A 71,916-nucleotide genomic window follows, 5' to 3' on the forward strand; every position below is an offset into this window, starting at 1 on the left:
CTCCGAAGTGGGTGGCAACCGCGACAGGGCGTCAGCGTTCGTGTGGCGGACGCCCTTACGATATGTGGTGACAAAGTCGTAGTCCTGGAGAATCTCCAACCATCGAGACAACTGGCCCGATGGTTGTTGAACCCGCAGGGCGTACTGTAGAGCCGCATGGTCTGTACGGACGGTGAAACGCCGACCGTACAGATACGGGCGGTACTGCTGAATGAAATAAACAATTGCCAATAACTCCCGACGGGTAACGCAGTACCGTTGTTCCGCTGGAGACAGTACCCGACTACCGTAAGCCACCACATGCTCTACGCCCTCAATGAGCTGGGACAGCACGCCCCCAATGCCCGTGTTACTTGCGTCTGTATCGAGCAAGAAGGGTTGTGAGAAATCGGGGTAATTCAACGGCGGAGCCCCCACCAGGGCATTCCGGAGGGCGCGAAAAGCAGCCTCCTCCTCCGGCCCCCAATGAAACCTGACTCCCTTGGACGTCAAGGCATGCAATGGTTTCGCGATCGTAGCGAAGTCAGCCACAAACCGTCGGTAGTACGACGCGAACCCAATGAAACTCCTGACCTCTCCCACCGAGGTGGGAGTCGGCCAGGAGCTGACGTATTCTGTTTTGGCGGGATCAGTGGATATCCCCGAGCGCCCAACAATGTGACCCAAATACCGCACCGATTCGCGGAGCAAATGGCACTTCTGCGGTTTAAATTTCAAATTGGCAGCCCGCATTTTGAGAAAAACAGCACGCAACCTCTGGAGGTGTTCCTCGAAGGATTTGCTAAAGACGATGACATCGTCCAAGTAAATTAAACACGAATCCCATTGCAGGCCTGCCAAGACCAGTTCCATTAACCGCTGAAAAGTTGCCGGCGCAGAATGTAAGCCCATCGGCAAGTGGTTAAATTGGAAGAGACCTTGCGGTGTACGAAAAGCAGTCTTAGGTTTTGATTCGTCATCCAGAGGAAGCTGCCAGAATCCAGAAAGTAAATCGAGGGTGGAAAAGAATCGCGCCCCCGCCAAGGCATCGAGCGACTCATCCATTCGAGGAAGCGGGTACGCATCTGCCACAGAAATTTTGTTCAATCGCCGGAAGTCGACACAAAACCGCAGTGAGCCGTCGTGTTTTTTCACCAAAACGATCGGCGCGCCCCACGGGCTGTTGGAAGGGGAAATGATATCGGCGGCTAGCATGTCATCAACGGACGATTTGACATGATCCTTTTCGGCGGGACTCAGTCGAAAGGGATTTTGGCGGATTGGCGCGCTGTCACCTGTGTCAATATGGTGTCGCAGCAATTTAGTACAACCAATATCAAATTTGTGTTGACTAAAAACGTCGGCAAATTCTTTCAGGAGAACTCGCAGCTGCGCACGCTGCGAGTCGGACAGGTCCACTGATCCCGCGCAAAGTGCATCCAGCCATCCGTCATCACAGTCCGAATGCGGTCGCGACGGAGGATCGGTGGTTACCTGACCCACGAGTGGTTCCTCATAGGGTGCCAGCGTTGCGTGTGCAAGCACGGTCCCTTGAGGAACCACGGCCGTTCGCGATCCTACATTAAGGACTGCAATGAAGGGGTCCCCATCCCCTTTCACCATGGTCTGAGCCGCTAGCAAATTGGGGCCATTGACCCCGGGCCGAGATGGTCCCAACAAGACCCCCCGATCCGCAACCCCCTCAGCAAACGGCCGACGCAACCTAAGAGGGACGAGCATCTGAGCCCCCGGGGGTACGCGCATAGTTTTTGCCACGAGCGCCTGCACGGTTGCAAACGCCCGACGCCCCGTGGCGGGGGAAGACAAAAACGTTACGCGCCGACCCGACGGGAGCTCGATGCACCCCTGGTCAATCAAGATACGAATGGGCATTTTGGCCAAGAAATCCGTCCCCAACAGGCACGGAACCGCCAGTGAGGAGGAAACCAAAACAGGGCCGGATAATTTAATGTCTCCAATGCAAATTTTGGCGCGGATTTGGCCAATGATGCCTAGCGAGCCCCCGTTAGCAGCATAGCATGGCACGTCAACGGGGAGCAAGGGACGACTTTGAACGGGAAGAATGTTATAGATCAAATCAGATATAATGGTCGCCGACGCTCCTGTGTCAATTAAAATCCGCACCTCTACCCCATCAATATGACCGACCACAACCGACGATCCCGCCGACGCTGCAACGACACGATGGGCGAGCTCCGACCACTGACCCGGTTGGAACTCGCCGCATTTCAGAACAATCGGGCGCAACGGCCGTCGATTTGCGAGCCCTGTTCGGTTGAGCGCGTGAGTGTGTGTCGGATGTGTGCATGGGCCAAACGTGTGAGGTGCCACGACCCGTATTTCTCTGCTGGAGCTTGGGTGGAGACGGCGCGGCGTCCTGACGAGGTGTCGCCCCGCGCTGGCGGGGAGCCCGGCACCCTGAAGCAACGTGGCCTTGAAGGCCACAGTTGTAGCAGCGTGTGAGCGCCCGAGATGGCCTGGGCTGCTCCTGGCGGCTCGGTCCATTCCGGGCCTGTGGTGCCGCCGATCTCCATTCCCCCCGCCGCTCCACCCCGCAGACCTCTTCCGATGGGAGGGTGGTGGCCGCCATGGCATGGCCGGCCACCCCCTTGGCGGCCTTGCGACGCAGGGACCGCAAGCCCCCGTGGATGTGGCGTGCGACCAGCAAGGACGACATCTCTGCGTCGTCTTGAGCCAAGACGGCGACGTCCAGCTTATCCGCGAGTAGCAGCAGCTTTTCAGCCACCATAGCGTCCACTCCCTCCTCGTCCATCCGCGGGAAAGCTGCCTTCGCCAGGGCCAGGAGAGCCGTCCGGAAGGCCAGGGGCGATTCGTTGGCGCCCCGATGCCGATCGTGGAACAGCTGCCTGCAGTCCGAAGGCGGGCCATAGACAGCTGACAGCAGCTGCAGCGCCAAGTACAGCGTGGCGCGCTTTTCCTTAGGCGCCGAGGTGAGAGTAGCCAGGGCGTCGTTGTCCAGCATCGCCGGCAGCGCGCGTAGTGCTTCGGCGTCCGTCCAGTTCGCCATCTCTTGATGAGTGATGAACCGCCTTTTGAAGCCGCCCCAGTCTCCGGCCGCGCCCACGAATTCTTTGAGAGGCGGCAGTCGCTGTTGTAACGCGACGTCCGTGGCTGCGGATCGCGCTCCGTCGTTCCCAGCAGACGTTACAGTGTGGGCGGGCTGCGAGCATGGCATCGCCGGTCGCTCTGTTGTTGACGCGCTGGCCGGTGTTGATGATGTCACGGCTCGTGCTTGGCCCTCAGCAGTCACCTGACGCGGGCCGGCCCCGCCCTCTGCTCGCACTGTAGTGACGGCGGGAAATTTAACCGCGAGCCGCGTCGGGGTGGCGGGAACTGTCGCCGCGCGTCGGCTGCTGTCGTCGTCCCGCGCAGCCCCTCCAGCCCCCAGCCGCGTGATCTCTTCCAACGCGGCGGCCGCAGCGTAGAGCAGCTCCGCCAGGCGGGAGTGAGCCAGCCGAAGTCCCTCGGCCGACGCATCCCCCCCTTCCTGTCGTAGCAGCGCGGGTGTACTCGGCCCCGGCTGCTCCGATCCGACCTCGGCCATCTCTGGTGGCGATTCGGCCGTGGTGTCCTCCATCTCCGACTCCCTGGTACGTGTCGTCCCTCGTGTGTCCATCGTTGAACGTTTTACTTCTGACACCAGATGTAGTAAGTATTCAGGAGGCTTGACGACGGGATCGGAGGCACACTTATTTATTAACACCAACTTGTGTACAGTAGCGGGTACACACAGTACTTAAGGGGTTAACGTCCCCTTTACTCAACTAACAGGGAGACACAACATCTAACCCCGCTAACCTAATCCCAAGTCCTCCACTACGGAGCTAAGGGAGGCTACCTATCCCAGCCCTGGTCAAGCTGGGATCCCGGCACCCTGAGTCTGGGCTCTCGGGGCCACGCCACCGGCTTGCCCTGGTCGGCCCTGACAAGGACAGCGAGCCAGGGGAGCTCCGGGGCCTATGCTAGCTGGTCTTCAGTCTTCGCTGGTTAAAGCTGATACTCCGACCTCGAGCACTCCGGCTCACCACCTTTTATAGTACTCGGCCCCCGGGAGGGGCCCGTGGGGGATGCAGGTGCGGACGTTGGTGTGAGCACCTCCTCTGTGTACGGCCCTAACCACGCCCCTTGTGTTTGTTAGCCATCCGCGCCCATACACAATTACACCTCTACATTAGCACCACGGACAGCAACTGGCGGTTGTTCAGACGGATGAGTCCATCTATGCTCGGAATGGAGGAGGGGGGAGAGAATGAGAATGGAATGCGGTTTGAAAGTCACCGTAAACGTGAACACAAACAATTAAGACCCGGAATTGTTTATCAAATCCCTCCAATGATTGCTAAGCCAGAATCCATCTTTTCGGTTGTTTGTGTTCACGCTTACGGTTACTTGCTGTGGTTTTCACACCTGATGATGATTGCTTGTGTTGCAATCGAAACGTCGTGAGAATTTTGTTTTATTTTTATTATTTTATTATTTCTCTTCTACGTGACTTTACCGAAAGAACCAAGAATATGAATCCCTGCAGTCAGGAAAGCTTTACATCGAAAAATATATGCATTCTATGAAACTGATTGGTCCACACCAGAGGCAGCTTTATTTGGTGCCTAGTCTCAAAAGGTGTTAGACCAGAGGACACCAAAAATCTCTCTTTATGTAAATGAGCTCAAGCCTCCCATACATCACGCGACTGGGTGACCACCCCACTCTGGATCCCTCTCATCGACAGCTCTCTCTGAATTAGCTCACGCCGCCCGTCAATCACGTGACTCCTGTGTGGGCACCCCCACTCTGAGCCCCTCCCCCCCTCTCCCCGCCCACTGTGAAAACAGACGCAGCTCCTCCTCCAGCAGCAGCAGCTTCGAGGTCTTCGTGTAACCTCCTCCTCCCTCTCCCCACCCCTCCCCTCTCACTCCCCACGCGTTCTCTTCTGCCCCCCCCCCCGTCCACTCCACTCCCCTCTCTGTGCCGTGCGCTGCCCAGGTGAAGATCTGGTTCCAGAATCGGCGCATGAAGTGGAAGAGGAGCAAGATGAGCGAGGAGGAGCCGCGGGGGCACGGGGGGCCTCAGGGCTCCCCCAGGGCGTGGCGGGGCACGAGGTCCCCGCCTCCCGGCAGGAGTCCACGCCCGAGGGGTCCCCAGGAGGAGGCGGGAGACCGACGAGGGCCCGGACGCCCTGTCCCGTGAGGACCCCCTGTGGGAGCGCGCCCGCGGGGGGAGATGGAGCTCGCGTCGTCTGCGACGTTTAGCCCTTGAAAGACTTCACTGCTGTCGTCAACATCAACGTCAATCGGCCGTGGTCAATCCACTGCTGGAGGTCCCCCCAAGTCTTCGCCTCCCCACCCCGCCCCCCGCAGCTCTGCGATGTAGCAGCAACAACAACTAGAAGGATGCGATTCGTGTCTCGCTGCGGAATATTTCAGGGACAATGAGGAGTGACCGCGAGCCAGGTTCAGGTGTCGCTCGAAAGCCAGGCAGAAGGCGGTACCTTTAAGATAGAGGAGAGGGCTTTAAGATAGAAGTGTGCCTTTAAAAGGTGAGCCTTTAAAATAGAAATGGGGTCTTAAAAAGGATGTGAGCCTTTAAGATAGAAGTGGTGCCTTTAAAAAGGAGGTGAGCCTTTAAGGTAGAAGTGGGGCCTTTAAAAAGGTGAGCCTTCAAGAGAGAAGTGGGCCCTTAAGAAATAGGTGGGGCCCTTTAAGAAGGAGGTGAACCTTTAAGAGAGAGATGGGCATTTGAGATTCGCTTAGAAATGCATGTAGACTGTAGGGTGAACGCTGCTGCTGCTGTGACAGCAGCAGTAGTGGGGACGGGTGATGGCCGCATTCCAGACAGAGACGTGGTGGCTGCCCTTGGTGTAGTGAGCAGGAGGGGGAGGGAGAGGCTGTGAGTCGCTGCTGCTGCTGCGGCTGCTGTGAAGGAGGAAAGTTCAGTAACCCACCCAGCACCTGCGCACTGGTTCCCTCCATCGCTCCATCTCCTCGGAGGCTAAGCAGGCGTCGAGCCTGGCATGTACCCACGTGCAAGGCTTCCTATTCACAAATATCGTAGGCATAGCCTGCGAGCTGGCCACGAGATGAATTCTTGAATCTACCTGTGCGGACCTTGGAGCGTTACCACCTCGTGCGAGGGGGGTTTTCTCGGGGCTCTCCGATTGTCCTCATCCACGCGAAGCGAAACGTTCATCCGCGGACATGGTCAAACGTTCCGATGCAGGAACCTCGCGAAGACCCATGCTTGAGACTCATGGGAAACTTCCTTCCCCCTGTCACCAGGGACTGGCCTGCAATCGTAATACCTGCCAGGGCGCCTTCACAAATGCCTCAGCCACTCATAAGCGCCTTACATCGCATGGCCATTTCACGCAAATTTGCGTTGTGTGGTCGAGCCCAGGAGACCCCCTAGCCTAGGGGCAGCTACCCCCCGTGCAGCACAAGTCGAGTACCGTGTGGCACCATCAGAGCTCCAGGGGCGGTGGCGGCTGCTGCTGCCTGGAGCCCAGCGCCGTGGGGGCGGAAGCAGCGAGGGTTGGTGGATCACGCACAGATGGTGCGAAACTCCCTTCCTACCCATGGGTGGACGTCGAGGAGGAGCCGCACCCTGGCTCCTCGCCCAGGAGAATGCGGCATTGGATAGAGCAGTGGCTCTCAACGCGGGGACCCCTGGGGATAGCGTGGCAATATCCCAGGGGGAACCTGAGGTGATTTATACGTGTGTGTGAAATGATATCATGCGTGAGTCATTGAGTAATTTACGTATGAAAATGCCAAAGTAAAATAACTACGATGAAATGTAAATCCATATGGTAAGCTCGAACAATATAAACAACCTTTCTAAACTCATTGATTGAAGACAATGTGGTTACTAAAAGTAAACCAGCGAGCGCGAACAAATTACATGATGCATGCAGAGCGTCCGTTTATATTTGCTTGCAGTTACTTAGCTAGCTAGGATACACCTCACAACATGGACAATTGGTTAAAATATTTTCGTTCATTATTCACGCATTTATTTCTCATAGCCACGTTGGGCCAGGCAAGGGAAGTTATACTCGGTTGAAACAACCGGGTATCATAACCGGGTACGGTAGCCAACAAACGGTTGAGAACCACTGGGATCGAGTGTTTCCCCCTTCCACACTCATTAACTACACCGGTTGCCCAGTGGATAGATGGGCGTGTGCGAACCCAGTAACCTACTCGGAGATAATTCAGATAATCTTAAAAAACACCCAATTAAATTCGAGACAGCAAATAGCTGCACAGGACCGCGTGCTAGTGAACACGCATGATGTGAACACGCGTTAAGCGAGGACTTACCGTGTAGCCATTTAGACGACATCAACTACAATTTCACACGCAGGTGGTCAAGCCCAGACAACTGCGACAGAAGCAGCAGAGTGTATGACTGTGATGTCTCCTTCGTAGTTGTGGATCGGGGCATTGCGTCGTTAGATGTTGAACGTTCTGTTCTGGATGACCACAGTCGCACATTGGACAGTTTTTTCTTCCATTTGTGCATCTGGTATCCACATCTGCTGCCTGGTTTGTGAGGTTTAGGGTGGACCATGAGCTTCGTGGAAGATCAACCCCAGGGATTTTCTGCATTGGGTCTTCCACAACAATGTGGTGTTTGTGAGTTATTTTAAAATCCATTCAACTCTACTAATTGGATCATGTTAACCAATTAGCCGTATCAAACAATTAACGTGGAACTAGGACAATAGAATGGGATCCCCGGCTTGATAACCCGCACAATGTGCGCTCCCTCGTTGAGGAACGTCTCTTTGCACCACCCGCGACACCGACGATTCAGCGCATCGCACTCATCTGACGCGCTAAACCAACGATCAGCTCCAATTAATTATTAAAGCGGACCACGTGCATGGCTGTGACTATGACGTCATGGCACGTGGCTTCGCCGGGCTGCAAACAGGAGATGGTCACGGGAGATAACTGCGACTTGAGAATGACGGTCCGTTGAGGTGCACCATCGGATTTCTCCCGAACCTCTATATCTCCCAGAAGGGCAGAGTCAACGCCTCAAACTTCACTCGGGTTCGTGACACCGTAGAGGGCTGAACTTCGTTCCGGGTTTAATGACAAAGTGACATAAGAGAACGCGACGTTTTATACAGAGCAGCAGCGTTGTGGTTCACGCAAATTGCTTCTCTGACAATGGCTGGGGAACCACAGACAACGGTGGAAGGGAGCAGCAGTCGGACGGTGAGGAGCCGGCGCTACTGATTGCCTAAGCTCCACGGTCCTCCATGTATTAAGATGTTTTCAGCTAATTAAGGAGTGTTTACACACGCGTCTCTACGAGCCTCTGAGTCTTTAAGGGGCTCCATTGACGTTTGTGGATTTATGATTGTGGGTTCCATTGATCTTTATGGATCTCTGAGTCTCTAACGGTCTCTTGCATATTTATGTCGTTCATGCAAATTGCATCTCCCACAATCCCAGAGGAGAGTGGGACATAACAGGGCAGTCGCTCGGCAGTGAGGGGCTGGTGCTATCAAACAATGCCCAAGCTCTGTGATCCTTTACACGTCATGTTTTAAGCCAATTCATCAGCTGTTTATACTCGTGGGAGGAAAACCGGAGCGCCTGGAGGAAAGCCACACAACGAGGTGGCAACACTCGATCCCCTACAGACGGACCAGGTGGAGTCCACACCTTGCTGTGCCGCCTTCTGCTGGGCGAGCCTGGGCGCGGCTCCTCCTGGACGCCCACCCACGGGTAGGGAGGGAGTTTCACGTACCCATCTGTGCGTGATCCACCAACCCTCGATGCTGCCTCCACACAGCGCCGGACTACAGGTGGCCACGTGCAGCAGCGGAGCCGCCATGTTGCCGAATTGTAGCCATCTCGAATCCGTCTTGGTAAGTTATGGAATGGCTTTAAGTTTGTATTTTAAATATAATTAACGGTAATTATTAAAGGCTCGATGACCACATGACTGGTGTGTGGGGCCCGTGTTGCTCTGCAGGTAAGGAGGAGGAGGCGGTGTTGGCGCTACCGAGGGCCCTTGCCAGCACGCGCCGTCAGAGCGCTGTGACCTCACCGCGTCATTTCTCTCCACCTGCGTGGTGACGTCATGGCGGCTAAGCCACTAATGTGGCTTGAGGGACATAATGATAATATTTATTTATTCTGGGTGAATTCGATGAGCTATTAAGCTCTTTTTTCACAGACCATGACGTCATCGTGTCGGTTTTTGAGACCTCTGGGGTGACGTCATCGCGGCGAAGCCATTAATGTGGCTTGAGGAAATATGTCGTCATCATGTCAGTATTCAGACCTACGTCATGGCGTCAGAGACAGTCTTTAAGAGGCCTATGCCGTCATCAGCTCGGACTTGAGCCCCAAGAGGGTAACGTTATCGCAGGATTGACTGAACGGTACGATGACGTCATCATATCGTCCTTTAGCCTCATAGGGTGACGTCATTCCCTGGAAGTCTGAACGGGGCAATGACGTTCACGTCACTCCTGGAGGATGACGTCCCCGCGTGGAAGCCGTGGGCGTGGCTTAAATGAACATAACGTCATGCGTAACCATCGTGATTGATGTTGGCTCTGTCCCGAAACAGCGGACAAGCAGAATCTGAATAATTGTTTTTTTCCCTGGAGGAGGAATCTGATGAGCTATGAAGCTCTTTTCTCACCGATGTCCAGGAGGGGTTCACAACGTGAGAGCAGCAACACGTCACGAGACGACCATCGGAGTGCCAAAGTCGAGGAAAGGTCAACAGATCAGTCTCGCTGCAAAGTTCTCGTGTCTGCAGGGATCCAGACTCTTTGGTTCTTTCGAATAAAGTCACGTAGGTAGAAAACAAAATAAATGAAATCACGACGTTTCGGGCGCAACACGAGCGTCCGTCGTCAGGTGGGACAACCACAGCAAGAAGCAATTGCTGAAGTGGGCAACAGGGCTGCTGTGACAAGAGGCCATAGAGGTTAGAGAGGGGGGAGGAGCCAGGGGGGTACGATGACGTAATCCCCCCCCTCTCTATCTCCCCCCCCTTGCTCCTCCCCCCTCTGTTACCTATACAGTAACAACAATATCTATACATTCTTGGGTCTTGCGGTAAATTCACGTATCACTTGTCCACGTGACTTTACCGAAATACCCAAGAATATTAATTCCTGCAGTCACGAAAGCTTTATAAATAAAAACTATACACAAACTCGCCTTTAGCCCGTCCAAGGCCGGGCGTATTGCAGTCAATGTGAAACTTGCAAGCGAAGAGCAGGCCAGGGGCAAGAGAGAGAGAGCGGCCCGGCGACCCCCGCGCTCGGCTCGTGTCAACAACAACGACAACAACGACGACAACAACAACGACAACAACACCACCACAGGGGCCTTCAGGAGACGTCTAGAGGGGCCGTCCATAAATTACGTCACGCGATTTTTGATGATTTTTGACCCCCCCCCCTCGTCACACGGCGTCACAAAAAGTCAGACCCCCCCCTCAAATATGACGTCACAAAGCTCTGCCCCCCCCCCCAAATAAAGATGCTTCAAATCGCTTTAAACTATTGTCATTGTAGTGCGTATTTAATGTGGCGCTGCACTCTGATGTTGTAGGAGAAAACATTTATTAGAAAGTCTATTTAATTAAGTAGAACGTGTTGTCTATATTTATTTAAAGTTGCGCATTTTGACGTGACGTCACATTTCTCAAACCCCCCCTCGTCACACATCGACCCCCCCCCCTAGGGGTCTGACGTCATTTATGAACGGCCTCATAGAGTACTGTACTAGAAGACGTTCCAGGCAATGGCCCTTAATCAGAGTACATAGCGGCCCTTCTTCGCAGCACCATTAATGCGCTATGAAGAAGGGACATTGCCCGAAACGTCGGTTATTTGTTGTTTAATGTCGTGGTGGTGTTGTTGTTGACACGGAGCGTGTTGAGTGTTGTTGTTGTTGGGTGGCTGACGTCACTCCACATGGGGGGCTGAGGCGCCTCCTCCCCCCTCCTGGGTGACGTGGAGTGACGTCACGCGCGTGACACACGGACATTCCGGGCTCAAGTTCGTGGTAAATGCTCCAGCCCCCCACGAGCTTCATCCGGCCCCGCTGCTGCTGCTGCCGCTGCCGCGTCAGAGCCGTGGTGACCCCCTCTGGGTGCAGAGAGGCACCCAGACCCGGGCGAGCTTTAGGATCGTGCGCCCCAGCATGTCGGTGGTGCTGTGATCAGTGTCTCTGACACGGCCACCGTGAATCAAACACGGCCCCGGTGTGAACCGCTGAATCGCCCGCGGTGTGTGACAGCGCCTCGTCCGCACGCACCACGGGGGGGGGGGGCGGGGGTGATTAATGAGCGGGGGGGGGGAGAGAAGGGCTCAGCCGGGGTGGGTAGTGTAGTGGGGAGCGGTGGTGCAGTGGTTAGCGCACTGCGCTCCGACCCCGGCCACCACTAATCACAGTGGCGATTTATTTGAACCGGTCCTGGGCCTCCCCTAAGTCGACTCAGCCTTAAATGATTACACGTTGCGGTGTGTAACGCATCAGCACTGGGGAGACAAAGGCGGTCGGGCGTGATGTTGACCACCCAGCTCGCTAACGGCACTTGCCCCAACAGTCCGTCAAGGCTATACGGGGGATCTTCGTCTTGTAAGGGGTGGGGCTAGCGGGGCATGAAGGGCTGGGCTAAAGGGGGGTGTAGATGATGACGGGGGGGAGTGGGCGATGGGGGCGGGGCCATGGGGGTAGTGGGCGGTGGGGGCGGGGCTGTGGGGGGGGGTTAGTGGGGGGCGGGGCTGTGGAGGAAGCGCTGCATCCGGGTCCCGCGTGACGCGCGGCCCCGTTACATGTGGATCGGAGACGCCGCTGGCTGCGTGATGGGGGTGGTCTGCTGCTGGTGGTGGTGATCACGATGGTGATGGTGGTGGTGACGGTGACGGTGGTGACATCGCTGTGAGAGTCACGGGGAAGCCGGGCCCGGACACCCCGCGTTGGATGCCGCCATCGCAGCCGCGCGTGTAGCTGATTGATGCTGATGCTGGTGGTGATGGTGGTGTGAGGATGGGGATCTGTCGCTGTCTCCTGCTGCTGCTCCTCCTCCCGCTCGCGGCGGCGCTCGGAGCGGAGATCAGCGTGAGGCGAGAGGCGGCGCGGCCAGGTGAGGTGTGACACCCAACACCCTGCACACTGCACCCTGCACACTGCACGCTGCACACTGCACCCTGCACCCTCCATCCTCCACCCTGCACCACCCTACACCCTGCACCCTGCACCACCCTACACCCTGCACCACCCTGCACCCTGCACCACCCAACACCCTGCACCACCCTGCACCCTCCACCTTGCACCCTCCACCCTGCACCCTCCACCCTGCACCCCCCACCCTGCACCCTGCACCCCCCACCCTGTACCCTCCACCCTGCACCCTCCACCCTGCACCCTCCACCCTGCACCCCCCACCCTGTACCCTCCACCCTGCACCCTCCACCCTGCACCCCCCACCCTGCACCCCCCACCCTCCACCCTGCACCTTCCACCCTGCACCCTCCACCCTGCACCCTCCACCCTGCACCCTCCACCCTGCACCCTGCACCATGCACCCTCCACCGTGCACCCTCCACCCTCCATCCTGCACCCTCCACCCTGCACCTTCCACCCTGCACCCTCCACCCTGCACCTTCCACCCTGCACCCTCCACCCTGCACCCTGCACCATGCACCCTCCACCCTGCACCCTCCACCATCCATCCTGCACCCTGCACACTGCACACTGCACCCTCCACCCTGCACCCTGTACCCTGCACCCTGCACACTGCACCCTCCACCCTGCATTCTCCACCCTCCACCCTCCACCCTGCACCCTGCACACTGCACCCTCCACCCTGCACCCTGCACCCTCCACCCTCCACCCTGCATCCTCCACCCTCCACCCTGCACCCTCCACCCTGCACACTGCACCCTCCACCCTGCACCCTGCACCCTCCACCCTGCACCCTGCATCCTCCACCCTGCACCCTGCACCCTCCACCCTGCACCCTCCATCCTGCACCCTGCACCCTCCACCCTGCACCCTGCACCCTGCATCCTCCACCCTCCACCCTGCACCCTGCACCCTCCACCCTGCACACTGCACCCTCCACCCTGCACACTGCACCCTCCACCCTGCACCCTGCACCCTCCACCCTGCACCCTGCATCCTCCACCCTCCACCCTGCACCCTCCACCCTGCACCCTGCACCCTCCACCCTGCACCCTGCACCCTCCACCCTGCACCACCCTGCACCCTGCACCCTCCACCCTGCACCCTGCACCCTCCACCCTGCACCACCCTGCACCCTGCACCACCCTGCACCCTGCACACTGCACTCAGTGTTGGGTCATGTTTGGCGAGTCCGGTGAACCTAGCCTGGCACCATAACCTCGTTGCGTCAGTTCCCGTGATTGACAATTTCTGTACGTCTATTCACACCGTGAATGTCACATCCATCTCACTCCCCTCCACACACTCTCCTACCTCTCCCCTCTCATCTCACTCCACTCCCCTCCACGCACTCTCCTACCTCTCCCCTCTCATCTCACTCCACTCCCCTCCACGCACTCTCCTGCCTCTCCCCTCTCATCTCACTCCACTCCCCTCCACACACTCTCCTACCTCTCCCCTCTCATCTCACTCTACTCCCCTCCACACACTCTCCTACCTCTCCCCTCTCATCTCACTTTACTCCCCTCCACGCACTCCCCTACCTCTCCCCTCTCATCTCACTCTACTCCCCTCCACGCACTCTCCTCCCTCTCCCCTCTCATCTCACTCCACTCACCTCCACGCACTCTCCCCTCTCATCTCACTCTACTCTCCTCCACACACTCTCCTACCTCTCCCCTCTCATCTCACTCTACTCCCCTCCACACACTCTCCTAACTCTCCCCTCTCATCTCACTCTACTCCCCTCCACGCACTCTCCTGCCTCTCCCCTCTCATCTCACTCCACGCACTCTCCCCTCTCATCTCACTCTACTCTCCTCCACACACTCTCCTACCTCTCCCCTCTCATCTCACTCTACTCCCCTCCACGCACTCTCCTACCTCTCCCCTCTCATCTGACTCTACTCCCCTCCACGCACTCTCCTACCTCTCCCCTCTCATCTCATTCTACTCCCCTCCACGCACTCTCCTGCCTTTCCCCTCTCATCTCACTCTACTCCCCTCCACGCACTCTCCTACCTGTCCCCTCTCATCTCACTCTACTCCACGCACTCTCCCGCCTCTCCCCTCTCATCTCACTCTACTCCCCTCCACGCACTCTCCTACCTCTCCCCTCTCATCTCACTCTACTCCCCTCCACGCACTCTCCCACCTCTCCCCTCTCATCTCACTCTACTCCCCTCCACGCACTCTCCCACCTCTCACCTCACTCTACTCCCCTCCACACACTCTCCTGCCTCTCCCCTCTCATCTCATTCTACTCCCCTCCACGCACTCTCCTGCCTCTCCCCTCTCATCTCACTCTACTTTCCTCCATGCACTCTCCTGCCTCTCCCCTCTCATCTCACTCTACTCCCCTCCACGCACTCTCCTACCTCTCCCCTCTCATCTCACTCTACTCCCCTCCACGCACTCTCCTACCTCTCCCCGCTCATCTCACTCTACTCCCCTCCACGCTGTCTCCTACCTCTCCCCTCTCATCTCGCTCTACTCCCCTCCACGCACTCTCCTACCTCTCCCCTCTCATCTCACTCTACTCCTCTCCACGCACTCTCCTACCTCTCCCCTCTCATCTCACTCTACTCCCCTCCACGCACTCTCCCACCTCTCCCCTCTCATCTCACTCTACTCCCCTCCACGCACTCTCCCACCTCTCACCTCACTCTACTCCCCTCCACACACTCTCCTGCCTCTCCCCTCTCATCTCATTCTACTCCCCTCCACGCACTCTCCTGCCTCTCCCCTCTCATCTCACTCTACTTTCCTCCACGCACTCTCCTGCCTCTCCCCTCTCATCTCACTCTACTCCCCTCCACGCACTCTCCTACCTCTCCCCTCTCATCTCACTCTACTCCCCTCCACGCACTCTCCTACCTCTCCCCTCTCATCTCACTCTACTCTCCTCCACACACTCTCCTGCCTCTCCCCTCTCATCTCATTCTACTCCCCTCCACGCACTCTCCTGCCTCTCCCCTCTCATCTCACTCTACTTTCCTCCACGCACTCTCCTGCCTCTCCCCTCTCATCTCACTCTACTCCCCTCCACGCACTCTCCTACCTCTCCCCTCTCATCTCACTCTACTCCCCTCCACGCACTCTCCCACCTCTCCCCTCTCATCTCACTCTACTCCCCTCCACGCACTCTCCTACCTCTCCCCTCTCATCTCACTCTACTCCCCTCCACGCACTCTCCTACCTCTCCCCTCTCATCTCACTCTACTCCCCTCCACACACTCTCCTGCCTCTCCCCTCTCATCTCATTCTACTCCCCTCCACGCACTCTCCTGCCTCTCCCCTCTCATCTCACTCTACTTTCCTCCACGCACTCTCCTGCCTCTCCCCTCTCATCTCACTCTACTCCCCTCCACGCACTCTCCTGCCTCTCCCCTCTCATCTCACTCTACTTTCCTCCACACACTCTCCTGCCTCTCCCCTCTCATCTCACTCTACTCCCCTCCACGCGCTCTCCTACCTCTCCCCTCTCATCTCACTCTACTCCCCTCCACGCACTCTCCTACCTCTCCCCTCTCATCTCACTCTACTCTCCTCCACACACTCTCCTGCCTCTCCCCTCTCATCTCATTCTACTCCCCTCCACACACTCTCCTGCCTCTCCCCTCTCATCTCATTCTACTCCCCTCCACGCACTCTCCTGCCTCTCCCCTCTCATCTCACTCTACTTTCCTCCACGCACTCTCCTGCCTCTCCCCTCTCATCTCACTCTACTCCCCTCCACGCACTCTCCTGCCTCTCCCCTCTCATCTCACTCTACTTTCCTCCACACACTCTCCTGCCTCTCCCCTCTCATCTCACTCTACTCCCCTCTACGCGCTCTCCTACCTCTCCCCTCTCATCTCACTCTACTCCCCTCCACGCACTCCCCTACCTCTCCCCTCTCATCTCACTCTACTCCCCTCCACGCACTCTCCTCCCTCTCCCCTCTCATCTCACTCCACTCACCTCCACGCACTCTCCCCTCTCATCTCACTCTACTCTCCTCCACACACTCTCCTACCTCTCCCCTCTCATCTCACTCTACTCCCCTCCACACACTCTCCTACCTCTCCCCTCTCATCTCACTCTACTCCCCTCCACGCACTCTCCTGCCTCTCCCCTCTCATCTCACTCCACGCACTCTCCCCTCTCATCTCACTCTACTCTCCTCCACACACTCTCCTACCTCTCCCCTCTCATCTCACTCTACTCCCCTCCACGCACTCTCCTACCTCTCCCCTCTCATCTCACTCTACTCCCCTCCACGCACTCTCCTACCTCTCCCCTCTCATCTCATTCTACTCCCCTCCACGCACTCTCCTGCCTCTCCTCTCTCATCTCACTCTACTCCCCTCCACGCACTCTCCTACCTCTCCCCTCTCATCTCACTCTACTCCACGCACTCTCCCGCCTCTCCCCTCTCATCTCACTCTACTCCCCTCCACGCACTCTCCCACCTCTCCCCTCTCATCTCACTCTACTCCCCTCCACGCACTCTCCCACCTCTCACCTCACTCTACTCCCCTCCACACACTCTCCTGCCTCTCCCCTCTCATCTCATTCTACTCCCCTCCACGCACTCTCCTGCCTCTCCCCTCTCATCTCACTCTACTTTCCTCCACGCACTCTCCTGCCTCTCCCCTCTCATCTCACTCTACTCCCCTCCACGCACTCTCCTACCTCTCCCCTCTCATCTCACTCTACTCCCCTCCACACACTCTCCCACCTCTCCCCTCTCATCTCACTCTACTTTCCTCCACGCACTCTCCTGCCTCTCCCCTCTCATCTCACTCTACTCCCCTCCACGCACTCTCCTACCTCTCCCCTCTCATCTCACTCTACTCCCCTCCACGCGCTCTCCTACCTCTTCCCTCTCATCTCACTCTACTCCCCTCCACGCACTCTCCTACCTCTCCCCTCTCATCTCACTCTACTCCCCTCCACGCACTCTCCTACCTCTCCCCTCTCATCTCACTCTACTTTCCTCCACGCACTCTCCTACCTCTCCCCTCTCATCTCACTCTACTCCCCTCCACGCACCATCCTCTCCAGCGACTGACGGCTTCCCATGGAAGCCGTCATAGAAGCCGTCAGTCGACCAGCACTCAGTGGGAGGTCGCTCATTCTCCTCTGCCGACCGCCACGGTCTGGAACTCCGTTCCCCCAGACGTCTGTGCCCCAATCTCTTCCAATCTCAAAACCCTCCACTTGCCCTCTGCCCGTGACTGTTCCGTGTGTACAAACACTAAAGCATATGTAGATGCCTCCTCCGTGTTCTCGCGTGTCACACCGTGTCAACCCGTACGGTTTAGCCGGGTTCTTGTACAAGTGAATTGAGTTTTCAGGTCCATACGGCGCTCAGCCGTTTCAACGAGGGCCAAAAAAAAATGTCAATTTGTTTGTGTTTCTCCCTTGTGATGGGACTTTGTAGGATAGACGTTGGGATTTATAAGGGCACGGGGTGACCAATAAGGTCTGAATTGGTCTGTAATAAGGTAGGGCTCTGATTAGGTGCTGACAGGTATAACAGTGCGGAGTATACATTGTGTGGTGTGTGTGTTATGTGTTTGTGTGTAGCCAGCTGTGACATTAACGCGTTGTTCTTTGAGATAACCTCGGAGGATCTCACTGATGGGACTCTTGCGACCGCGTCCGGATCTCTCAACGTCCCGTGACCTGCCAACACTATAATCTGGCCTGGTTAAACCCAGGATGGATCGTGTGCAGGCCAGTCGCAATGTTCCCGAGCCGGCACAGCTGCTCCTTTGAAAGGGGTCCACGCTTCGCAAGCGCAGTACGTTTGGCTACGTACGGTGCGAAAGAAGTTCAATATACATACAACCGTAGCCGAGAAGGCCTGGAGCTTCGTGTGGAGCGGTAGGCCCAAGGCTAGCTTCCGCACAGCGTTTCACAACTGATGGAAAAATAATGTCACTCGACTAATTCGGAGTGAGACCTCAGCTGCCAACCGGAGCTGGTGGTCAGCAACTGGAACGAGTGATGAGCACACTGGCCAGGCATGGGAACCCCTTCGCTCTCTCCACAACTGCTCCCGTTCCTCGTGGAAAGGCGACAAGGGGGTGGAGTGTTTATTTTGGTGGCGCCGATGGTGATGTCCCACCCCTGAGTTGCACGCTCCGGGTTCAGCAGAGGAGTCTCCAAACTCAGCAGCAGGTATGAGATCATTCGTGTTTGTGCCACGGTTTACCGGTAGACAAGCATCCTGGGCATCAACCATTGTCCCTCTGTATCGGCACCACATGGACATTCCACTCGTACAACCAATATAATGCTTTTATAATGACATGGTAAAACTATGAATACAACGTTTAGAAGCCAGAGGACATTCCTATCGCACCGCAAGGTGAACAGGGAATGGCTGTGACTCCCAGCCACACAGCTTTATCCGGGTCTGCCCACCATCATGTTTGTTGAATTTCTTTCGCACCGTACGTGGCCAACCGTGCTACTCAGAGATGTTGTATTCACGAAGGTTCTTAATGATTGTGAGCAGAGGGCCAGGAAATCCGCACGAACGTATAACAACCCAGAGCTCCGGCCTGTTGAAGGTATCATAGCCTTGGACCTCTGCAGTAGAAGACGGACAGAAAAGAAACCACATTGGGGCTCCCTCCATGAGCTTATCAGCGTGTGTGGCATGGCATTGTTGAATAATCTCTGCCAGGGCATCTGAAAAGCCTGCTGGGAAAGGAAGATGCCTGCATAGCTGTTAAAGCAGTGCCATCCCCATTGTGAAGAGTGACCACCACGGCATCCGTCCGGTTCTGTGGAATCCCTGCCGCGGCTTAATCAGTGGCAATAATGTTGACGCCAGGCAGCCTGCCACACGATCACCGCCCGCCCCCAGCAGTTCACAGAGGTCGTCAAAGCTCCACCATCTTGCATAGCCACCTCCTCGGCAGAGGGAACATCTCCAATGTCTCCACGCAGAAATAATGATCAGCAGATGAGCAGACCTGACGCTGGTGGATTAGCGATGACATCTTAGTAGAGTGGTGCTGTGCAAGTGACTTAAGGAGGTTCCGCCGAGGAGATGGAGCTTTGAAATGGGTCGGCGTGCGTGCGCTCGGTGGATTATCCCATCGCAGGATCGTGAGAGGCGGCAGCTGACGATGACGACGATTGAGTGGTTATTGTGGGCCAATGGAGCGGCTTTCATTTTATTTACCTGCGGCCACCTTATGACGGCAGAGCCGCAGGGATGTCTGAACCCCGGGCGGAGGCTGCGTGAGGCCTCCCCCAGTCACGCGTCTCTCTGCCGGCTGGGACACTTCCTCTGTCCGTCTGGCACCGGCTTCCCAGAAATATGAAAGTTACCATCCGAGACCTCACATCCGTTTCCCCTGGGCCATCAAGAGGAAGACTGCCAGCCTCAGCTGCTAGTGATGATACAATTCTCGCTTGCAAGCTTCAGAATCTCGCCGACACCATGGCCAGTCCACGTGTTATGCACACACTCATAAGCTGGAAGAATGGTAGGCGCACACATTCCAGGTGATTAGCCAATAGCTGGTGGACAGGTCAGCTCCGACGGGAGGTCCTGGTGTCAAGGACATGGGTCCGCTTTGGCTGTTCCTTCAATGCAAAGTTCTTGCTTGGATCTGGCATCATCCTCGAACCGTTGTGTGGATGCGCAGATGGTGGAACTGCGCATCGATGATTACTTTAAAAACTATTTCAATTATTTGTTTATTTTACTAGGTAAGGCCCGCCGAGCTATTTAGCTCTTTTTCAGAAGCGTCCTGGCCACAAATAATAGCTCAAATAAGTGGCGTATGTCTACACGTATGGGAGTAACCAACCACTCTAAACGCACGTGGATTCTAAATGTGGAGAGAAAAACCGGAGGACCTGGACAATAATCCACGGGGAGAACACGCAAACTCAAAACATACAAGTGTCAAGGTTGGGATCGAACCCACGACCTCCTGTATACCAGGCGAGGGAGTTAACATCTCGCTAGCTTGGTGGCGCCATTACAAACCGCGTACAAACCGAGCAGCCCTCCTTGCCGTGACTATTGAGTTGATCTGGCCCGTGATTTGCAATCACTCTCACCCGAGCGTGAGAGCTACGAGCCCCTGGGGCACTCATGTCGCCTAATAAAACATCTCTGCCCTGAGGGCCCACTTGAGCCCACGCCAGGGACCGGCCATCCACTTCATCAGCCCCGCCTGTGCCTCTCCGCGAACGTCGTCGCATATGCATCCACCACCATCATCACCACCACCACCATTCCTCTTGGCAGGGAAAGTGAGTCCACGGCCCCCCAGGCCCCAGCGTTGACAAATACAAAAATAAATTTGCCCCCTTCGCGTTGTCTGATCGTATCCTGCCCTGAGAAAAATGACTGTTCCAGCCCTGGCAATGACGGGGCCTGGCCACGAGCGAGTCGTCCACGACGCCGGCGTGAGGTGGAGTTGACACCGCACAGCTCGAATACCTCCCATGTCCCCTCGCCACCCCTCGAGAAGAGAGGCTGACGTGAGAGAGATACCGCGTGGGTGTGAGTGAGCGGCATTATCTCTTCCCTCCCTGTGCCTGCGTACTGCCTTGTTTGTCAAAGCTGCCTGGCTCATCGCTCCCAACGCGAAGCTCCGGGATCCTCTCAGCCACAGTTGTAACCCTTCCTCTACGCTTGCGACACGTGGAGCCCTTGAGAAGAACACCTCCACCCGTTTGAAACAGTCAGGCTGGCCTGTCGACGATCCATCCTGGGTTTAACCAGACCGGATTGTGCGAGGGGTTTCACAGATCCTTGAAAGATCTGGACACAGTCCCATCATTGGTGAGCTTCTCCGCCAGGCGAGGAGGCTACGTTGGCTGGGTCATGTAGCCCACATGCCCAGCCACCGCATGCCCCCAGCCACCGCATGCCCCCAGCCACCGCATGCCCCCAGCCACCGCATGCCCCCAGCCACCGCATGCCCCCAGCCACCGCATGCCCCCAGCCACCGCATGCCCCCAGCCACCGCATGCCCCCAGCCACCGCATGCCCCCAGCCACCGCATGCCCCCAGCCACCGCATGCCCCCAGCCACCGCATGCCCCCAGCCACCGCATGCCCCCAGCCACCGCATGCCCCCAGCCACCGCATGCCCCCAGCCACCGCATGCCCCCAGCCAGCGCATGCCCCCAGCCACCGCATGGCCCAGCCACCGCATGCCCCAGCCACCGCATGCCCCCAGCCACCGCATGCCCCCAGCCACCGCATGCCCCCAGCCACCGCATGCCCCCAGCCACCGCATGCCCCCAGCCACCGCATGCCCCCAGCCACCGCATGCCCAAGCAGCTTCTGGTTTGGTCGGATTAAGGGTGGCTAAACCGGCGTATCACGGGCTGGAGAAGAGATGGAGCTGATGTGGTACGGGAGGATGTGGAGCTGAGTGGACTTGCCGATGACCAGGACCAGCGGTGTCAAGATTGGCCTCTGTAGGAGGCTCTTAAAGGACGCTGCTACTGGGCAGTTGGAGGCAGCAACAACGGAGGGCAGAGGAGCGACGCTCACAAAACGAGCGTAGCGCCGGGCGTATAAAATGGAGTGAGTTGGTACAGGAGGAAGCACAGGTGGTGACTCTAGCAGTCATCTCAGTCAGACGACCCATGGCATCTGCTGGGTCTGTCCCGAGACCTCCTCCTGTCAGCGAGCCTTCGACACTTCACGTGGCTTCAAAGTGCACCTAGCCTGGCACAGGCGCCGTAGTGACGTCACCGTCACTAAGTGGCGATTGGGCGGGTATTGGTATACACTGTAGTGTATAGTGTAGTGTATAGCACGTGTGTGCTTGTGGCTTGTCTGTGTGCATTGTACATGTTGGCATGTATTGTAAACAGGCGTGTGTACCATGTACGTGTGCGCATGGAAACGGTACGTACCATATCGCACGATGATGTTTAACACGTAGCAGGAGGCTTTCGCGACCAATATCATCCATAAGAGAGGTTTTTTGGGGGGTTAGATCGCGGGAATATATAAATGTTGTGTCGTTAAACCCGCCACCACCCGACACAGCCAACGAGTAAGGGTTGTCACGAAAACAGAACGTGGCCAATTCGTCACTAGTACAGCACTAGTGTGTAGTGTAGTGTATAGTATAGTGTATAGTAGTGTATAGTGTAGAGTAGTGTATAGTATAGTGTACTAGTACAGCATGCCGGTTGTGTGTTGGAGAGCCAAGCCACAACATTTACTATCTGATATAACCCAAACAACCTCTATTATGGATAATAGTCGCTAAATCCGACGTGTTAAACAGATTGTAAATGTTGTGGCTTGGCTCTCCCACACAACAGGCGTGCTGTACTACTACACTATACTCTACACTATACACTACTCTACACTATACACTACTCTACACTATACACTACTCTACACTACACACTATACTGCTCTACACTATACACTACACTACTCTACATTATACACTACTCTACACTACACTATACACTACTCTACACTACTCTACACTACACACTATACTGCTCTACACTATACACTACACTACTCTACACTATACACTACACTACACACTACTCTACACTATACACTACACTACACACTACTCTACACTATACACTACTCTACACTATACACCAGAGGTGTGGACTCGAGTCATGTGACTTGGACTCGAGTTAGACTCGAGTCATGAATTTGATGACTTGCGACTCGACTTGGACTTGCATAACAATGACTTTGTCCCACCTCTGCTATACACTACTCTACACTATACAATATACACTACACTACACACTACTCTGTTCTATACACTAATGCTGTACTAGTGACGAATTGGCCACATTCTGTTTGAGATGCTGTTTATGTGCGGAAGTGTTTATGTGTGTACATGTTTACGTACGACCGTGGATGTGAATGTGTGTGTACTCTGTGTGTCTGTATGTGCGTGCTGTGTGTACGATGTATACACAACACATGTGCGTGTGTACTGCGTGTGTCACGTGGTACAAGGGAGATGTGGGGCTCAGTGGGCTTGTGTCAATGTTCCCCTTAGCCTGGCACACGGTTGCTGTTGTTGTTGTTGTAGATGTGATATGGGGCCATCCATTTAGTACGTACGTATAGGAGGGATGGAGGGGGGGTTAACTCAAATGCGTCTACTGACAATGTTAATTAAATATCGGCCGTTCTACAGGATTCGGGGAGGAGGGGTGGGGGGTGGGGGCTTCAGGCGAACGCAGCAGCAGGTGGGGGGGGTCAACTTGTGACTCAATGTATGGCCCACAGGTGTATGTGTACTGTGTGTGTGTACTGTGTGTGTGTAGTGTGTGTACTGTGTGTGTATTGTGTGTACTGTGTGTGTACTATGTGTGTGTACTGTGTGTGTGTACTGTGTGTGTAGTGTGTGTACTGTGTGTGTGTACTGTGTGTGTGTAGTGTGTGTACTGTGTGTGTGTAGTGTGTGTACTGTGTGTGTGTGTACTGTGTGTAGTGTGTGTGTAGTGTGTGTGTGTGTGTATTGTGTGTGAGTGTGTACTGTGTGTGTGTACTGTATGTGTGTAGTGTGTGTACTGTGTGTGTGTGTACTATGTGTGTGTGTATACTATGTGTGTGTGTACTGTGTGTGTACTATGTGTGTGTACTGTGTGTGTGTAGTGTGTGTACTGTGTGTGTGTACTGTGTGTACTATGTATGTGTATATACTATGTGTGTGTACTGTGTGTGTACTATGTGTGTGTACTGTGTGTACTGTGTGTGTGTACTGTGTGTGTCTACTGTGTATGTGTGTACTATGTATGTGTGTGTACTGTGTGTGTACTATGTGTGTGTGTACTGTGTGTGTACTATGTGTGTGTGTACTGTGTGTGTGTACTGTGTGTGTGTACTGTGTGTGTGTAATGTGTGTATTGTGTGTGTGTAGTGTGTGTAGTGTGTGTACTGTGTGTGTACTGTGTGTACTGTGTGTGTACTGTGTGTGTGTGTACTGTGTGTGTGTACTGTGTGTGTGGTGTATGTGTGTGTGTATATACTGTGTGTGTGTACTATGTGTGTGCGTATACTGTGTGTATATACTGTGTGTGTGCGTATACTGTGTGTGTATATACTGTGTGTGTACTATGTGTGTGTGTGTACTATGTGTGTGTATATACTGTGTGTGTGTTTACTGTGTGTGTGTACTATGTGTGTGTGTACTATGTGTGTGTGTGTGTACTATGTGTGTGTGTACTATGTGTGTGTGTGTACTGTGTGTGTGTGTACTATGTGTGTGTGTGTACTGTGTGTGTGTGTGTACTGTGTGTGTGTACTATGTGTTTGTGTGTGTATACTATGTGTGTGTGTACTATGTGTGTGTGTACTATGTGTGTACTGTGTGTGTGTAATGTGTGTGTGTATTATGTGTGTGTACTATGTGTGTGTGTGTACTATGTGTGTGTATATACTGTGTGTGTGTACTATGTGTGTGTACTATGTGTGTGTGTACTGTGTGTGTGGGGTGTGTGTGTACTCTGTGTGTGTGTACTATGTGTGTGTGTGTACTATGTGTGTGTGTACTGTGTGTGTGTACTATGTGTGTGTGTACTATGTGTGTGTGTGTACTATGTATGTGTATATACTGTGTGTGTGTACTATGTGTGTGAGTATACTGTGTGTACTGTGTGTGTGTGTGTACTATGTGTGTGTATATACTGTGTGTGTGTGTACTATGTGCGTGTGTGTACTATGTGTGTGTAATATGTGTGTGTGTACTGTGTGTGTGTGTACTATGTGTGTGTGTACTATGTGTGTGTGTACTGTGTGTGTGTGTACTATGTGTGTGTGTGTGTATTATGTGTGTGTGTACTGTGTGTGTGTATATATATACTGTGTGTGTGTACTGTGTGTGTACTATGTGTGTGTACTATGTGTGTGTGTGTACTATGTGTGTGTGTGTGTACTATGTGTGTGTGTGTGTACTGTGTGTGTATACTGTGTGTGTGTACTGTGGGTGTGTACTATGTGTGTGTGTGTGTATATACTGTGTGTGTGTACTGTGTGTGTATATACTGTGTGTGTATGTACTATGTGTGTGTGTACTATGTGTGTGTGTACTATGTGTGCGTGTGTACTATGTGTGTGTGTGTACTATGTGTGTGTGTACTATGTGTGCGTGTGTACTATGTGTGCGTGTGTACTATGTGTGTGTATATACTGTGTGTGTGTACTGTGTGTATGTACGGTGTGTGTATTGCGTGTATGTACTGTGTATGCATGTACTGTGTGTATCTGTGTACTCTGTATGTACTGTGTGTGTGTACTATGTGTATATGTACAGTGTGTGTATGTGTGTACTGTGTATGTGTGTACTGTGTGTATACTGTGTGTGTACTTTGTGTGTATGTGCTGTGTATGTACTGTGTGTATGTACTATGTGTGTGTACAGTGTGTGCAGTGTGTGTATGTACAGTGTGTATGTGCTGTGTGTGTATGTACTATGTACAGTGTGTGTACTGTGTGTATGTATAGTGTGTGTACAGTGTGTATGTTCTGTGTACAGTGTGTATGTGTACTGAGTGTGAATGACTCAGAGCCGCGTGTACACGCGGGGGCTGTAGCGATGACGACATCGTGGATGTGCGGTCGCCATGGCAACCACAGACACGCGCGCGTCACCAGGGGCTCCCGCATTCAAATGAGCACGCGTCTCCCAGCCCACACAGCCCTTGCCCAGCCCACACAGCCCACACAGCTCCTGCCTAGCCCACACAGCCCCTGCACAGCCCACACAGCCCACACAGCCCCTGCCCAGCCCACACAGCCCCTGCACAGCCCACACAGCCCACACAGCCCACACAGCCCCTGCCTAGCCCACACAGCCCCTGCCCAGCCCACACAGCCCCTACCCAGCCCACACAGCCCCTACCCAGCCCACACAGCCCACACAGCCCCTGCCCAGCCCACACAGCCCCTACCCAGCCCACACAGCCCACACAGCCCCTGCCCAGCCCACACAGCCCCTGCACAGCCCACACAGCCCACACAGCCCCTGCCCAGCCCACACAGCCCCTGCACAGCCCACACAGCCCACACAGCCCCTGCCCAGCCCACACAGCCCCTGCACAGCCCACACAGCCCACACAGCCCCCTGCCTAGCCCACACAGCCCCTACCCAGCCCACACAGCCCCTACCCAGCCCACACAGCCCACACAGCCCCTGCCCAGCCCACACAGCCCCTGCCCAGCCCACACAGCCCCTGCCCAGCCCACACAGCCCCTACCCAGCCCACACAGCCCCTACCCAGCCCACACAGCCCACACAGCCCCTGCCCAGCCCACACAGCCCCTGCCCAGCCCACACAGCCCCTGCCTAGCCCACACAGCCCCTACCCAGCCCACACAGCCCCTTGCCCAGCCCACACAGCCCCTACCCAGCCCACACAGCCCCTATCCAGCCCACACAGCCCCTGCCCAGCCCACACAGCCCACCCAGCCCACACAGCCCCTACCCAGCCCACCGTTGTTGTCGTGCTGCAGTCCACACATCCGCTCCCGCAAGCAGCAACCACCTCCGACACAAACTCAAACAAACGCATCAGTCTGGCAGAGATGACAAAATGTTATTCATCTCCCAGCGCCAAATGATCGTCGCCTGAAACGCGTGAATACCAGAACAGTTTGGCGTCAACAGGACCCGGTGTGTCTCATTAAAGTAGTCGGGAGTTTCAAGTTCAGAAGTCTCTCCAACCTCAGCAGCACACAGCCCAGCCTGGTCCCACAGGGTTGTTATTAGCCTCCATGAGCTGTGGACCTCTTCGAGGTCCGATCCGTACCCAATGATCACGCTGGGAACCTCCAACAGAGCTCCAACAGAGCTCCCCTCGGGGTATATCCAGAAATGAGAAAACCTCCTGAGGTTGGCCACGTGGGGATGGGACGAGATGTTAACTACCTCGCCCTGTCTGCAGGAGGTCGTGGGTTCGATCTCGAGCCCGACCCTGACACCTGCTGTGTATTTGGAGTTTGCGTGTCTCTCTCGCTGTGGCCGCGTGGATTTGTCTCCGGGTCCTCTGGTTTTTCCCTCCACATTTAAAATCCACACCACGCGTTCAGAGTCTGTGGCAGCTGCTATAAATACCCACGTGATGAGGAGCCACTCCGTTGAGCGATCATTTGTGGCCAGGCAGCTTATAACAAAATAACTGTACAGCTACTTTATGAGTGTGTTATATTATCTCTATGGTACTCTGTGTGTGAGCTGTGACCTCAATGGTATGCTGTGAGTGTGTGAGCTCTATGAGATTGTATAGGATCTCTATGATACTCTGTGAGTGGTTGAGCTCTATGAGATTGTATAGGATCTCTATGGTACTCTATGAGTGTGTGAGCTCTATGAGGTTGTATGGGATCTCTATGGTACTCTGTAAGTGTGTGAACTCTATGAGATTGTATAGGATCTCTATGGTACTCTATGAGTGTGTGAGCTCTATGAGATTGTATGGGATCTCTATGGTACTCTGTGAGTGGTTGAGCTCTATGAGATTGTATAGGATCTCTATGGTACTCTATGAGTGTGTGAGCTCTATGAGGTTGTATGGGATCTCTATAGTACTCTGTGAGTGTGTGAGCTCTATGAGATTGTATAGGATCTCTATGGTACTCTATGAGTGTGTGAGCTCTATGAGGTTGTATGGGATCTCTATGGTACTCTGTGAGTGTGTGAGCTCTATGAGGTTGTATGGGATCTCTATGGTACTCTATGAGTGTGTGAGCTCTATGAGATTGTATGGGATCTCTATGGTACTCTATGAGTGTGTGAGCCCTATGAGATTGTATATGATTTCTATGATACTCTGTGAGTGGTTGAGCTCTATGAGATTGTATAGGATCTACATGGTACTCTGTGAGTGTGTGAGCTCTATTAGGTTGTATAGGATCTCTATGGTACTCTATGAGTGTGTGAGCTCTATGAGATTGTATGGGATCTCTATGGTACTCTATGAGTGTGTGAGCTCTATGAGGTTGTATAGGATCTCTATGGTACTCTATGAGTGTGTGAGCTCTATGAGGTTGTATGGGATCTCTATGGTACTCTGTGAGTGGTTGAGCTCTATGAGGTTGTATAGGATCTCTATGGTACTCTGTGAGTGTGTGAGTTATATGAGGTTGTATAGGATCTCTATGGTACTCTATGTGTGTGTGAGCTCTATGAGGTTGTATAGGATCTCTATGGTACTCCATGAGTGTGTGAGCTCTATGAGAGTGTATGGGATCTCTATGATACTCTATGAGTGTGTGAGCTCTATGAGATTATATGGGATCTCTATGGTACTCTGTGAGTGTGTGAGCTCTATGAGATTGTATGGGATCTCTATGATACTCTATGAGTGTGTGAGTTTTATGAGATTGTATAGGATATTTATGGTACTCTGTGAGTGTGTGAGCTCTATGAGGTTGTATAGGATCTCTATGGTACTCTGGGAGTGTGTGAGCTCTATGGGATTGTATAGGATCTCTATGGTACTCTATGAGTGTGTGAGCTCTATGAGATTGTATAGGATCTCTATGGTACTTTATGAGTGTGTGAGCTCTATGAGATTGTATGGGATCTCTATGGTACTTTATGAGTGTGTGAGCTCTATGATGTTGTATAGGATCTCTATGGTACTCTATGAGTGTATGAGCTCTATGAGGTTGTATGGGATCTCTATGGTGCTCTATGAGTGTGTGAGTTGTATGAGGTTGTATAGGATCTATATGGTACTCTATGAGTGTGTGAGCTCTATGAGGTTGTATAGGATCTCTATGGTACTCTATGAGTGTGTGAGCTCTATGAGGTTGTATGGGATCTCTATGGTACTCTGTGAGTGGTTGAGCTCTATGAGGTTGTATAGGATCTCTATGGTACTCTGTGAGTGTGTGAGTTATATGAGGTTGTATAGGATCTCTATGGTACTCTATGTGTGTGTGAGCTCTATGAGGTTGTATAGGATCTCTATGGTACTCTATGAGTGTGTGAGCTCTATGAGAGTGTATGGGATCTCTATGATACTCTATGAGTGTGTGAGCTCTATGAGATTGTATGGGATCTCTATGGTACTCTGTGAGTGTGTGAGCTCTATGAGATTGTATGGGATCTCTATGATACTCTATGAGTGTGTGAGTTTTATGAGATTGTATAGGATATTTATGGTACTCTGTGAGTGTGTGAGCTCTATGAGGTTGTATAGGATCTCTATGGTACTCTGCGAGTGTGTGAGCTCTATGGGATTGTATAGGATCTCTATGGTACTCTATGAGTGTGTGAGCTCTATGAGATTGTATAGGATCTCTATGGTACTTTATGAGTGCGTGAGCTCTATGAGATTGTATAGGATCTCTATGGTACTTTATGAGTGTGTGAGCTCTATGAGATTGTATGGGATCTCTATGGTACTTTATGAGTGTGTGAGCTCTATGATGTTGTATAGGATCTCTATGGTACTCTATGAGTGTGTGAGCTCTATGAGGTTGTATGGGATCTCTATGGTACTCTATGAGTGTGTGAGCTGTATGAGGTTGTATAGGATCTATATGGTACTCTATGAGTGTGTGAGCTCTATGAGGTTGTATAGGATCTCTATGGTACTCTATGAGTGTGTGAGCTCTATGAGGTTGTATGGGAACTTTATGGTACTCTGTGAGTGGTTGAGCTCTATGAGGTTGTATAGGATCTCTATGGTACTCTGTGAGTGTGTGAGTTATATGAGGTTGTATAGGATCTCTATGGTACTCTATGTGTGTGTGAGCTCTATGAGGTTGTATAGGATCTCTATGGTACTCTATGAGTGTGTGAGCTCTATGAGGTTGTATAGGATCTCTATGGTACTCTATGAGTGTGTGAGCTCTATGAGGTTGTATGGGATCTCTATGGTACTCTGTGAGTGGTTGAGCTCTATGAGGTTGTATAGGATCTCTATGGTACTCTGTGAGTGTGTGAGTTATATGAGGTTGTATAGGATCTCTATGGTACTCTATGAGTGTGTGAGCTCTATGAGAGTGTATGGGATCTCTATGATACTCTATGAGTGTGTGAGCTCTATGAGATTGTATGGGATCTCTATGGTACTCTGTGAGTGTGTGAGCTCTATGAGATTGTATGGGATCTCTATGATACTCTATGAGTGTGTGAGTTTTATGAGATTGTATAGGATATTTATGGTACTCTGTGAGTGTGTGAGCTCTATGAGGTTGTATAGGATCCCTATGGTACTCTGCGAGTGTGTGAGCTCTATGGGATTGTATAGGATCTCTATGGTACTCTATGAGTGTGTGAGCTCTATGAGATTGTATAGGATCTCTATGGTACTTTATGAGTGTGTGAGCTCTATGAGATTGTATGGGATCTCTATGGTACTTTATGAGTGTGTGAGCTCTATGATGTTGTATAGGATCTCTATGGTACTCTATGAGTGTGTGAGCTCTATGAGGTTGTATGGGATCTCTATGGTACTCTATGAGTGTGTGAGCTGTATGAGGTTGTATAGGATCTATATGGTACTCTATGAGTGTGTGAGCTCTATGAGGTTGTATAGGATCTCTATGGTACTCTATGAGTGTGTGAGCTCTATGAGGTTGTATGGGAACTTTATGGTACTCTGTGAGTGGTTGAGCTCTATGAGGTTGTATAGGATCTCTATGGTACTCTGTGAGTGTGTGAGTTATATGAGGTTGTATAGGATCTCTATGGTACTCTATGTGTGTGTGAGCTCTATGAGGTTGTATAGGATCTCTATGGTACTCTATGAGTGTGTGAGCTCTATGAGAGTATATGGGATCTCTATGATACTCTATGAGTGTGTGAGCTCTATGAGATTGTATGGGATCTCTATGGTACTCTGTGAGTGTGTGAGCTCTATGAGATTGTATGGGATCTCTATGATACTCTATGAGTGTGTGAGTTTTATGAGATTGTATAGGATATTTATGGTACTCTGTGAGTGTGTGAGCTCTATGAGGTTGTATAGGATCTCTATGGTACTCTGCGAGTGTGTGAGCTCTATGGGATTGTATAGGATCTCTATGGTACTCTATGAGTGTGTGAGCTCTATGAGATTGTATAGGATCTCTATGGTACTCTATGAGTGTGTGAGCTCTATGAGGTTGTATGGATCTCTATGATACTCTATGAGTGTGTGAGCTGTATGAGGTTGTATAGGATCTCTATGGTACTCTATGAGTGTGTGAGCTCTATGAGATTGTATAGGATCTCTATGGTACTTTGTGAGTGTGTGAGCTCTATGAGATTGTATAGGATCTCTATGGTACTCTATGAGTGTGTGAGCTCTATGAGGTTGTATGGGATCTCTATGGTACTCTGTGAGTGTGTGAGTTCTATGAGGTTGTATAGGATCTCTATGGTATTCTATGAGTGTGTAAGCTCTATGAGATTGTATAGGATCTCTATGGTACTCTGTGAGTGTGTGAGCTCTATGAGATTCTATAGGATCTCGATGGTACTCTGTGAGTGTGTGAGCTCTATGAGATTGTATGGGATCTCTATGGTACTCTATGAGTGTGTGAGCTCTATGATGTTGTATAGGATCTCTATGGTACTCTATGAGTGTGTGAGCTCTATGAGATTGTATAGGATCTCTATGGTACTCTATGAGTGTGTGAGCTCTACGAGGTTGTATAGGATTTCTATGGTACTCTGTGAGTGTGTGAGCTCTATGAGATTGTATGGGATGTCTATGGTACTCTGTGAGTGTGTGAGCTCTATGAGATTGTATGGGATCTCTATGGTACTCTATGAATGTGTGAATGTTATATGAGGCTTATTGGGAGCTGCAGTTCATGCAATCGTGTCTGACTCATCGACTGTGACCCACATACGCACACACAGACACACGCACTACACCCACACACTGCACACATGCATAAAGACAAAGATCCCCCATGTAGCCTTTAACGGACTGTTCGGGCAAGTGCTCTTCACGAGCACCTGTTAAAGTTGGCACGGCACACGATGGGGTAAGTGGCCAGCACCACGCCAGACCGCCTTTGTATCACCAGTGCCGATGTTTACTCACCGCACCAGGTTCCCATTTAAGGTTGAGTCGACCTAGCAGAGGCCCAGAACTGGTTCACATTCGCTGTCACGGATGTTGACCATGAGCGGGAATCGAACTCGGGTCGCCAGGTTCGTAGCGCAGTACACAACAACACACATACCTCCAACACACACAACAACAACAACCGCCATTCGCCACTAAGTGGCGGTGACGTCACCACGACGCTTGTGCCAGGCCATGTGCACCTTGAGGCCACGTGAAGTGTTGAACGCCCGCTGGCAGTAGGTCACGGGGCAGACCCAAGTGCCACGGGTCGACTGACCGAGATGACTGGCTGATGCACCACCTGTGCCCCCTACTGTACCAACTTGCTGTGCTTTAGCCACCCGGCGCTCCGCTCGTTGTTGTGAGCGTCGCTCCTCCACCCTCCGTTGTTGTTGGAGGGCGACTGCCTCCAACTGCCCAGTAGCGTCCTTCACGAGCCTCCTCCACAGAGGCCGATCTTGACACCGCTGGTACCAGTCATCGGCAAGTCCACTCAGCTCCACGTCCTCCTGTACCACATCACTCCATCTCTTCTCTAGCCCGTGCCGTGCCCGTTTAGCCCCCTCGATCCGGCCAAACAAAAGCTGTTTAGGCATGCGGTGGCTGGGCATGCGGGCTACATGACCCAGCCAACGCAGCCTTGCCTGCCGAAGGAGCTCACCGATGGGACTTTGCCCAGATCTTTCAAGGATTTGTGAGCTCCTCACACAATCCAGCCTGGTTAAACCCAGGATGGATCGTAGGCAGGCCAGCCAAAATGTTTCCAACTGGCGAAGATGCTCCTTTAGGGGGGTCCACGTTTCGCAAGCGTAGAGAAGGGAGTGAATGAATGTTGCCTGAGAAGACCTGAAGCTTCATGCGGAGCGACAGACCAGGTAGCTTCCACACAGCGTTACGCAACCGATGAAAATATATTGCCGCTCGACTGATTTGGAGTGAGGCCTCTGCTGTTAAACTAGAGCCGGTCATAAGCACACTGCCCAGGTATGGGAAACTCTCCACTCTCTCCACTACTGCCCTATCACCGATTGGGAGTTGTGGGGGTAGAGTGTCCGTTGGTACAAAATATCCAGGCAGGTGCTTAGTTTTGGTGGGGCTGATGGTAAGGCCCCACCTCTTAGTGGCACGCTCCAGTCTCAGCAGCAGCGTCTCCAACTCCTCTTCTGAATGAGCAGCTATTACCAAATCATCGCCATACATAACGTGGTTGACCAATAAGGAGCCATCCCTTGATCGCACCCGGGCGTCGATCAGCCTGCCATTATATCTGTACCAAATGGAAATTCCCCCGGTACAGCTATTGAAGGCTTCACGAACTACGCGGTCAAAATAGATGTTAAATAATGTGGGAGCCAGAGGACATCCCTGTTGCACCCCAAGGTGTACAGGGAAAGGCTCTGACTCCCGGCCACGTAGTTTTACCCGGTCCTGCTCACCATCATGAAGGTCCTTAATGATCGTGAGCAGAGGGTCAGGGACTCTGAAAGCACGAAGAACAACCCAGAGCCCAGGCCTACTGATGGTATCATAGGCCTTGACCAGGTTAATAAAGCAGAGATGTAGGTCCTGTTTGAATTTCCTACACTTCTGCTGTAGCAGACGGACAGAAAATATGGCATCTGTGCAGGACCACCCTTTCCTGAAACCGCATTGGGGCTCCGCAAGCCTCTCCTCAGCGTGCCTAGCAAGGCGATGTTGAATAATCCTTGCCAGGACCTTTCCCGGCACACTGAGGAGTGAGATGCCCCTGTAGTTGTTACAGTCTGTGCGGTCCCCCTTCTTAAAGAGGGGGACCACCAGGGCATCCTTCCAATCCTGCGGAACCCGTCCAGTGGTCCAGTCTGTTGTTATGATGTCATATAGGGCAGCCTGTGCACAAACGCCACCCTCCCTCAGAATTTCGCTTGGGAGATCATCTCTGCCCGGTGCCTTTCCTGGTCTCAGACTCTGGATCGCCTTCAGTACTTCCTCAACAGATGGCACCTCAGCCAGCCACTCACAGGGGGTGACCTCTTACAATATTTGAGGCACCGCAGCCTCAGCAGGGTTATCCCCACTTTGTGCCATGATGTTTTCCTGGCTGAGGGATTTCCCCTCCCCCAAGACCTCACAGAAATGCTCAGCAAATCTGCAAAGCTGTTCCTGGGGGTCGGAGATTGGATCACCGTTTTTTCCCCTAATGATGATAATAGGTGTGGCGCTGCAGGTTACTTTTTTGATGGAGTTAAATAGTGATTTGTGATCGCGGGCCACTGAGGCAGACTCTATCTCCTCAGCAACCCGCGACCACCACCCATCCTTGCAGCGCCTTATGGCTCTCCGAACCTCCGAGCGAAGGCTGTGGTAAACCTCATTCTCTGACGTGGGGTGCTGTAGCCGATGAGAGTGGGCCTGTTGCTTTTTCTCAACTAACCTGAACACCTCCACTGTCAGCCAGGGTTTCTGGGGAGGTCTGGACCGCGTCTCCAAAGCAGCCATTGCAGCTGCATGAGTCACAGTCCTAAACCTCGCCCATTTACCCTCGACATCAGGAGGAGTGGGGGACGATGCCAACCCCAGCTGCAAGCGATCATGAAATTCTCGCTTGCAACTTTCATCAGTTAACTGAGACCAGGCCACTTTTGGTTGGAATGGGGTCCTGGGTGTACACCTACCACCGGAGTGGAAGAATGGCAGGCGCATCTTACAGATGACTAGTCGATGGTTAGAGGGCAGATCAGCTCCACGGTAGGTCCTGGTGTCAAGGACATGGGCTCACATCCGCTGGTCCATCACTATGTAGTCCAGCAGATGTTCTTGCTTGGACCCGGCATGCATCCATGATGTTGTGTGGATGCGCCGATGCCGAAAGAGCGTGTTGGTAATTACAAGCCCATGGGCTGCACAAAAATCTAGCAGCTTCCTACCTACACATACACACATATACAAACACATACACACACGTACAACAACAACAACAACCGCCATTCGCCACTAAGTGGCGGTGACGTCACACACGTACATACACACACACGTTTACATGATTACCAATGTCATCATTATCATGTCCACTTGTTCACCCCGGAAAGCCTCGCCGAGTCTCAAGTCTGTTTTCCAGGAGGGTCCTGCAAAGTGTTTTGAATTCGTGGGGCGATGCTGCCGCAGCTGCTGCTGCTGCGTGCTCCGAGTGGAGTGATTTGCGGTGTCATTATTCTGCATCGAGGATGTGGTTTGGCCAATACGGGTCACACTGCACGCGCGGGGTATTTAGCGATTGGAGGCAACCGGAGAACCCGCAGGAAACCCCACGCAGAAGAGGGGGGGGGAGCGTATTCTTTGGTTCTTTCGGTAAAGTCCCGTAGATAGAAAAATAATAATACAAAAGAAAGTGAAAAAAATAATGAAAATTATAAAAAACTAATGTAGACTGTAGCCTGGGTCTTAATCGGAGTGAGTGTACTGGCAGTCTATAATGTAGACTGTAGCCTGGTTATTAAGCTGGGTGAGTGTACTGGTAGTCTATATTGTAGACTGTAGCCTGGTTATTAAGCTGGGTGAGTGTACTGGCAGTCTACAAACTCTACACAGTGAGGCAGCCCAAGTCTCACCCAGGCCCCTCCTGGCTGTGGGGAGCGAGTTGCGGTCACGGTGCTGCCGCCCTGCAGCCGCCCTGCAGCCTGACCAGCGGCAGGGGGGATCGGAGGATGGTGAGGCGACAGGGGGGATGGGAGGGTGGTGATGCGACAGGGGAGATGGAAGGGTGGTGACGCGGACTGGCAGCGAGGGTCGTGATGCACCGCTTAAGGAGCTGATGATGCTTGTTTTTTTCTCTTTTGCAAAAAATGCACATCGGGCTGAGTGCTTTTGTGTACACGGGGTTTGTGAATCGTTGGTGCCTTGTAGAGGCTGAGGCAGGCGAACACGTGAGAGGCAGGCGGTGGGCAGAGGGAGAGAGAGGGGAAGAGAGAGAGACAGAGAGAAAGATGGGGAGAGAGAGACAGACGTGGAGAGACAGAGAGACATATACAGAGACAGGTACGAGGGAGACAGCGAAACTGACAGGGCAGAGACAGGGGGAGAGGGATGGGCAAATATATTGAGAGGGAGTCCGGGAGAGACAGAGATGCAGAGAGTGGTGCAGACACGGGGAAAGATGAAGGGACAGGGAGATAGAGAGAGAGAGACGGAGAAAGATGGAGAGAGAGATTCAGAGCGATAGAGAGAGAGATGGACACAGGGAGGGACAGGGAGAGAGGCTGAGAGAGGGAGACATGGACACAGGGAGGGACAGGGAGAGAGACTGAAAGAGAGACATGGACACAGGGAGGGACAGGGAGAGACATGGACACAGGGAGGGACAGGGAGAGAGACTGAGAGAGGGAGACAAGGACACAGGGAGGGACAGGGAGAGAGACTGAAAGAGGGAGAGAGACATGGACACAGGGAGAGACAGGGAGAGAGGCTGAGAGAGGGAGAGAGACATGGACACAGGGAGGGACAGGGAGAGAGACTGAGGGAGAGAGACATGGACACAGGGAGGGACAGGGAGAGAGGCTGAGGGAGAGAGACGGGGTGAGCGGGCTGCTCGCTCTCCGTGCACTGATTATTAATCAGAGATGTGTGGCGAGGGGGGAGGGGCGAGGGGGGAGGCGGGACGGCTGTTCGTCAGAGGGAGGCTGTTTGAATTTGAACGTCTTTCGCACCGTACGTAGCCAACCGTGCTCACAGGAGGCGCCGGAGTGATGAGTATTCGCTGCTGCTGCGTTGCGAACGGCAGCACTGGACACGCACCGCGTCACCGCCCCGTGTGTGTGTGTGGCCTTCAAGAGAACAATGTATGGTAAGCGACGTTTCGGGCAAAGGTCCTTCTTCAATTCAGTGAATGGAATGAGCTGCGAAGAAGGGCCCTAGCCCGAACCGTCGCCCACGGTCAACGTTCCCCTTGAGGGGGGGGGGGCATTGCTGAGGACGGCACGAGTTGAGACTCGTCCCGCGGTTCATGCCCTCCGCTCTCAGCCCGGGGCAGCAGCTGCAGCAGCAGCAGCAGCTGCAGCAGCAGCAGCAGCAGCTGCAGCAGCTTTCCAGCGCTCAGCCCTGCACGGCTCCGGCCCCAATAAAGAAATGAAGCCCCACTATGGACCCAAGGGCCCGAGTTCGAGCCCAGGTCACAGCCAACGTCGATGGGCAGTGACGACCGAACTGGGCTCAGCGTCATCCCTTAGCCAGCACTGCGCCGACCGCTACTGACCTGCGTGGTGAAGTATGGTCAGATAGCCCCTCACCGTGCCGGACACGGTGAGGGGAGGCCATCACCCAGCGCAGTTGTGTGTGGGTGCAAGCCGCTCTGTGTGGGTGGAAGTCGCTATAATGTGTGGGTGGAAGCCGCTGTGGTGTGTGGGTGGAAGAATCAGAATCAGAAACGGTTTTAATCGCCATGTAAGTTTGCACAAACAAGGAATTCACTATGGCAGGACGGTGCATACATTTAACATATAGGAATCTTAAAAAACTTATATAAAAGGTATACACTCTAACTATACTAACGTTACAAAGTATAACTAATACTAAGGGGCTAAAATCTGTAAAATTATGAATAAGTAGACCATATAAAATGTGAAATGTAAGATGTGAATTAACCGTAGTAAACAATCTTAAAATACAAAAATACAAATAAGATTACACGTTGTAAGTATGGAAAGGTGTAATTATGTAGGTAAAATGTTATAGTAAGTGTAAAAGTCATTTTAAGTGTAAAAGTCATTTTAAGCCCTTGGCCTTGTTGAAGAGGCCAACAGCGGATGGGAAGAAACAGTTTTTATGACGTGAGGTTTTGGTCTTGATGGACCGCAGCCTTCTGCCGGAGGGGAGTAGCTGGAACAGAGAGTATCCAGGGTGAGAGGAATCGTCCACAATCTTCCTCGCTCGCCTCAGGGTCCTCAAAGTGTGCAGGTCCTCAAGGGTTGGTAGATTACAGCCAATCACCTTCTCAGCAGTGCGGATGATACGCTGCAGTCTGCTCTTGTCCTTGGCAGTGGCAGCAGCGTACCAGACGGTGATGGAGGAGGTGAGGATGGACTCAATGATGGCTGTATAGAAGTGCACCATCATTGTCTTTGGCAGATTAAGTTTCTTCAGCTGCCGTAGGAAGTACATCCTCTGTTGAGCTCTCTTGATAAGGGAGCTGATGTTCAGTTCCCACTTGATGTCCTGTGAAAGAATAGTGCCCAGGAAGCGGAAGGACTCCACATTGTTGACTGGGCAGTCACAAAGGAAGATGGGGGTGAGTGGGGCTGTATTCTTCCTGAAGTCCACAACCATCTCCACGGTCTTAAGAGCATTAAGCTCCAGGTTGTTCTGGCTACACCAGGTCACCAGGTTGTCAGCTTCCCTCCTATAGTCAGACTCATCTCCATCAGAAATTAGCCCAATGAGGGTGGTGTCGTCTGCAAACTTCAAGAGTTTGACGGACGGGTGACTGGAGGTGCAGCTGTTGGTGTACAGGGTGAAGAGCAGAGGGGAAAGGACTCAGCCCTGAGGAGATCCGGTGCTGATGGACCTGGAGGCAGAAACTTGTGATCCCAGCTTAACGCACTGCTTCCTGTCAGACAGGAAGTCTGTGATCCATCTGCAGGTGGAGTCTGGCACGTTCAGCAGGGAGAGCTTGTCCTGAAGCAGGGCAGGGATGGTGGTGTTAAAAGCCGAGCTAAAGTCCACAAACAGGATCCTGGCGTAGGATGCTGTGGAGTCCAGATGCTGTTTGGTGAGTGGAGAGCCATGTTAACTGCGTCATCCACAGACCTGTTGGCTCTGTAGGCAAACTGAAGGGGGTCTAGTAGAGGGCCTGTGATGGCTTTGAGGTGTGCCAGGACCAGGCGCTCAAAAGTCTTCATTACCACGGAGGTAAGGGCGATGGGTCTGTAATCATTTAGTCCTGTTGGCCTTGGCTTTTTGGGCACTGGAATGATGATGGAGGACTTGAGACAGGCTGGTACATGGCATGTCTCCATGGAGGTGTTAAATATGTTGGTGAACACCGGAGACAGCTGGTCCGCGCAGTGCTTGAGGGTGGCTGGAGCGACGGAGTCCGGCCCAGCTGCTTTGCGTGGGTTCTGCCTTTTGAAAAGTATTTTAACTTCTCCCTCCTGAATGGAGATAGTTGTCTCTGTGGTGTGGGGCCGGATAGGGACCTCTTGGGTGGGAAGGGGTAGTTCAGGACAGTCCAATTGTCTTTCAAATCTGCATTAGAACTCGTTCAGGTCGTTGGCCAGGTGGGAGTCGTTAGTGGTGTGGGAGGCTCTGGGCTTGTAGTTGGTGATCTGCCTGAGCCCTCTCCAGACAGAAGCAGAGTCGTTAGCAGAGAACTGGTGTTTTAGTCTCTCTGAGTACAGTCGTTTAGCCTCTCTCACCGCTTTGCTAAACCTGTTCTTCAACTCCTTGAATCTGTCTCTATCCCCACTCCTAAACGCTTCCTCCTTCTCCAACCTCAACCTTCTGAGCTTTGCTGAGAACCAGGGCTTGTTGTTGTTGAAGTTCACCCTGGTGCGTGTTGGAATACAGCAGTCCTCACAGAAGCTGATGTACGACGTCACAGCCTCTGTGAGTTCATCCAGACTATTGGTAGCAGTCGTGAACATATCCCAGTCAATACAGTCCAAGCACGCCCGCAATTCCTCTATAGCCTCACTGGTCCACTGTTTAAATGTCCTCACAGCAGGTTTACAGAGCTTTAGTTTCTGCATGTATGCTGGAATTAGGTGGACCATGACATGGTCAGAGTGTCCCAGTGCTGCTCTGGGGACGGCGTGGTAGGCTCTACTGACTGTAGTGTAACAGTGATCCAGAGTGTTCCCTTCTCTGGTAGGGCATTTAATGAATTGTCTGTATTTGGGGAGTTCGTGGCTGAGGTTGCCTTTGTTGAAGTCGCCAAGTACGATAACCAGCGAATCTGGATTTGCTCGCTCCACACTCAGAATCTGGTCGGCGAGCATGCGTTGGGCGAACTCGCGAAGCCGCTATAATGTGTGGGTGTGGGTGGAAGCCGCTATAATGTGTGGGTGGAAGCCGCTGTGGTGTGTGGGTGGAAGCCGCTCTGTGTGGGTGTGGGTGGAAGCCGCTATGATGTGTGGGTGGAAGCCACTCTCCAGGTCCTCCGGTTTTCCCCTCCACATTGGGACTCATCATCACCACGCGTTGAGAGTATTTCGCTGCCACACATTCCCACGCTACTTCGTTGAGGCATCAGCTGAGGCCAGGTCGCTTCTGAAAACGAGCCACAAAGCTCTGTGAGCCGTACCCAGTGAAATAACGAGTTGAGTTGAGTCGAGTGTTTGCCCCTCGCATGCGTGCGGTTCCTTTGGATGCTCCGGTTTCTCGGTCCAGACGCTTGGCCAGTAACACCACCACGTGTCGAGGAACGCAGAGCTTGGGCAATTGTTGGTAGTGCCGGCTCCTCCCCACCGACTGCTGCTGCCTCCCCGCTCGTCGTCTGTGGCTCAAGCAGCATGCACCACCATCACACCACCTCCGGGCATCCTCGCAGCACAGGATTTGGATAACCATCGAACTAAGACGGTCACCAAACTCGTTTTAAAACTCATTTCTGTAGAACTGATTCCTGTGTTTAGTTTGTCCACCATCCCCCGAACCCCCGATGAGCATGGTTGGCTACGTACGGTGCGAAAGAAGATCAACACAGATATAGGTCCCCTGTATAGCCTTAACAGACTGTTGGGGCAAGTGCTGTTAGCGAGCACCTACGAAGGCCGGCTCGGCACACGAGGGTGTGGGTGGCCAATACCACGCCCGGCCGCCTTTGTCTCCTCAGTGGTGATGTTTACACATCGCACCGGGTATTAATTTGAGGCTGAGTCGACCTAGGGGAGTCCCAGGACCGGTTAAAGTAATCGTCACCGGTGTTGGCCGTGAGCGGGAATGGATCCTGGGTCGCCAGGTTCGTGGCGCAGCGTTCGGCATCCACACGCCTCGTCTGCTCCTCGCTCTCTCGACGAGAGCGGGGAGCGGATATCGTGCCGTGCGTTGTCAGTTCACATCGTCGTGAAGATTATTCATATTGCCGGAAGGCGCCTTTTCTCCCTCAGAGTCGAACCGATATATGTGTTTTCCCCCCGATGGCGCCCGTGCAAAAGAGTGTCAATTTTGCCCGTGACTGCCAGCTGACTTGGGAGTCAGCCGGGGGGCTGGGGCACTGCGCGCCTCACGGCTGGAAGGGGGTCACGGCGCCGGGGGCCTTCCCTGGTGGAGACGGAGCGACGAGACGAGGTCGCGGATCGCTGCGTCGCAGGGTCGTGAGAGGTGGCGGCGGCTTGCGGAGGCCTTCGTCCAGCAGGGGATTCATCATGGCTCCTACTGCTCCTGCTGCTGCTGCTGATGATGATGATGATTGAGCTGTCTGCGTAGTTAATCTTCCTCCGTGTATCCCCCTGTCTCCCTCTCTCCCTGTGTCTCCCTCTCTCCATCTGTCTCCCTGTGTCTCCCTCTCTCCCTGTGTCTCCCTGTGTCTCCCTGGCCCCTTCTACCCCCCCCCCCCAGGCTGCTTGTTTGATCGCGAGCTGTGCTCCTCCTGGGAGGTCTGCGTGAACGGTGAGAATACAACGCGCACACACACACCCACGCAAAGACAGAGATCCCTCATATAGCCTGAACAGCACCAGGCCCGGGCGCGTTTGTCTACTCCTATGTACACGTATGTGTGTTGAACTTCTTTCGCACCATACATATCCAACTGTTCCCTCAATAGACAACACAACAGCCGCCATTCGCTGCAAAGTGGCTGGATGGATAGTAGGCAGGCCAGCCTGTATGTTCAAACTGGTGCAGATGTTCCTTTAGAAGGGTCCACGTTTCACAGGTTTAGAGAATGGAGGGCATGACTGTGGCCGAGAAAACCCGGAGCTTCGTGTGGAGTGATAGACCAGGTAGCTTCCACACAGCATTATGCATCTGATGGGAAGATAATGCCGCTCTGCTGATTCACAATGGAACATGTGCTGCCAAAGCGAAGCTGGTAATAAGAGCACTGCCCAGGTATAGGGCCAGTTGAAATCCCTATCGCATGCCAAAGTGACTAATGGCCACACAATTTTTACCCGGGCCTGCCCACCATCATGAAAGTCCTCAATGATTGTGAGCAGAGGTTCAGGGACTCCAACATCATGGAGAATAAGCCAGATTGTTGGGCTATTGATGGTATCAAAGGTCTTGACCAGGTCAATATAGCAGAGATGTAGGTCCTGTTGAAACTCCCCACACATCTGCTTTAGCAGACGGACAGAGAATGTGGTGTAAGTGCGAGAACGCACCGGCCTGAAGCTCCATTGGGGTTCCGGAAGTCTCTCCTCAGCCTGGTGAGGGGTTGACGCTCAGTAATCCTTCCCCAGGACCTTTCCCGGCACACTGGCCATCGAGCTGACCCGGTCGTTTTTTTTTACAATCAGTGCGGTCCCCCTTCTTAAATAGGGGAACCTCACCAAGGCATCCTTGCAATCCTGCATAATCTGTCCTCGTGGTCCAGACAGTTGTGACGATGTCCCATCGGGCATCCCGCACACAAACGCCACCCTCCCTCAGCAGTTCGCTACAGAGGTCATCCCTGCCCGGTTGCATCACCCGGTCTCAGGCTCTGGATCGCCCTTCGCGCTTCCCCAACAGATGCCACGTCGGCCAGTCGCTCGCACGCACGGAGTTGGCTGCCTCCTCCAGTATTGAGGCACAGCAGCCCCGGCAGGGTCAACCCCCACCTTGCCCCCACGATGTTTGAGCTGAAGGGTTTCCCCTCCCCCCAAGACGTCACAGAAATGGTCAACAAACTCGCAGATCAGCTCCCTGGGGGTTGGATTTCGGATCACCACTCTTTCCCTTCAGGGCAGTAATGTGTATGCTGCTGCAATTTACTTTTTTTTATGGAGTCAAAGAGCGATTTGTGATCGCAAGCTACTGAGGCGGTTTCGATCTCCTCGGCAACCCGCGACCACCACTTACCCTTGCAGCGCCACACGGCTCTCCGAACCTTCGAGTGAAGGCTGCGGTAAGACTTCTCATATTCGGACGTGGGATGCTGTAGACGTTGGGAGAGGCCTGTCACTTTTTCTCAGCCAGCCGGAACACCTCTTTTATCAGTCAGGGTCTCTGGGGAGGTCTGGACTGCGCATCCAATGCAGCCATGACAGCTGCATGAGCCACAGTCCTGAACCTGACCCATTTTCCTTTGGCATCAGGAAGAGAAGGCGGGGAAGGGACGATGCCAACCTCAGTTTGCAAGGTGATCATGAAATTCCGACGTGTAGCTTTCATCAGCGAGCCAAGACCAGGCCACTGTGGGTTTGAATGCGGCGCTCGGTGGACACCAAACACCGCAGTGGAAGAATGGCAGGCGCATCTTACAGATGACAAGCCGATGTTTCAGTGGGCAGATCAGATCCACGATAGGTCCTGGCTTCAAGGACATGGGCCCGCTTCCGCTGTTCCGTCACTAAATTGTCCAGCAGATGTTCTTGCTTGGACCCAGCGTGCATCCGTGATTCTGTGTGGATGTGCCGATGCCGGAACAGCAGGTTGTTGATTACAAGCCCATGGGCTGCACAGACGTTTAGCAGCTTCCTACCGTTGTTCTTGCGCTGATCTGACCCATGCCTTCCAGTGACTCTGGCCCAGGTGACTGCGTCATGACCCACTCGGGCATTAATGTCACCCAACAGGACGGGGCCACCTTAGCCAACACCTGGGACAGGAGGCCATAGACGCCACCTGAACCATCAGTCTTGCTTCAATGGCACTGATCACAACACACCACAGTATGACCGCCTGACAATCATCGAGGTGAGGGTTGTTTTGCCAGACAAAAATAACAACAGCTGGCGTTCGCCACTAAGTGGCGGTGACATCACCACAGCGCTTGCGCCAGACTAGGTGCGCCTTGAGGCCACGTGAAGCGTCTCGGTTGCGGACAGAATCAACATCTTTATTGAGACTGAAGGAATCCGATGAGCTCATCACGGGACAGCTCCAGGAGCTATGGGTCGAGGTGACTGTCAGATGCACCACCTGTGCCCCACAGCGTGCCGCCCCGCTGCGTTCTAGCCACTCGGCGTGCCGATCGTTGTCGTGAGCGTCGCTCCTCAACCCTCCGTCTCGTTGCTTGAGGGCAACTGCTTCCCAACTGCCCAGTAGCAGTCTTAGTTCTTAACGGAAATAAACCTCGACACACACAAATATGTCATCGCACAAGAGACACACACAGAGACACACATAGAGACATGCGACACGCATATTCCCATGGTAACCGGTCCAGTGTGTTTCTATGGCAACTACTGTTTTCCAGGATATTTCCATGGTAAGCCGGTCCAGGGTGTTTACATGTTGGCTGGTCCAGGGTGTTTCCATGGTAACCGATCCAAAGTGTTTCCAAGAGGGCGGTTACGAAGGAGTCTGCATGCAGGACACCATTTGCCTGTCTGCTCGGTCGTCACAGCAACAATCATCCAGCAGTGATGGGATTGTGGTTGCCATGGAAACCCTCCCACTGCTTCCTCCTTCTCCACCCCCACCTCCCCCACCCCGCTCACCCCCCATCCTCCCAGGCTCCATCAGAAACAACAACAACAACAGCAGCATGAGATTAGGCAGGGGAGGGGGGCTCTCATTTACACGTGAAAGGAGGGGGCGGTGGGGGTCAAAGATTGGGTTACGCTGGCAGAGCTAGAGCCGGTAAACAACAACAACAGCAGCAGTAGCGGTGGTGCTGCTGGCGCAGTGGTGACCAGCGTGCTTCACAGCGTGGAGCGCCTGGGTTCGATTACCGAGTCCGTTGCCTCTCTGCGTGGAATCTGTACGTACACTCTCTCTCTCCCCCCTGTTCTGCAGAGCGAGCGAGTGTGTGGGAGTGTGTGTGAGAGTGAGCGTGTGTGTGGGAGCGAGTGAGTGTGTGAGAGTGAGCGAGTGTGTGGGAGCGAGTGAGTGTGTGAGAGTGAATGTGTGAGAGTGAGTGTGTGAGAGTGAGCGTGTGTGTAATGGAGCATCTTCGCCAGTTAGAAACATTTATGCTGGCCTGCCCCCTACGATCCATCCTGGGTTTAACCAGGCTGGATTGTGTGAGGAGCTCACAAATCCTTGAAAGATCTGGGCAAAGTCCCATCGGTGAGCTCCTCCGGCAGGCAAGGCTGCGTTGGCTGGGTCATGTAGCCCGCATACCCAGCCACCGCATGCCTAAACAGCTTTTGTTCGGCCGGATCGAGGGGGCTAAACGGGCGCGGCACGGGCTAGAGAAGAGATGGAGTGATGTGGCACAGGAGGACGTGGAGCTGAGTGGACTTGTCGATGACTGGTACCAGCGGTGTCAAGATCGGCCTCTGTGGAGGAGGCTCGTGAAGGAGGCTACAGCGAAGTTGGAGGCAGTCGCCCTCCAACAACAACGGAGGGCGGTGGAGCGACGCTCACAACAACGAGCAGAGCGCCGGGTGGCTAAAGCACAGCAAGTTGGTACAGTAGGGGGCACAGGTGGTGCATCAGCCAGTCATCTCGGTCATCTCGGTCAGTCGACCCGTGGCACCTGGGTCTGCCCCGTGACCTCCTGCCAGCGGGCGTTCGACACTTCACGTGGCCTCAAAGTGCACTTGGCCTGGCACAAGCATCGTGGTGACGTCACCGCCACTTAGTGGCGAATGGCGGTTGTTGTTGGTGTTGTTGTTGTGTTCTCCCCCTGTTCTACATAGTGTGTGTGTGTGAGAGTGAATGTGAGTATGTGTGTGTGAGAGAGTGAATGTGAGTGTGTGGGTGTGTATGTTCTCCCCCTGTTCTTTATAGTGTGTGTGTGAGAGAGTGAATGTGAGTGTGTGTGTGTGAGAGAGAGTGAATGTGAGTTTGTGGGTGTGTGTGTTCTCCACCTGTTCTACATAGTGTGTGTGTGTGTGTGTGAGAGTGAATGTGAGTGTGTGGGTGTGTATGTTCTCCCCCTGTTCTGCATAGTGTGTGTGTGAGAGAGAGATTGAATGAATATGAGTGTGTGGGGGTGTGTGTGAGAGAGTGAATGTGAGTGTGTGGGTGTATGTGTGTGAGAGAGTGAATGTGAGTTTGTGGGTGTGTGTGTTCTCCACCTGTTTTACATAGTGTGTGTGTTTGTGAGAGAGTGAATGTGAGTGTGTGAGAGAGGGAATGTGAGTGTGTGGGTGTGTGTGAGTGTGTGGGTGTGTGTGTTCTCCCCCTGTTCTGCATGGGGTTCCCCAGTTCCCTGCCATAGTTCAACTGGTGTTAGTCAAAACACTTCAATGTAACAGGTTTCACCTGAAGAAAGAGCTCTACGGACGACATGTAAAATTGTCAATGTTCTTGGGCACACTGTCAAAGTAGTCGCCCTGTGGCATGATCACTGTGTGTGTGCCAAATTGCCTAGGAGCCAGTCGAGCAATTGAATAGTATCGGCCGAATCGGGACCGATGCTGGCGAAGCGACTGATGTTTATAGGTGAGGTCTGGTTTCCACATTGAGGGTCTCGTCAGCAGTCCGGCTGGTTTCCACATTCAGTGGCCCCCTTCTCTGTTACACACAAGTCCTAGTTGTACGCAATGTTGCGGCTCAAATACACAAAATACTTTACCAGCGTCGCTGCGGAGGTGTCTGGCAATCACCGTCGGTGAGAACCCGCCGTTGTCACCGGCAGAACGTCCGGTCACCCTCTAGGGTCCCCGCACCGACCCCGCGGCACGTGAGGCGTTCCCGGCCCTCGCGTGCAGGCGAGCGCCACTTCCGCCGTGTCTCACGCGCCCCGGCGCCCCTCGTGTCCCCCCCGATCGCGACGCGAGCCCAGGCCGGGCCCCACGAGCCGGGGTGCGGATTCCCGTCGTCCTAATCCCGGCGGTCACGCCGGGGGTGCCACCCAGAGGACGGGTCGGCTCGCTGGATTCATCCGTGTCTGTCCGCCGGCTGGATTCACAAACCGAGAATGGGAACGGCCACTTCACCCCACACGGCCACGGTCCGGGACTTGGCCTCCCCTGTGCCGAGACGGCAGCTCTCAAGGCACGCGGCGACATCGACGCGGCCGATAAAGGGAGCCTCGGTGGTGGAACCGGCTGTGTGGGGAGGAGGAGTTGCGGCGACGGAGTGACACCGGCTTTTACCGCCCGGTCGGCGGCGAGCAGCGACGCCGCCACTCAGCTGGGACTGCTGAGAAGTTCGCAGCCCCGACCCCGCGGACACCGTGTGCGTCGTACCACACCCTGCGCGTCGTACCACACCGTGCGCGTCGTACCACACCGTGCGCGTCGTACCGAAGAGCAGGCGGAGCGCACGCGCGCCAGGCCGCGAGGCCGTGCCGGCCCGCTACCCGTCCTAGCGAGCTCATCTCCAGACGTCTGGAGATGAGCTCGCTAGGACATTAACAACTGACGTCAAAGACACCGGCCGCGCCCTCCAGCTCTTCACGAAGCGTAAATGCACACACACGGGTCCTTGGGTCGCCACGGTGGTGGGCCCGCGGCTGTGCCAGCCTGCTGGGGGGCTGCTGGGAGGACAACGGCCCACAGACAGGACCAGAGCCGACGCTCCGTTTGTCGCATCGATGGCGACGTGGGCATTGCCTCCTGCTGCGTAAAGGAATTTAATGCCTTCTTAATTCAATTTGTTCACTGTTGTTTGTTGTAATCGGGAAACATGGTTCACTTGGTTGTTTATCAGACGCCAGCCTCTCTTCTCCGGGCATCAGAGACCGTCCGTCCAAGATAATCATAATCATAAACTCACTTTTCTACAGCGTAATGCGCACAAGGCCTCAACGCATTTTACACGATGCTCAAGTTATCGAGAAAGCCTGTTGTACAGAAAGGCGAGTTTTAAGATGCCATTTAAATAGTGTCACAGACTCGGAGTCCCTAATGGACCGAGGAGGAAGGGAATTCCACAATCGCAGAGTCTGTGCTTGCAGCGGGGTCGGAAGGGCTGCAGGGCTCGGAATTGCCGCAGTCCTGGCAGGCACCCCCCGAGCAGGGCCCCCCGTCACCTGCGGTGTCACGGCCGGTCTGTCTGTCTCGGAGGTTCCTTCCTTGGCGCGTCCGTTGACGAGGCCTCCTGCTGGGGCGGACCCGGGACGCGGGCCCAGCAGTCCCTGGCGTAGTGGCCCTTACGCCCGCAGCGGAAGCAGTCAACGTCGTTGCGCCGTAGCGCAGGCCCTGCATCCCGCCAGGCCCGTACCGGTGGTGCAGCGCGCGGGGCCGGCTCACCGCGGCCCGACCATGGACCAGAGGCGGCCGTCAGCTCCTGAGGGCCCCCCCCATCCGGCACGTAGACCGCCTTCTTAGGGTCCCAACCCAAGGCGCCTCCCTCGACGATGGGCCCCCCCGTCCACGCCGCGACTTGCTTCCACCGTCGGAGGTTAAACTGTGCATCTAGACATTTTGCTGCCGCCCGGGAAATGAGCTTCTCGTGTCCACACACAGGCATGGGAATCCCCAGATCCCGAGACAGCTCGAGCATCTTACCTAAGATGAGAGGCTCGAGCAGGTCAGGCTTCGTCTCCGGATATGCGGCCATAGCCAACTCCAGCACCGCACCCCTATATGCCACCGGCGATTCCTCGGGCGCTCGCTGTCGTTGAGCAAATCGGCGATGAGCATCATCAGGTGGCTCGTAAGCGTCCGCCATTTCGTCAAAAACTCCACGTAATGTTCTCTTCTTGTCGGCCGTTATGGAACGAAAGAATCTGACCGACTCGTCATCAAGAAGAGTCGGCAAAACTTCCAAAGCCTCAGCGTCGGTCCACCTAGCAGAACGTACCGCCGCCAAAAATCTGCAGGCGAAAGCGCTCCAATCGCCCCCGATGGAGAATTCCTTGACCGTAGTAAGATGCCGACTGCGACTCCTCAGCACGCCGTCCTCAAGCGATGGTTCATCCGGTGGTAGGTTCAAAATGGCGTCGAACCGCGGCGTGGTCAAGATGGCGGCTTCCCGCCGCGGAGCACGCAAGATGGCGGCTTCGTGCCGCGTGGCGTCGACAGCGAAGGCAAGGCGGCGGCCTGTGGACCACCCTCGGCTCTCCCCATCGCCGTCCTCGGCGTGACGAGGTGACATAACTGCGCCAGGACGTCCTTGAGAGTCTCAAGTTGCTCCGCCATCTGTTGCCATCGGAAATCCGCGTCCGTTGATGCTGACGGGCCCGCCACCGCGGCGACATCTTCAACTCCCGTTCCCGTGCTCGCTTCAGCAGGGCTCTCCTCCACCACCGCAGCTGAATCCATCGTTGGAGGAAGGTCGTCGTCGTCAGACGAAGAAGCAGATGCTGGCGTCGGAATATTCTTTTTTTCTTACTTGCTTCGACATGCCGTTACACTTCCAACACCAGTGTAATAAAAGACTCGACCACGGTATCTGGCTCGGTGTCCTTTATTCGGGTTCGTCTACTTTTCCCACACGGCTCTCTCCCTCTGAGACCCTCCGCTCGGCGCCGACGCTGCTGTCGCTCCCGTAGCCTCTGGCAGCCTCGCTGCTGATCTCCTCGTGTCGCTCCCGTAGCCTCTAGCAGCCTCGCTGCTGATCTCCTCGCGCAGCCTCTCCGGCTGCCCTCGCTGTAGCTCCACCACTGCTCTCCCTCTCTGAACAGTCCCACTGCTGCCTCTTTGTGCAGCCTCGCTGGCTGCTCTCGCTGCAGCCTCGCCGCTGCTCCCTGGGTTGGTCACCGCTGGCCGACGGTGCCAATCCGCTCTCCGAGTGTGTGTGGCGATCTCGCCACTCCTCCCAGCCTTCGCCCAGCGTGGCCTCACCCTAGTCCAGTCTCCAACCACCTCCCTTCCTCTTCCGGTTTCTCCCCTTAAAGACCCGAACCCTTCTCCCACGTGACGTAACTCCTCCCCCCCGTGACGTCACATCCGGAAGGTCGTTTACGCCCGCATTACATATATATAAAAGGGAAATGTGTGATTATGTGTGTCTGTTCAAAATGTTTGGCGTACTTCCCGACATGCAACAAACTTTAAATTTGCCAAGTGGGTACTTTACAGACTGTACACCATGCAAAAATTAAAATAGACTTTGGTATTTTTTTTGGGGGGGGGGGGGGGCGCAATAATGCATATTTTTTGCACGGCTGTGACGTCAAATCTGTCATGTGACCCGCGCATGCGTAGTGGTTAGCGCGCTGCGCTACGAACCCGGCGACCCGAGTTCGATTCCCGCTCACGGCCACCACCGGTGACGATTATTTGAACCGGTCCTGGTCCTCCCCTAGGTCGACTCAGCCTCAAACAATTAACTGGTGTGGTATGTGAACATCGCCACTGAGGGGACAAAGGCGGCCGGGCGTGGTGGATCCAAGTCCCGGGCGAAGCCGGGTAGTCAAGCTCGTAAAATATAAACAGATTGGTGGTGAGATGTTTAGGAGCCAACTCATTCAAAGCCTTAAATGTGAGAAGAATCCTAAAAGTCGATCGATTCTATACTTTACAGGGAGCCAGTGCAGGGAGGAGGGGAATTGGATTTACATCTGGGGTTAAAACCCGGGCAGCTGAGTTTTTAATATATCGTCGTCTGAGGCATTGCAGTAATACAAAACCTGGGGGAGGGGGGGGGTCATCAGCGAACACGTTGACGAAGTGGATTGTCATGAGGCCCCCTCGAGATGTAATCGGTGCAGCTTCTAACTCCCATCATCCACTCCGTCTCTCTTTACGTGCTGTGAAGAGGAAGGGCTATTGCCAGAAACGTCGCCCAGTGTACATTTGTTGTCTTGTGAGGCCAAACACACCCCGCCCCGGTGTTCGTGTGGTTTTTATTTGGGTGAAATTGTGAACGACAGCCATATCAGTCATTACTTCGTCTCATGAGCACAGTCATTGGGTTCACTGCAGCTTAAAGACTCAGTAGTCCTACAAGGCGCGTGGTGGAGTTAGGGGATGTCCCGTGCGCGTGAGCTCGCCATTTGAAGGCCTGGAGGCCGCAACCGGTGACTTTGCCGACAATGTGTTGGGGGGGGCGGCCCCGTATCCGCACGGCAGAGTGAAGCAGGAGAGGGATGGAGCTTCTGTCCAGGGAGCAATGTTCTGGAGACAGGACCAACGCGTCCCGCTGTTCGAGTGACTCATCATCTTCATCATCGTCGTCGGCGATCACTCGTGGTCGAGTTTGATTGCCCTCCTGGTGGGTCCTGTTTGTGGGTCTTCAGATGTCTCAAGAGGCTGATTTGAGAGCCGCAGATTCTGCTGCAGTGTGGGCAAGGGCTACGTGGTGATGGTGGTGGTTGGGGCCTTCTTGGTGGTGAGCGTCCCCTTGCGTTGTTGCCGCGTGGCGAAGAGTGCGACCCCCCGTGGTCGGTCTTCCCCCACGTGGTTCTGCCCCGTCCTCGTGACGACACCACGGGGAGCCCCCTACGGGGGGGGGGGGGGGGGGGTTGCTACAATACGCCACGGCGGCCACGACCACTAAAGCGAATCGTCGGAGTTCGGAGTTGACGGCCTTCCTCACAGGCGCTGCTCGCTGTGCACAGCACTTGCCCCAACAACGCGTTGACCGCTACCTGCGGGGACCTTTGTCTGTGTCCCTGTGTAGACGGCTTCTATGGCAGCTGCCAGCAGAGGGCGGGCGGCGCAGCGATGAGACCCTCCAAGCGGGAGCTCCCCGCCCTGCACGGTAAGCGTCATTCACGCAGCAGACGTGCACAGGCTGCGGAGAGACACATAGAGACCCGTAGAGACCCATAGAGATACGTAGAGACCCATAGAGATACGTAGAGACCCATAGAGATACATCGAGACCCATAGAGATACAGAGACCCATAGAGACCCGTAGAGGCCCATAGAGACACGTAGAGACCCATAGAGATACGTAGAGACCCGTAGAGATACACAGAGACCCATAGAGATACGTAGAGACCCATAAAGATACGTAGAGATACATAGAGACCCACAGAGATACATAGAGATCCGTAGAGATACATAGAGACCCGTAGAGATACACAGAGACCCATAGAGATACGTAGAGACCCATAGAGATACGTAGAGATACATAGAGACCCACAGAGATACATAGAGACCCGTAGAGATACATAGAGACCCGTAGAGATACACAGAGACCCATAGAGATACGTAGAGACCCATAGAGATACGTAGAGATACATAGAGACCCACAGAGATACATAGAGACCCGTAGAGATACATAGAGACCCGTAGAGATACAAAGAGACCCGTAGAGATAGATAGAGACACATATAGATACACAGAGACCCATAGAGACACATAGATATACAGAGTCCCATAGAGATACATAGAGACCCATAGTGACGCGTAGAGACCCATATAGATATATAGATACCCATAGAGATATATCGAGACACATAAGATAGATGCAATATATGGAGATAGATATAAACCCATATTTTTAGATATAGATAGAGACCTGTAGAGATACATATATATCCATAGAGATACTTAGAGACTCATAGAGCCCCGTAGAGATAAATAGATACCCATATGTATTTACATAGAAACACATAGAGACTCACAGAAATACATAGAAACACACACGTAGAGATACTTGAAAGGAAAGCCACAGTAGTGCGATTGTGGTCACACAACCCAAACTATGGACCATTTAGTAAACTCATAGAGACTCGCAGGGACACATCGAGACCCAGATAGACACATAGAGACAGATATAGAGACACAGAGACACATAAAGACACAGAGACACATAGAGATACATAGAGGCCCCTGGAGACTCATAGAGACCCAGAGAGACATATTCAAGGCAAGCCACAGCAGTGCGACTGTGACTACGGACCGCACAGTGAACCCACCATGATCTACGCTCATTCAACAGAGGAACAGCGACATGACGCGAACTCCCTCTAATGAAGCCCTCTTGCCGTGGGGAGTAGAATCACCAGCGCCATCATCACGCAAAGTGTCCGTGTGGTCGTGTGTGCATGACGTACCCATGTGTGCGTGCCCCCCCCGCTCCCCGAATCCGTAGGAATAACTCGGACGCTGTCGCCCCCCCCGGCGTCCCCCGTGGGGGGCGCTCCACCCCCCGCCACCCCCGCCGTGCGCTTCTGGCCACCCCCATGGGCTCTCAGGTCAGAGGTCACCCCCGTCGTCACCCCGGCAACGCGTGGTCCCCGCGGGTTGGTTGCCACGGAAACGCTCGCGTGACTGGACGCTCGGATTCATGGTTGTGTCGTAAGGACCCTCCACCACCTGACGCAGCCAAAGACGTTGAATAACCACGCGGGTGTACGGGCGCGCAGCGACACGGCGATCGCTACTGTTTCACCTCCATCGCTCACTCACCCACTCACTCACTCACTCACTCATTCGCTCACTCACCCACTCACTCACCCACTCGCTCACTCACTCACTCATTCGCTCACTCACCCACCCACTCGCTCACCCACCCACTCGCTCACTCACTCACCCACTCGTTCACTCACTCGCTCACCCACTCACCCGCTCACTCACTCACTCATTCGCTCACTCACCCACTCACCCGCTCACTCACTCACCCACTCACCCGCTCACCACTCACTCACCCACTCGCTCACTCACTCACCCGCTCATTCACTCATTCGCTCACTCACCCACTCGCTCACCCACTCAACCACTCACTGAACCGCTCGCTCACTCACCCGCTCACTCACTCACTCACTCAGTCACTTACTCAACCACTCACTCGCCCACTCACCCGCTCACTCGCTCACCCACTCATTCGCTCACTCACCCGCTCACTCACTCACTCACTCGGTCACTTACTCAACCACTCACTCGCTGACTTCCTCAGCAACTCACCCACTTACTCGCTCATTTACCCACTCACCCACTCACTCACTCGCTCACTCAACCACTCACCCACTCACTCTACCGCTCACTCACCCACTCACTCGCTCACTCTCTCACCCACTCGCTCACCCACTCACCCACTCACTCGCTGACTTACTCAGCAACTCACCCATTTACTCGCTCACTTACCCACTCACCCACTCACTCGCTCACTCAACCACTCACTCAACCGCTCACTCACCCACCCACTCACTCACCTACCGACTCACTCACCCACTCACTCACTTACCCGCTTAATCGCTCGCTGACCAAGTGAGCGCCACGTAGCGCGTTTGCCGCTTGTTGCAGAGGTCTGCGGTTCGGCTCCGGCAGGCCGCCCTGGTTAACACTGCGGCCGTGCGTACTGACAGTGGACGTTAATATTCTCGGGAGTCAGGCAGCGTGTCCCGTCGTCACGGGACAAATTCGCTAAGTTAAAAATGTGCTATCCACCGCAAATCGCTCAATTGGGGTTGCGCACTCGGCAGCAATCGTCGCCCCCTACTAGCAGAAGACTGATGCTGCTTGCAGGCCAGGTGCTGACTCCGATATAGCGCCACACAGAGACAGCTGACACTGAGGATGCCCAGTAAGTCACTGATGAATGTTGAAGTTAAACACCACATCACCACCCCAACCAGGGAGTGGGTGAGTGACTCAGGGAGTGACTCAGGGAGTGGGTGAGTGACTTGGGGAGTGGGTGAATGACTCAGTGAGGGACTCAGGGCGTGGGTGAGTGACTTGGGGAGTGGGTGAGTGACTCAGGGAGTGACTCAGGGAGTGGGTGAGTGACTTGGGGAGTGGGTGAGTGACTCAGTGAGGGACTCAGGGAGTGGGTGAGTGACTTGGGGAGTGGGTGAGTGACTCAGGGAGTGACTCAGGGAGTGGGTGAGTGACTTGGGGAGTGGGTGAGTGACTCAGTGAGGGACTCAGGGAGTGGGTGAGTGACTCGCGGAGTGGGTGGCTCAGAGTGGAGGAGCAAGGGGGTTGGGGTGTGAGGGAGCTGAGGGGGCCCCGTCTGGTCGCAGGCCGCTGGCGGGGGAGCAGGGGGGAGGGGCCCCAGCAGCCCCTGCCGCCGAGGGGCCTCCGGGCCGCGCGGGGGCCCTGCGCCGGGCCCTGTGGCTGCTGGAGACGCTGGCGCTGGGGGACAGGGACATGGCGGCCACCCGCCTGGGCCACGGCCTCGGCTCCCGCGAGGTGAGGTTCACGCTCACTCCAGACAAAGATCCCCCGTGTAGCCTTAGCAGACTGTTGGGGCAAGTGCTGTTTGTGAGTGGCACACGAGGGGGTGGGTGGCCAGCACCACGCCCGGCCGCCTTTGTCTCCCGGGTGGCGATGTTTTCGCACCGCACCGGGTACTAATTTGAGGCTGAGTCGACCTAGGGTAGGCCCAGGACCGGTTCATGTAATCGTCACCGATATTGTCCATGAGCGGGAATCGAAGTTGGGTCGAACCGCCCTCACTCGGACACACTCACACAGCAATGTCCAGATCATCCGCATACGTGACCAATAGGGAGCCATTCCTCGACCTCACCCGGGCATTGATCAGCCTGCCCCCCATTGTATTTGTACCAGAAGCCCACCGCTACAGCCGTGGAAAGCTTCTCGAACTGCGTGGCCAAAGAAGACGTTGAAGAGTGTAGGGGTCAGAGGTCATCTCTGTCGTAGGAAATGGCTCTGACTCTCGGCCACGCAGCTTGGGGGCTGCCCACCATCGCGAGGGTGGGCACAGAGTCGGGGCACCCAGAAAGTAGGAAGAGCAACCCGGAGCCCCGGCCTGTCGATGCCTCCGTAGGCCTTGAGCAGGCCAGTTACACAGCGTAGATGTCGGGCCCTGACCCCAGCCCTCACACCCTCCCCCACTGCTCCCCCTCCCCCACTGCCCCCCCGCCCCCCTCCCCCACTGCCCCCCTCCCCCACTTCCCCCCCCCCGCCCCCCTCCCCCACTGCCCCCCCCGCCCCCTCCCCCAGGCCCCCCCCCGCCCCCTCCCCCAGGCCCCCGTGCGGTCGGAGGTGCCGGGCCCTGAGCGGCGCGGAGTGGGGGGGGGCCCCCCCCCGAGGAGCCGGGCGGAGTCGCGGGCGCTGGGCCGCCTCCTCTCCGCCTACCTGAGCCCCCGGCGACACCGCCACGCGCCCCCCGCGGACGGGGGGTGGGGGGCCGCCGTGGGGGGCGCCGTGGGGGGGCCCGACCCCTACCCCCCCCGTCCGGGTCGTGTTTGGGGGGAGGGCGGCGGGGGGGGGGCGCTACCCCAGCAGCCCCGGCGTGTGGGGGGAGCGCACCGACACTAGGGTGGAGATGGGTAGGCGGTGTGTGTGTGTTACTGTGTGTGTGTTACTGTGTGTGTGTCACTGTGTGTGTCACTGTGTGTGTGTGTCACTGTGTGTGTGTGTCACTGTGTGCGTGTCACTGTGTGTGTGTGTCACTGTGTGTGTGTCACTGTGTGTGTGTGTCACTGTGTGTGTGTGTGTCACTGTGTGTGTGTCACTGTGTGTGTGTGTCACTGTGTGTGTGTCACTGTGTGTGTGTGTGTGTCACTGTGTGTGTGTGTGTCACTGTGTGTGTGTGTCACTGTGTGTGTGTCACTGAAATGAGTACCTGGTGCGGTGTGTAAACATCGCCACTAGGGAGACAAAGGCGGTCGGGCGTGGTGCTGGCCACTCACCCCCTCGTGTACCGTTCCGGCCTTCATAGGTGCTCGCTAACAGCACTTGCCCCTACAGTCTGTTAAGGCTATACGGGGGATCTTTGTCACTGTGTGTGTGTGTCACTGTGTGTGTGTCACTGTGTTTGTGTGTCACTGTGTGTGTGTATCACTGTGTGTGTGTTACTGTGTGTGTGTCACTGTGTGTGTCACTGTGTGTGTGTCACTCCGTGTGTGTCACTGTGTGTGTGTGTCACTGTGTGTGTGTGTGTGTCACTGTATGTGTGTGTGTGTCACTGTGTGTGTGTGTTACTGTGTGTGTGGCACTGTGTGTGTCACTGTGTGTGTGTGTCACTGTGTGTGTGTGTCACTGTGTGTGTGTCACTGTGTATGTGTGTGTGTCACTGTATGTGTGTGTGTGTCACTGTATGTGTGTGTGTGTCACTGTGTGTGTCACTGTGTGTGTGTGTGTCACTGTGTGTGTGTGTCACTGTGTGTGTGTCACTGTGTGTGTCACTGTGTGTGTGTCACTGTTTGTGTCACTGTGTGTGTGTGTGTGTCACTGTGTGTGTGTCACTGTATGTGTGTCACTGTGTGTGTGTGTGTGTTACTGTGTGTGTGTGTCTGTCACTGTGTGTGTGTGTCACTGTGTGTGTGTCACTGTGTATGTGTGTGTGTCACTGTGTGTGTGTCACTGTGTGTGTGTGTCACTGTGTGTGTGTCACTGTGTGTGTGTGTCACTGTGTGTGTGTATAACGGTGTGTGTTACTGTGTGTGTGTCACTGTGTGTGTCACTGTGTGTGTGTCACTGTGTGTGTGTCACTGTGTGTGTGTGTGTCACTGTGTGTGTGTCACTGTGTGTGTGTCACTGTGTGTGTTTGTGTCACTGTGTGTGTTTGTGTCACTGTGTGTGTGTGTGTCACTGTGTGTGTGTGTGTCACTGTGTGTGTGTGTGTCACTGTGTGTGTGTGTGTCACAGACCCCGTGCGGGCCGCCCTGGAGGCGGAGCTCTCCTTCTACGGCCTCAGCCTCTCCGACCTCTCCCCGGCCCAGGTCGCCACCCTGGTCGCCGTGGTAACGGACGGGCAGGGGGGCCGCCCCGGCCCCCCGGTCGCCGTGGTGGAGACGGGGGGAGGGCGGCAGGGCCCCCCGCCGGGCCCGGACGGTGGGGGGGTGGAGCGCGGGAGAGCGAGGGGGGGGGCTCTGGGAGCTCGAGAGACTCCTCGGGGGGGGGGCCGCATGGCTACGAGGAGGAGGAGGAGCTGGAGGAGGAGGGCCCCGAGGGGGGGCCGCCCCCACTCGGCCGCCCCCTCGCGTCACGTGACCCCGCCGGAGCATCAACGTTGGCCGTCGTGCCGACCCCCGCCGGCCTCCCGGGGGGGGGGGGTGCCCGGCGGGGGCGGCCCCACGGAGGGGGGGGGGCGCCACCAGTCTGGAGTACGGATACGTGGTCGCCGACCACGAGTGAGTGGCCCCCCAACACTGCCCCCCACTGCCCCCCCCCCCTCCCCACTGCCCCCCGCACCGCACGGCCCCCCCCCCACTGCCCCCCGCACCTACGGCCCCCTCCCCCACAGCCCCCCGCACCGCACGGCCACAGACGCAACCGCCGACGGGTGCCGTCTCCACCTGCTCAGTGTTGTAGACCGGCCTCTGTGGGCGGAGGAGGCTGGACGGTACTGGGCAGTGCCAGTCTAGGTGCACGGTGGGGATTTGGAGGCAGCCGCCCTCCAACGACAGCCAGTCGGTCGGTCGGTCGGTCAGTCAGTCGGCCCATGGCACCTGCTGGGTCTGTCACGGGACCTCCTGCCGGCGAGCTCTCGGCACCTCGCGGGGCCCTCCAGGTGCGCCTAGCCTGGCACGAGCGTCGTGGTGACGTCGCTGCCACTTGGCGCTGGTTGTTGTTGTTGTTGTGTCCACGTGTGTCTGCGCGTCTTTTGTGCCTGGGATGCGGCGGTGCAGTGGTCCGCGAGTTTGATTCCCGCTCCCGGCCAACATCAGTGACGATTATTTGAACCGGTCCTGAGCCTCCCCTAGGTCGACCCAGCCTCAAATGAGTACCTGGTGCGGGGAGACAAAGACGGCCGGTCGTGGTTCTGGCCACCCACCACCTCGTGTGCCGTGCCGGCCTTAATGGGAGCTACACGTGAACGGCACTTGCCCCAACAGTCTGTTCAGGTTATCTGGGGGATGTTTGTCTGTGTGTGTGAGCAGCCCTCTGAGTGTGCGGGATGGGCTGCTGCTCATGGAGGCGCTGTCCCACAACCTGGGCATCTCCCTCACCTCCTTCACTGACGTCAAGTGAGGTCACACGCTGACTCACACGTAGACTCACACTCACACTGAGACTCACACGTAGACTCACACTCACACTGAGACTCACACTGACTCACACGTAGACTAACACACTGACTCACACTGACTCACACACTGACTCACACAGAGACTCACACTGACTCACATGTAGACTCACACTGACTCACGTAGACTCACACTGATTCACACTGACTCACTCGTAGACTCACACGTGGACTCACACGTGGATTCAGACAGAGACTCACACTGACTCACACGTAGACTCACACTGACTCACACGTAGACTCACACTGGCACCAGACTTACCATGTTATTACGTGTGTTCTTCGTGTCCCTGTCTCCCCTGGATCCATGTCCCCATGTCATCATATCCCCGTGTCTCCGTGTCCCCGTGTCCCCGTGTCTCCGTGTCTCCGTGTCCCCGTGTCCCCGTGTCTCCGTGTCTCCGTGCCTCCGTGTCCCCGTGTCCCCGTGTCCCCGTGTCTCCGTGTCCCCGTGTCCCCGTGTCCCCGTGTCCCCGTTTCTCCGTGTCCCCGTTTCCCCGTGTCCCCGTGTCCCCGTGTCCCCGTGTCCCCGTGTCCCCGTGTCCCCGTGTCCCCGTGTCCCCGTGTCTCCGTGTCCCCGTGTCCCCGTGTCCCCGTGTCTCCGTGTCCCCGTGTCCCCGTGTCTCCGTGTCCCCGTGTCTCCGTGTCCCCGTGTCCCCATGTCTCCGTGTCCCCGTGTCTCCGTGTCTTCATGCAGCGTGATCGGCCCGGCGCTCGCCTTCCAGATCGGACAGAACGAGCAGAACTTGTCGGTGTCCAGCATCGCCGAGGCCGCAGGCACGAGCAGCACCCCTCTCTCAGACACAGGCCCAGACGCCACTTACAAGTGTTTACCTCGTGTGTGTGTGCGTGTGTCTGTGTCACAGTGTGTATGTGTGTGTGTCACAGTGTGTGTGTGTGTGTCTGTGTGTGTCACAGTGTGTGTGTGTGTGTGTGTCTCCCAGACACAGACCCAGACGCCACTTACAAGTGTTTACCTCGTGTGTGTGCGTGTGTGCGTGTCACAGTGTGTGTGTGTGTCTGTGTGTGTGTCACAGTGTGTGTGTGTGTCTGTGTGTGTCTGTGTGTGTGTGCGTGTCTGTGTCACAGTGTGTGTGTGTCTGTGTGACAGTGTGTGTGTGTGTGTCACAGTGTGTCTGTGTGTGTGTGTCACAGTGTGTGTGTCTCCCAGACACAGGGCCAGACGCCACTTACAAGTGTTGACCTCGTGTGTCACAGTGTGTGCGTGTCTGTGTCACAGTGTGTGTGTGGGTGTGTTTGTGTCTGTGTGTGTGTCACAGTGTGTGTCTCCCAGACACAGACCCAGACGCCACTTACAAGTGTTTACCTCGTGTGTGTGTGTGTCTGTGTCACAGTGTGTGTGTGTCACAGTGTGTGTGCGTGTCTGTGTCACAGTGTGTGTGTGTGCGTGTGTGTGTCTGTGTGTGTGTGTCTGTGGATGTGTGTGTGTCTGTGTGTGTCACAGTGTATGTGTGTTTCACAGTGTGTGTCACAGTGTGTGTGTGTGTCACAGTGTGTCTGTGTGTGTGTGTGTCACTGTGTGCGTGTGTCTGTAGCAAAAACAACTCCCTACCTCCTCGCGGTGCCGGTCGGGCAACACTGTCGTGGACATTGCTATTGGGGGAGGGCCAATGCCCATTGGCCTCTCTCCTCATGGCGTCTGTGACCACCACAGTGGCTAAACGGGGGCTCTGGACGGGTGCGAGGGGCTGGTAACCCCTCCACCTTCAATTAATTACCACGAGACTACAATATGAACATACAAATTTAACAAATAAGCTTGTGCCGGAGGCCCCGGGGGGACACGCTTCTATGAGGTCTCCTGGCCAAACCCCAATTGGCGGAGCCAGGAGATTAAATCTTCACCCTCGGGGCTCCTCCAGAAACAACATAAAACCACTACGGATGGCCACGTGGAATGTTCGAACGCTCACTGCGGAGGAGAGGCTGCCACTCCTTTGTCGGGAGCTGGATCGGTATTGCCTGGATCTCTGTGGCATTCAGGAGGTCCAGTGGACCCGGTTCTGGCTCCTGCCACCATGAGGGGTGGACAGTCTTCCACTCGGGGCAGGAAACTGCCAAACAACAGGGTGTGGTTCTTCTTCTGAACAAAAGAATGAAGGGGGCGTGGGAGCGTGGCGGTGAGGTGTGGGAAGCTGTAAGCCCCAGATTACTTTGGGCTCGCCTTCCCATCAACCGGAGGCGAGGAGTGGTGGTCGTGGTTACTTATGCCCCCACCGAAGACGAACATCCGAGGAGGGATGCAGGCAAAGCCGATGAGTCAGATGCCTTCTATGACCTCCTGTCACAGGTGCTGGCTAAAGTGACCACTCGGGACAGAGTCATCTTGTTTGGTGACTTCAATGCCCGAGTTGGTCATGAATCTGGCACCTGGTCTGGAGTGATTGGAAGGCATGGGCCAGATCAGCTCAATAACAACGGTAGGAGGCTGCTAGATTTTTCTGCAGCCCATGGGCTTGTAATTACCAACACGCTCTTCCGGCATCGGCGCATCCACACAACATCATGGATGCATGCCGGGTCCAAGCAAGAACATCTGCTGGACTACATAGTGACGGACCAGTGGATGCGAGCCCATGTCCTTGACACCAGGACCTACCGTGGAGCTGATCTGCCCTCTGACCATCGACTAGTCATCTGTAAGATGCGCCTGCCATTCTTCCACTCCGGTGGTGGGTGTACACCCAGGACCCCATTCAAACCAAAAGTGGCCTGGTCTCAGTTAGCTGATGAAAACTTGCAAGTGAGAATTTCATCATCGCTTGCAGCTGGGGTTGGCATCGTCCCCCACTCCTCCTGATGTCGAGGGTAAATGGGCGAGGTTTAGGACTGTGACTCATGCAGCTGCAATGGCTGCTTTGGGTACGCGGTCCAGACCTCCCCAGAAAACCTGGCTGACAGAGGAGGTGTTCAGGTTAGTTGAGAAAAAGCGACAGGCCCACTCTCATCGGCTACAGCATCCCACGTCAGAGAATGAGGAGGTTTGCCGCCGCCTTCGCTCGGAGGTTCGGAGAGCCGTAAGGCGCTGCAAGGATGGGTGGTGGTCGCGGGTTGCTGAGGAGATAGAGTCTGCCTCAGTGGCCCGCGATCACAAATCACTATTTAACTCCATCAAAAAGTAACCTGCAGCGCCACACCTATTACCATCATTAGGGGAAAAAACGGTGATCCAATCTCCGACCCCCAGGAACAGGTTTGCAGATTTGCTGAGCATTTCTGTGAGGTCCTGGGGGAGGGGAAATCCCTCAGCCAGGAAAACATCATGGCACAAAGTGGGGATAACCCTGCTGAGGCTGCGGTGCCTCAAATATTGGAAGAGGTCTCCCCCTGTGAGTGGCTGGCTGAGGTGCCATCTGTTGAGGAAGTACTGAAGGCGATCCGGAGTCTGAGCCCTCACCTCTTCCCCGTCGCCCATTCCCTTCCTCTCCCCTCCACTCAGTCCCATCCTTCCCCCACAGCCCCTTGCCGTGACCCCCACAGCCCCTTGCCGTGACCCCCACGCACCCTCCGGCGCGATCGCTCCACTCCCCGGCCCTTGCACCGCCCCGGCCACCGCAACCATCGCACGGCTCCTCGAGCTGACGTACGCGTGCCGGCTAAGCCAATCGCAGCTCGGCCTCGTTACCTGATTGGCCACCCCCCCCCAACGTGACGCGCCGTACTCCCCCTTGACCGCCTCGAGGTGCACCTAGTCTGGCACGCGCGCCGTGTCGGGCGAGCGAGGGCGAGAGGTGTGACTTTTGTGTGTTTTCTGAATTTTGCAGTTCGGAAGAAAGCGCAGCTCGAGAAGGACAGCGGAGTGAGGATCATCCAGATGGGCGTGGGCGAGGTGAGGCACAGTGCCCCATCACCACCATCACCACCATCACCACCATCACCACCATCACCACCATCACCACCATCAACACCATCACCACCATCACCACCACCATCACCACCACCATCACCACCACCATCACCACCATCACCACCATCACCACCATCACCACCATCAACACCATCAACACCATCAACACCATCAACACCATCACCACTATGACCACCACCATCACCACCACCATCACCACCATTAACACCATCAACACCATCATCACGACCATCAACACCACCATCACCACCATCAACACCACCATCACCACCAACACCACCACCAACACCACCATCAACACCATGAACACCACCATCACCACCATCACCACCATCATCACCACCATCACCACCATCAACACCATCAACACCATGACTGTCAACACCACCATCACCATCATCACGACCATCACCACCATCACCACCATCAACACCATGACCATCAACACCACCATCAACACCACCATCATGAGCACCACTATCACCACCGTCAACACCACCACCACCGCGGTGTGTCCATGAGTGTGTGTGTGTGAGTCTGTGTGTGTGAGTCTGTGTGAGTGTGCGTGAGTCTGTGTGAGTGCGTGAGTCTATGTGTGTGTGTGAATCTGTGTGAGAGCATGAGTCTGTGTGAGTGCGTGTGTCTGTGTGTGTGTGAGTCTGTGTGTGAGTGCGTGAGTCTGTGTGTGTGCGTGTGTGTCTGTGTGTGTGTGTGTCTGTGTATGTGCGTGAGTCTGTGTGAGTGCGTGAGTCTGTCCGTGTGTGTGAGTCTGTGTGTGAGTGCGTGAGTCTGTGTGTGTGCGTGAGTCTGTGTGTGAGTGTGAGTCTTTGTGTGTGCGTGAGTTTGTGTGAGTGCGTGAGTCTGTGTGAGTGTGTGAGTCTATGTGTGTGTGAATCTGTGTGAGAGCGTGAGTCTGTGTGTGAGTGTGAGTCTGTGTGTGTGCGTGAGTCTGTGTGTGTGCGTGATTCTGTGTGAGTGTGCGTGAGTCTGTGTGAGTGCGTGTGTCTGTGTGTGTGTGAGTCTGTGTGTGAGTGCGTGAGTCTGTGTGTGTGCGTGTGTGTCTGTGTGTGTCTGTGTATGTGTATGTGCGTGAGTCTGTGTGAGTGCGTGAGTCTGTGTGTGTGCGTGAGTCTGTGTGTGTGCGTGAGTCTGTGTGTGTGCGTGAGTCTGTGTGTGAGCGTGAGTCTGTGTGTGTGTGAGTCTGTGTGTGTCCGGTGGACCGGTTTTGGCTCCTGCCACCATGAGGGGTGGACAGTCTTCTACTCGGGGCAGGAGACTGCCAAACAACAGGGTGTGGCTCTTCTTCTGAACAAAAGAATGAAGGGGGCGTGGGAACGTGGCAGTGAGGTGTGGGAAGCTGTAAGCCCCAGGATACTTTGGGCTCGCCTTCCCATCAACCGGAGGCGAGGAGTGGTGGTCGTGGTTACTTATGCCCCCATGGAGGGATGCAGGCAAAGCCGATGAGTCAAATGCCTTATATGACCTCCTGTCACAGGTGCTGGCTAAAGTGGCCACTCGGGACAGAGTCATCTTGTTGGGTGACTTCAATGCCCGAGCTGGTCATGATGCTGGCACCTGGTCTGGAGTGATTGGAAGGCATGGGCCAGATCAGCTCAATAACAACTGTAGGAGGCTGCTAGATTTTTGTGCAGCCTATAGGCTTGTAATTACCAACATGCTCTTCCGGCATTGGCGCATCCACACAACATCATGGATGCATGCCGGGTCCAAGCAAGAACATCTGCTGGACTACATAGTGACGGACCAGCGGATGCGAGCTCATGTCCTTGACACCAGGACCTACCGTGGAGCTGATCTGCCCACTGACCATCGACTAGTCATCTGTAAGATGCGCCTGCCATTCTTCCACTCCGGTGGTGGGTGTACACCGAGGACCCCGTTCCAACCTAAAGTGGCCTGGTCTCAGTTAGCTGATGAAAGTTGCAAGCGAGAATTTCATCATCGCTTGCAGCTGGAGTTGGCATTGTCTCCCACTCCTCCTGATGTCGAGGGTAAATGGGCGAGGTTTAGGACTGTGACTCGTGCAGCTGCAATGGCTGCTTTGGGTACGCGGTCCAGACCTCCCCAGAAACCTTGGCTGACAGAGGAGGTGTTCAGGATAGTTGAGAAAAAGCGACAGGCCCACTCTCATCGGCTACAGCATCCCACGTCAGAGATGAGGAGGCTTACCACAGCCTTCGCTCGGAGGTTCGGAGGGCCGTAAGGCGCTGCAAGGATGGGTAGTGGTCGCGGGTTGCTGAGGAGATGGAGTCTGCCTCAGTGGCCCGCGATCACAAATCACTATTTAAATCCATCAAAAAAGTAACCTGCAGCACCACACCTATTTCCATCGTTAGGGGAAAAAACGGTGATCCAATCTCCGACCCCAAGGAACAGGTTTGAGGTCCTGGGGGAGGGGAAATCCCTCAGCCAGGAAAACATCATGGCACAAAGTGGGGTTAACCCTGCTGAGGCTGCGGTGCCTCAAATATTGGAAGAAGTTACCCCCTGTGAGTGGCTGGCTGAGGTGTCATCTGTTGAGGAAGTACTAAAGGCGATCCAGAGTCTGAGACCAGGAAAGGCACCGGGCAGAGATGATCTCCCAAGCGAAATGCTGAGGGAGGGTGGCGTTTGTACACAGACTGCCCTATATGACATCATAACAACAGTCTGGACCACTGGACGGGTTCCGCAGGATTGGAAGGATGCCCTGGTGGTCCCCCTCTTGAAGAAGGGGGACCGCACAGACTGTAACAACTACAGGGGCATCTCACTCCTCAGTGTGCCGGGAAAGGTCCTGGCAAGGATTATTCAACATCGCCTTGCTAGGCACGCTGAGGAGAGGCTTGCGGAGCCCCAATGCGGTTTCATGACAGGGCAGTCCTGCAAGGATACCACATTTTCTGTCCGTCTGCTACAGCAGAGGTGTAGGGAATTCCAACAAGACCTACATCTCTGCTTTATTGACCTGGTCAAGGCCTATGATACCATCAGTAGGCCTAGGCTCTGAGTTGTTCTTCGTGCTTTCGGAGTCCCTGACCCTCTGCTCATGATCATTAAGGACCTTCATGATGGTGAGCGGGCCTGGATAAAACTACGTGGCCGGGAGTCAGAGCCTTTCCCTGTACACCTTGGGGTGCGACAGGGATGTCCTCTGGCTCACACATTATTTAACATCTATTTTGACCACGTAGTTCATGAAGCCTTCAATAGCTGTACCTGGGGAATTTCCATTTGGTACAGATATAATGGGAGACTGATCGATGCCCGGGTGCGATCAAGAGATGGCTCCCTATTGGTCAACCGCGTTATGTATGCCGATGATTTGGTAATAGCTGCTCATTCAGAAGAGGAGTTGGAGACGCTGCTGCTGAGACCCCTAAAAGGTGGGGCCTTACCATCAGTCCCACCAAAACTAAGCACCTGCCTGGGTATTTTGTACCATCGGACACTCCACCCCCACAACTCCCAATCGGTGATGGGGCAGTTGTGGAGAGAGTGGAGAGTTTCCCATACCTGGGCAGTGTGCTTATGACGGGCTCCAGTTTAACAGCAGAGGTCTCACTCCGAATCAGTCGAGCGGCAATATCTTTTCATCGGTTGCGTAACGCTGTGTGGAAGCTACCTGGTATGTTGCTCCGCACGAAGCTTCAGGTCTTCTCGGCCACAGTCATTCCCTCCCTTCTCTACGCTTGTGAAACGTGCACCCCCCTAATGGAGCATCTTTGCCAGTTAGAAACATTTAGGCTGGCCTGCCTACGATCCATCCTGGGTTTAACCAGGCTGGATTGTGTCAGGAGTTCACAAATCCTTGAAAGATTTGGGCAAAGTCTCATCGGTGAGCTCCTCCGGCAGGCAAGGCTGCGTTGGCTGGGTCATGTAACCCGCATGCCCAGCCACCGCATGCCTAAACAGCTTTTGTTTGGCCGGATCGAAGGGGCTAAACGGGGGCGGGCTAGAGAAGAGATGGAGTGATGTGGTACAGGAGGACGTGGAGCTGAGTGGACTTGCCGATGACTGGTACCAGCGGTGTCAAGATCGGCCTCTGTGGAGGAGGCTCGTGAAGGACGCTACTGGGCAGTTGGAGGCAGTCGCCCTCCAACAACAACGGAGGGCGGAGGAGCGACGCTCACAACAACGAGCCCAGCGCCGGGTGGCTAAAGCACAGCAAGTTGGCACAGTAGGGGACACAGGTGGTGCATCAGCCAGTCGTCTCGGTCATCTCGGTCAGTCGACCCGTGGCACCTGGGTCTGCCCCGTGACCTCCTGCCAGCGGGCGTTCGACACTTCACGTGGCCTCAAGGTGCACTTAGCCTGGCACAAGCGTCGTGGTGACGTCACCGCCACTTAGTGGCGAATGGCGGTTGTTGTTGTTGTGTGTATGTGTGAGTGTGTGAGCTCGGTCTGAGGCCAAGCTCCCTGTAGAGGCCTCTGGAGCCGGGACGTCACCGTGCGGCGCGTGGAGCGTGCAGTGTGTAGCGTGGGATGTGGAGCGTCACGTACTCCCTGGTGCCGCTCCCTTGCTTAACTTACGCTGCACATCTCTCCCCCCCCCCCCCCATGTCGCTCTCCTCCCTCTCTTTTCCTTCTCTTCCTCTCTGCCCCCCCTCTTTCTCCTTCCTTTCTCCCCCACCCCTCTCATCCCCCATCTCTCTCCCCCCTCCCTGTCTCCCCCACCCGCTTCCTCACCCTCCACCCTCCCCTCTCTCCCCTCTACCCCTCTCCACCCTCCCCCCTCCCCCCCCTCTACCCCCCCCCTCCACCCTCCCTCCCCCCCCCACCCTCCCTCCGGGAGCAGCAGCGCTCTGGCCTGCAGGTGGTGCCGCGGCTGCGCCGTGGCGAGCAGCCCTCCTCCCGGCGCCTGCTGGCGCTCTCCGTGGTGCTGGCGTCGTGCGCCGGCGGCGTGCTGGCGGCGGGCGCCGTGCTCTACTGTCTGCGCAGGCGCCGCGGGGGGGACAAGGGGGGGGGGCGCGGGGGGACACGCGGGCGGCACCGAGCCCAGCGCGGACTACCAGGTGAGCGGGCGGGTAAGTGGGCGGGTGAGGAGGTGGGTGAGCGGGTGGGTGAGCGGGCGGGTGAGTGGGCGGGTGAGTGGGCGGGTGAGTGGGCGGGTGAGTGGGCGGGTGATCGGGCGGGTGAGCGGGTGGGTGGGTGAGTGGGCGGGTGAGCGGGCGGGTGAGCGGGTGGGTGAGTGGGTGGGTGAGGAGGTGGGTGAGCGGGTAGGTGAGTAGATGGGTAAGTGGGCGGTGTGAGCGGGTGGGTGAGTGGGCGGGTGAGTGGGCGGGTGAGTGGGCGGGTGAGTGGGCGGGTGAGCGGGCGGGTGAGCGGGTGGGTGGGTGATAGGGTGGGTTGGGTGAGTGGGTTGGGTGAGTGGGTGGGCGAGTGGGCGGTCGAGCGTGTGGTTGAGTGGGTGGGTGAGTGGGTGGGTGAGCGGGTGGGTGAGTGGGCGGGTGAGTGGGCGGGTGAGCGGGTGGGTGAGCGGGTGGGTGGGTGAGTGGGCGGGTGAGCGGGCGGGTGAGCGGGTGGGTGAGTGGGCGGGTGAGTGGGCGGGTGAGTGGGCGGGTGAGCGGGTGGGTGGGTGAGTGGGTGGGTGAGCGGGCGGGTGAGCGGGTGGGTGAGTGGGTGGGTGAGGAGGTGGGTGAGCGGGTAGGTGAATGGATGGGTAAGTGGGCGTGTGAGTGGGTGGGTGAGCGGGTGGGTGAGTGGGCGGGTGAGTGGGCGGGTAAGCGGGCGGGTGAGCGGGTGGGTGGGTGGGTGATAGGGTGGGTTGGGTGAGTCGGTTGGGTGAGTGGGTGGGTGAGTGGGCGGGCGAGCGGGCGAGCGTGTGGTTGAGTGGGTGGGTGAGCGGGTGGGTGAGCGGGCGGGTGAGCGGGCGGGTGAGTGGGCGGGTGAGCGGGCGGGTGAGCGGGTGGGTGGGTGAGTGGGCGGGTGAGCGGGCGGGTGAGCGGGTGGGTGAGTGGGCGGGTGAGTGGGCGGGTGAGCGGGCGGGTGAGCGGGTGGGTGGGTGAGTGGGCGGGTGAGCGGGCGGGTGAGCGGGTGGGTGAGTGGGCGGGTGAGTGGGCGGGTGAGCGGGCGGGTGAGCGGGTGGGTGGGTGAGTGGGCGGGTGAGTGGGCGGGTGAGCGGGCGGGTGAGCGGGTGGGTGGGTGAGTGGGCGGGTGAGCGGGCGGGTGAGCGGGTGGGTGAGTGGGCGGGTGAGTGGGCGGGTGAGCGGGCGGGTGAGCGGGTGGGTGGTTGAGTGGGCGGGTGAGCGGGCAGGTTAGCGGGTGGGTGAGTGGGTGGGTGAGGAGGTGGGTGAGTGGGTAGGTGAGTGGATGGGTAAGTGGGTGGGTGAGTGGGTGGGTGAGCGGGTGGGTGAGTGGGCGGGTGAGTGGGCGGGTGAGTGGGCGGGTGAGCGGGCGGGTGAGCGGGTGGGTGGGTGATAGGGTGGGTTGGGTGAGTGGGTTGGGTGAGTGGGTGGGTGAGTGGTTGGGCGAGCGGGCGAGCGTGTGCGCGCGTCCCTTCCTCAGGAGCTGTGCCGCCAGCGCATGGCGGCGCGCTGTGCGGAGCGTGGGGAGGGCGTCCCGCCGGCGCCCGCCCATGGCTCGCGCGTCAGCAGCGTCTCGTCCCAGCAGAGCGACGCGGCCCAGCGCAGCCCATCGTCACGCAGCAGCTCCTCCTCGTGGTGCGAGGAGCCCGTCGCCTCCACCATGGACATCTCCACCGGCCACATGGTGCTGGTGAGCCCCCCGCCCGCCCCCCACGCCGCCCGCCCCCCCACTCGCCCCCCACGCCGCTCGCCCCTTAATCGGCGTGCGTTGACGGAGCCTCCGGCCACCGTTTCTGGACCCGGTTCTCAATCGCTGAGCGGTGCCCCCCCCCCCCCCCCAGGCCTACATGGAGGACCACCTGAGCAACAAGGAGCGGCTGAGCCGCGAGTGGGAGTCGCTGTGCTCGGAGCAGGCGGACCCCGCGGTGTGCACCGTCGCACTGGCGCCGCAGCACGCGCACAAGAACCGCACCGCGCACTCCACACCCTGTACGGCGCACACACACGCACACACACACGCACACATGCACACGCACACACACACACGCACACACACGCACACACACGCACACACACACGCACACACACTCATACACACACACACACGCACACACACACGCACGCACACACGCACACACGCACGCACACACACACGCACACACTCACACACTCATAAACAAACACACACTTACACTCATACACACACGCACACACGCACACACGCACGCACACACACACACACACGCACACACACACGCACACACACGCACATACTCATACTCATACACACGCACACACGCACACACATGCACATGCGCACACATACACACACACGCACGCACACACGCACACTCATACACACACGCACACACAAACACTCATGCACACACGCACACACACATACACACGCACACACGCACACACATACACACGCACGAACACACGCACACACATACACACACGCACACACATACACACACGCACGCACACACATACACACGCACACATGCACACTCATACACTCACGCACACACGCACACTCATACACACACACACACACTCATATAAATACGCACACACACACACACACTCATATACACGCACACACACGCACACACGCACACTCATACACTCACGCACACTCATACACTCACGCACACACTCATACAACAACAACAACAACCGCCATTCGCCACTAAGTGGCGGTGACGTCACCACAACGCTTGTGCCAGGCCAAGTGCACCTTGAGGCCACGTGAAGTGTCGAACGCCCACTGGCAGGAGGTCACGGGGCAAACTCAGGTGCCACGGGTCGACTGACCGAGATGACCCAGATGACTGGTTGATGCACCACCTGTGCCCCCTACTGTACCAACTAGCTGTGCTTTAGCCACCCGGCGCTCCGCTCGTTGTTGTGAACGTCGCTCCTCCGCCCTCCGTTGTTGTTGGAGGGCGACTGCCTCCAACTGCCCAGTAGCGTCCTTCACGAGCCCCCTCCACTGAGGCCGATCTTGACACCGCTGGTACCAGTCATCGGCAAGTCCACTCAGCTCCACGTCCTCCTGTACCACATCACTCCGTCTCTATTCTAGCCCGTGCCGTGCCCGTTTAGCCCCCTCGATCCGGCCGAACAAAAGCTGTTTAGGCATGCGGTGGCTGTGCATGCGGGCTACATGACCCAGCCAACGCAGCCTTGCCTGCCGGAGGAGCTCACCGATGGGACTTTGCCCAGATCTTTCAAGGATTTGTGAGCTCCTCACACAATCCAGCCTGGTTAAACCCAGGATGGATCGTAGGCAGGCCAGCCTACATGTTTCCAACCGGCGAAGATGCTCCATTAGGGGGGTCCACGTTTCGCAAGCGTAGAGAAGGGAGGGAATGACCGTGGCCGAGAAGACCTGAAGCTTCGTGCGGAGCGACAGACCAGGTAGCTTCCACACAGCGTTACGCAACCGATGAAATATATTGCCGCTCGACTGATTCAGAGTGAGACCTCTGCTGATAAACTGGAGCCGATCATAAGCACACTGCCCAGGTATGGGAAACTCTCCACTCTCTCCACAACTGCCCCATCACCGATTGGGAGTTGTGGGGGTGGAGTGTCCGATGGTACAAAATACCCAGGCAGGTGCTTAGTTTTGGTGGGGCTGATGGTAAGGCCCCACCTCTTAGTGGCACGCTCCAGTCTCAGCAGCAGCGTCTCCAACTCCTCTTCTGAATGAGCAGCTATTACCAAATCATCGTCATACATAACGTGGTTGACCAATAGGGAGCCATCCCTTGATCGCACCCGGGCGTCGATCAGCCTCCCATTATATCTGTACCAAATGGAAATTCCCCCGGTACAGCTATTGAAGGCTTCACGAACTACGCAGTCGAAATAGATGTTAAATAATGTGGGAGCCAGAGGACATCCCTGTCGCACCCCAAGGTGTACAGGGAAAGGCTCCAATTCCCGGCCACATAGTT

General features: G+C 55.5%; 1 protein-coding gene across 1 annotated transcript; it reads left to right on the forward strand.

The window, feature by feature from the left end:
- Positions 1-11,804: 11,804 nt before the first annotated feature.
- On the forward strand, positions 11,805-55,032 carry LOC144943553 (uncharacterized). Its single transcript, XM_078871131.1, has 4 exons — positions 11,805-12,153; positions 41,768-41,818; positions 51,764-51,844; positions 53,186-55,032. Exons 1-4 carry the CDS (start codon positions 12,057-12,059, stop codon positions 53,362-53,364), a joined length of 408 nt encoding a protein of 135 aa, XP_078727257.1. The 5' UTR covers positions 11,805-12,056; the 3' UTR covers positions 53,365-55,032.
- Positions 55,033-71,916: the final 16,884 nt, after the last annotated feature.

Source organism: Lampetra fluviatilis, chromosome 31 (assembly GCF_964198595.1).
Source record: "Lampetra fluviatilis chromosome 31, kcLamFluv1.1, whole genome shotgun sequence".
Classification (NCBI taxonomy): Eukaryota; Metazoa; Chordata; class Hyperoartia; order Petromyzontiformes; family Petromyzontidae; genus Lampetra; species Lampetra fluviatilis.

Bases quoted from the DNA above. Each gene is read 5' to 3' on its own strand.
- LOC144943553 (XM_078871131.1), top strand. From the start codon at position 12,057: ATGGGGATCTGTCGCTGTCTCCTGCTGCTGCTCCTCCTCCCGCTCGCG. The intron at 41,819-51,763 runs GTGAGAATACAA...GTCCCTGTGTAG, and splicing joins CTGGGAGGTCTGCGTGAACG to ACGGCTTCTATGGCAGCTGC. The intron at 51,845-53,185 runs GTAAGCGTCATT...CCGAATCCGTAG, and splicing joins GGAGCTCCCCGCCCTGCACG to GAATAACTCGGACGCTGTCG.